General features: G+C 37.7%; 3 protein-coding genes across 7 annotated transcripts in view; all 3 read right to left on the bottom strand.

Moving 5' to 3' along the window:
- Window positions 1–1,355: 1,355 nt before the first annotated feature.
- Window positions 1,356–13,230, bottom strand: LOC146332301 (CD276 antigen homolog). Its single transcript, XM_084743636.1, has 7 exons — window positions 13,042–13,230; window positions 11,720–12,037; window positions 11,344–11,382; window positions 10,611–10,889; window positions 6,032–6,307; window positions 1,598–1,714; window positions 1,356–1,429 (listed from the first exon to the last, which is right to left on the bottom strand). The coding sequence occupies exons 1-7, from the start codon at window positions 13,124–13,126 to the stop codon at window positions 1,356–1,358; spliced, it is 1,188 nt and encodes a 395-aa protein (XP_084599762.1). The 5' UTR covers window positions 13,127–13,230.
- Window positions 13,231–17,940: 4,710 nt separating this feature from the next.
- LOC146332300 (CD276 antigen homolog) lies at window positions 17,941–27,874 on the bottom strand. Its single transcript, XM_084743625.1, has 7 exons — window positions 27,691–27,874; window positions 26,340–26,657; window positions 25,964–26,002; window positions 24,987–25,259; window positions 20,257–20,535; window positions 18,643–18,709; window positions 17,941–18,034 (listed from the first exon to the last, which is right to left on the bottom strand). Exons 1-7 carry the CDS (start codon window positions 27,758–27,760, stop codon window positions 17,941–17,943), a joined length of 1,140 nt encoding a protein of 379 aa, XP_084599751.1. The 5' UTR covers window positions 27,761–27,874.
- Window positions 27,875–47,686: 19,812 nt separating this feature from the next.
- LOC146332299 (butyrophilin subfamily 3 member A3-like) overlaps window positions 47,687–60,948 on the bottom strand; it is a 14,056-nt gene continuing 794 nt past the window's right edge. The window contains exons 2-9 of one of the 5 annotated variants that reach the window (XR_014772203.1): window positions 58,855–58,872; window positions 56,572–56,850; window positions 54,011–54,289; window positions 52,912–52,938; window positions 51,489–51,590; window positions 51,172–51,325; window positions 49,147–49,205; window positions 47,687–49,032 (exon numbers count right to left, since the gene is read on the bottom strand). Coding sequence is in view for 3 of the 5 variants with exons in the window: in XM_084741372.1 (XP_084597498.1) it covers window positions 51,243–51,325; window positions 51,489–51,590; window positions 52,912–52,938; window positions 54,011–54,289; window positions 56,572–56,850; window positions 58,855–58,872 (788 nt within the window). In the remaining 2 variants the exon portion in view is untranslated. Of the gene's footprint in view, window positions 49,206–50,229; window positions 51,326–51,488; window positions 51,591–52,911; window positions 52,939–54,010; window positions 54,290–56,571; window positions 56,851–58,854; window positions 58,873–60,948 lie in introns of those variants that run through there. The other 4 variants (XR_014772201.1, XM_084741386.1, XM_084741372.1 and 1 more) reach the window with 4 other exon arrangements.

Raw genomic sequence — 60,948 nt, 5'->3', positions numbered from 1 at the left:
GAGTGTCAACAGTCAATATTTTTCCTCTTAAAGTTGAACAAGAGTTGAATGAGAATTCAAGACAAACTATTGATTGAATAGTCATTGAACAGAATGATTGATTAATAATCAGTTCTGTCAGCATTAAAGGCCACTTGTTCTCTTCTGTTGTCACCTTGTTAACTCCAATCTGTGTGATAAAATCAAAGTACCTGAACAGAACCGACCTCATCACCACACTGAATATTTACATGGATGTTGGACCATTCTGCTAAATCACTCATTATATTCAATCATGACGTCTTTAACAGAACTTTGTGTCCCAGATCCATCTTGGAGACTTTATAAAAAATTATGTTTTATCAAATACAGTATTGAGTGCTGTGAGATAAAGATATTGATTATATATATATTTATTGTTAGCTAGCTCTGTTGTTTGGAGGGTTTCATGCTGTACAGGGGTGTCAAACTCATTTTAGTTAATTCAGCACTCTGATCTCCAGTGGGCTGGACCAGTAAAACCAGTACAGAAACTAAATAACAACACCTCAATTTTTTTCCCTTCTTTTAGTGTACAGAAGTACAACAACATGTGAAAACAGTTATTAAACCATCCATTAACAAAACAGATGATGAACAGTCTGAGATGTCTGAAGAAAAATAAGTGAAATATCAACAACATGTTGCAGTTTTTCTACATTCAGTCAGTCTGCTGTCATTAAATGTGAAGAAATGTGAACTGGTCCATTTTTCTGTTATAAACTCTGTGTCCACTTTTACCTTTTTCGACAAAAACTTTTTCCAGTGGTGTCTCCTGCATGAACAGCAGCCTACGACTGACAGAGTTGAGTCATGTAGTCTGTATGTAAACATGTGGATCTATAACAGCGTCTCCAGCTGCTGCTCTGATTATCAGCATCAACCCCAGTGGACAAATCAGGAAAAACAGTGCATCTGAAAAACTGGAATCAATGACATCTCTGTAATTTTCACACTGGATTGGCTGGATTGGACCCTCCTGGAGACCAGTTCTGGCCCACAGGCTTCATGTTTGACACCCCTGTGTTAGAGGACAGTATATGAAGACACTTGGTTAAGTTGAGGGACAGATTGTTGTCGTGGTGACGGGACAGTTTCCATATGAAAGCAGGATGAGCTTCATGCATATTAATCACTGAAACAACCTTCATTTTCAGCATCACAACTGTCTGCCTCAACACAACCATAATCCAAACCTCAACCTGAAACTAAGTTTAACTTTAACCTTAAAACCAGGTTTAACACTGAAACTGACTGAAATAAGTGAAGTGAGTTTAAAACTCAGATTGGGTCTTAAACACTTAACTAAAGCAGCTTCACATCACATGTAGAGCTTGTTATGTTTTCTGGATCAGGTTGTCTGAATGACTGGAGTCTCTCTGTTCATCTCTCATTGTCTCTGTCTGTGGACCTGAAGGAAGGAAAACAAAATGATAATTTATAATAAATATAAAATGTACAAAATGCTTAATGCCTGAGAAGATAAAACAGCTGTCAAGACTCTAAACATGAGAAACATGAAAAGGTTTGTCATCTGTTCATCATGAATATGTTGATACAATAAATTATTTAAACATACCTTTTTTAAAATCAAGTTTGACGCAACCCTTGGCTACAAACACAATGAGAACAACAACAATAATAAGAGGACCGAGAACTGCAGCAACAACAGCAACAACCAGTCCAGACGATGACCCTGAAACTGAAGACATAAAGTTAGTGTCAGAGTGAGAATGTAAGTGCAGATGATAAACAGCAGATTGGAGCTCACAGTCCACACAAAGAACAACTAAAGGTGTTGATGTTCCTGCAGATTCAAACCCCACTGGGATGAATCTCAGCAGGAACAGTGATGTCAGCTTGGATCTTATGTCCAGTTTCCTCCTGCTTGTCTTCACAGCTCAGAGGTTGGTTTTGGTTTTGCTCACAGTAGTGAGGAGGGTGATGTTGTAGCATGGTCCTGTTTCTGAGACGTGCTGCTCATCAGTATGAAGACTGTTTGAATCACTGTCCTGCCACCTCCACTTCAGCCTGTTTACATGTGACTGTTGTTAAACTGCTGCTGTGTCTGACATCTGCAAATGTGTGTGACAATCTGTCTACAGCCGAGGTTCTCTACACACTGAGCCCAGGACACCATGGACTCTGGATTACGTCTTAGAAACACGTCTTTACTTTATCACAGCTGTTGTTAGAGCTCCTATTCATTAGATCGCTTTAAATAAAATACTGCCTGTCCAGATAAACATGCAGCTTAGATAGTTTTATGTCTCACTGAGCAGTAAAAGTATAATTTTCAGGTACTTTTTATGCTACTTAATATTTCTAAACATGGCGGTTCAACATGGCGGCCTCCACAGAAGAGGACCTGCTCCCTCTGTAGATATAAAGGGCTCATTCTAAGGAAACAAAAACACAACGATTCTTATTTTCAGGTGATTATCCACTAATGAAAACATACTTATGAATATTATGTGAACAGAAGTCCCTCTGCACAGCCAGTCTCAAGGATCAGGTGCTGGTCGGCCACAGGAACATCTCAAATAAAATCATCAACATAAACCAGCGCACACTGAACTGACTTACTGTGATTTTATTCATTTATCATCTATGTTTTGAAACTGGTAGCCGACATCACTGTGACTGAAAACTCTTTTTTGGTAGATTTTGATGTGGAGAGTTTGTAGACTAATATTCCACATGAAGGTGGATTAGAAGCTGTGAATTTTGATCTTGATCTTGGGAAAGATAAACTTCCAGTGGAACTGCTTATGTCACTTACTAAGTTCATCCTAAAATCTAATGACTTCATGTTTGACAATAAGTATCACCTGCGATCTCCAGGAACAAGTATGGAGTCACCATTTGCTCCTAACTATGCAAATTTGTTGGTGGGTTTATGTGAAGACAGATATATATTTAACAACAAGCCCTTTGCTAAGAGCATCTTGTTTTTCAGAAGATAAATTGATGACGTCCTCATGAGGTTTACAGGCTCTGAGAATCAACTTAAGGCATTTAGTGACCATATAAATAGGATTTATCCCACCTTGCATTTTACTATGGAATACAGTCGAGAAAAAATTCACTTCTTGGACCTTTGGATCACTGTTAATGAAAACAAACAAATACAGACATCTATTTATAGTAAGGAAACTGATAGAAACAGCATCTTGCACTCTACTAGTTTCCATCCTGACCATATTATCAGTAACATCCCATATGGTCAGTTTGTCAGATTGAGAAGAAGATGCAGTGAAGAAGATGATTATCAAACTGAGGCTAAAGAAATGTCCCAGAGCTTTAAACAAAGAGGGTTTAACCAGACACTTGTTGACCAAGAGAATAAAAAAGCTCATGAAAAACAAAAAGAGTGAAGAACGACTTAATCCTTCCTCTAAACACTCTGACAACAGAGTGACCTTTGTATCTGAATATTGTTCAGCATCTATGCAAGTCAACAGGATTATAAACAAACACTGGAAAATCCTAGAATGTGATCCGAGTTTGGACCATTTGACATCTCCCAAACCTCGCTTTTCTTTTAAAAGACGTAGAAATGTCAGAGATTTTGTGGTTGGTTCTCTGTACGAGGAACCCACACAAACTAATCGTCTCAACAGGTTTATGGAAATTATAGATGTGGAAAATGTTCACGTTGTTCTGATACGTTTGACACCAAAACATTCAATCACCAACATTCAGGAAAGAAATACAGCGTCAAAGAATTCATGAATCGTCTTTCTACACGTGTCATTTACATTTTGAAACGTCCTCGTGGTTTAATGTATGTGGGCCGAACAAAACGTCGCCTCAGACTGAGAACCGCTGAGCGTAAGGTGGCCGTTAGAAACAGGAACACGGATGATGTCATCGCTGGACGTTACAAAGAGAAAAAACACGGGTCTGTCACTTCACTCAAATCTGTGGGTGTTGAAAAAGTGCAACCCAGTCCAAGAGGAGGTGATCTGATCAAGCAACTTTTAAGAGGGGAAGAGTTTTGGATCCATGAATTGAAAACACTTGAGCCATATGGACTTAATGAAACACAGGATTTGAATTCCTTTCTGTGATATAAATATGAACTTATATCTCCCTCCACAGGTCATTTGGATCCACAGGGAGAGATGAGACATCAGGTCCCTTGTCTCTTCCCTGTCACTCCCCCTTTCTGTCTAACAGTGTAGAGGGACAGAAGTAGGACCTGCAGTCCATCTCTTTTTTTAAATCTCTAACTTCAGTCATCTGCATAATGGTATGATCTTAACTTACAGATTATTCTTCTAACACTTGGAACTCTTTATGACTCTCGCTTTGTTTTTTGATCTGTGTCATTTTGTGTGAATTTATTATTGTGCTTTTTGGTTAAATTGTAAACGATCTTTTGAAAAATGGTTTTTGAAGAATGTTAAAGGAAAAATGTAGAAAAAGAAAAATGAAATAAGTGTGATTATTAGTCACAGGACCCGTGTATATTTAGCTCACCTGTGAGAGCTCATGTGTTTCTGCTGAGCGAACCTGAAGACGCCACGGGCGAAACACGTCGTTCGCTCTGAATAAAAATCACAGTAACTCAGTTCAGTGTGCGCTGGTTTATGTCGATGATTTGATGAATATTATATCTGTGACATATTCTGACAATAAACCCTCCTAAATGTTACAGACTGGACCTTTAAGTACAGACTGTGAGTTGTTCTTCCACCACTGACTGCTGCTCAGTGACGTCCAGATTAAAATCATGATGAGCTTCTTGGTGGAGGGTCGACTCTACAGTTATTGGAGCACAATGAGAGGAGAGATACACAGTCTGGATTTATGCAGCATGACGCTCTTAAAGATAAATAGACTTTAAACTCATTAATAAAAGGCTGTAAAGAATATTTAGAGATTCTTGTTCACATACAGACTGAGACACAGTTTCACATCTCTCCACATACATGCTGCTTTAATACTCACAATTACTACAACTAGAAAATGATCGTTCATGTTTGAAACTTGGAGCTACAACCTGAATAAGAACTGATAATCAAATCTGATTTTAGCACTAATTCCAAGTTTAAACTGTCCAGTAAAAACTCCAGTTCAAATCCTTTATGTGCCTCCATGGTATCAGATTATTTCCAGGAACTATCTCTGTATATATTTAGAGTTAAAGTCTGCTCCTAGTTTTTACTTTCACTTCAGTTTCTAGTTCAGTTCAATAAAATGATAAAATCCTGACTGACTAAAATCTTCTCTCCATGTCTGAGTGTTGTTTGGGCTCCTCTGATTGGTCGACTCTGCTGTTGCTGTGCTTTCTGTCTCCAGGGCTGCAGACCTGTTGGGAGGTTCATCAGCAGCATGGACACACCTGGACACCTCTGTGTCGTGTCTTTGCTTTCCTTTTCTTTGTTTTTACAGCAAAACATCCAGCGGCACATTTTCACTCATCCACTCCCGACACTACTGACTTTCCACATTGAGAACATGTGTTTGTTTGTGTGTCTCCTGTTTGTGTCTCAGTCTCACAGTCGGCCTGTGACAGTGTCTTTATGTTGTTTCTTATGTGATTCATGTGGAACTTTGCTGCTGCACTTTCTCATTGGGATCAATAAAGTTCTCTATCTAATCTATACAACTACAGATAATCAAACCTTCAGAGAGCCTCGCTGGATTTTGGTGGAACATGTGGAACAATAATTCTTCACTTTCACAACATTTTTTCTTTTCACTTGTGGAACAGAAATGTCTCTGATTCTAATGACTTCAGTCTCTAAATCGTCCTCGTCTTCATGTTTTCATGTTGATCCTCAGGATCAGCTCACAGCAGACATTTATAAATCTCTTACTGGGTTTGTGTGTCGACTTTAAGAAATTCTTGTGTGTGTTTGTGTGACTGATCAGACTGATGTCAACATTTACTACAAACTCCAGTTCTTTCTGTTGTTTCCAATCACAATTTCCCTTTTGTTCAGTCTGAACACATATTAAAAGTTTTTGAAAACAACTAATATATGACAAGCAAAAATCTTACCATTAATTTGTGCATAAATCTCGGCTTTAATCTGATGGTTGATTTCCTCCTGTGTGACGACACAGTAAAAGTTGTCAGTCTTGGTCACAGTAGTTTGGAGGATGATGTCATAGCTGCCTCCTCTCTCTGTGACCTGTGGTTCTTTAGCAGGAAGGATGTTTCCAGAACTGTCCTGCCACTTTACTTTAGGTTTTGGAGAAACACCAAGAACTTCACACTTCAGCAGCATCCCATCGTCTGTTTTAAGTATCGTGACAGACGGTTTTGAAGCTGCACCTGTGAACATAGTAGAAACGACAACAAATTATATAATAAAAGACAATTACAGCATTAGAATAAAGTCACATTTTGATGTTTTTAATCACATCTCTGCTTGTAAATGTTGATCAGAGTTTGTTTCAGATTGAATAAAAGCAGAATAAAGTGAAATAAATAGTAAAGCAGCCTGTTCACCCTGCTGTATCTGCTGCTGTACCACCAGACTGAAGAGCAGCTTCTTCCCTCAGACTGTCAGACTGCTTCATTCATCATCAGCACTTCACCTTAGAAATTACTTTGTTCTCTACTTTCATTTATCTCTTCAATCAATCAATCGATCAATCGATCAATCAATCGATCAATCGATCAGAGAGGGAACTACAACAGAATCTCATTTGACATCCTTGTTGTAAATGATCAATTAATCACCTTGTATCCTTGTTCAACACAGTATAAGACACAATTACACACCTTGTATAAGAGATCATATTTCAGACACGTTCAACTTCTACCAAAGGTTTGCTCTCTATTTACAACCACACTAGAGCTGCAACTAACTATTATTTTCATTATACATTCATCTGATCGTCATTTTATTCATTGATCCATTAGTTGTTTGGTCCATAAAATGTCAGAAAATGGTGGAAAATGTCAATCTGTGTTTCCTAAAGTCCAAGACGACGTCCTCAAATGTCTTATTTTGTCCAAAACCCAAAGATATTCAGTTTACTGTCAGAGAGGAGGAAAGAAACTTGAAAATATTCACATTTGAGAAGCTGAAATCAGAGAATTTGGACACTTTTTAATAAAAAAAAAATGACTCAAAATGATTAATCTGTTATCAAAACAGTTGGTGATTAATTTAATAATCAATTAATAATGGATTAATGGGTGCAGCTCTAAACTATTTCTGACTCATATCATGACAGAAGCTCAGATACAGTGAAGATGTTTGGACAACCCTTTACATTTTCACACTACATTTATTCTTCTAAAACATATATTGAAATGATTTCACATTAAATTTGTCGTCTGATATGTGGACGATATTTTCTTCGACACTAAAGTCGTTTAAAAAATCAAGTCAAATATGAAACAGAAGCTCTTAGAAGCTTGTGCACCTCTTGTGTTCTCAGGGTTTAATTGTGTCAGTGAGTCACTTTATTAGGTTCACCTGTACAATCTAATGTCATCCAATACAAGTGTTGTGACATGAAGTTGACTTTCTGACGTCTATAATGTCGAGTTTGTTTTCACACTGTCACACAGCTCTTCATTCACTTCTATGTTTGATCACTGAGCTCATAGTTAGTGATGCTGTTGAACTGGACTGCATTATATTCACAGGTGTTTCTAATATTGTGAGCAGCTCATGTTTGTAAAGACGGAGGAGAAAATATTAGAAAGAGCTCTCAGTATAATGTCGTCCAGAACAACAGCACCTTTAACTGTGAGCTCAGTAATAAAGTGAGTGTATCTGATCAACAGTCTCAGGAGAACATTATCACACATTTGTTCTTTAAAACTACACCTTTGTTCACCTTTCATCATTTCAATTTATCCACGGCTCCAAAATACACACTCAATTATTTCACACACGCAAAAACTTCAATCCTCATCAAATATTTGACAAATCTGACCAAATCAGCCCCGAATGAAACAAGAGGTGAACTATTCTAAAAGAAACTGTGTAAAACGTGAGCTGAGTCCAAACCTTTTGTACTGCAGTAAACTAATAGAAAAACTCTCATCAAATATCAAACACTGGCTTTTTAAAAGCAAACACGTCTTGTTTCATAAACTGTTTCACACATTAACAAACAAACATTTACAGACACACCAGCTACAAGTACTCAAGTACTGTCATTAAGGATCATTTTCAGGTACTTGTACTCCAGTATTTACATTTTATGATACTTTATACTTTTACTTCACTACATTTCAGAGGGAAATATTGTAGTTTTACTCCACTACATGTAAAAAAAAAAAAGAAGCTGGGTAAACTCATAATTTAAAGGTCTTGAGTAGATTTTTGAGTTTTGCTGACCTATAATCTTTTGTTCAGATAATTTATTTTTCTTCTTTAGATAAACTTGAATCCCTGAGTTTTAGAAACTTATAGAAATGTATATTTCTAATATTGTTTACAGTCAGCAGTGATTTGTCATTATTTTGGAGCTTGAAAATTAAATGGTTGCAATAGAAAATATTAAATTATTTACCATTATTCACTTTAACTTAAATGAGTTTACTTAACAATTTTAAAAATAAAATTTTTGGAGGGTTTCTAAAACTGAAACATTTAAGTTTACCTAAAGAAGAAAAGTAAGTTATCTCAACAAAATATTATTAGTTGGTAAAACTTTTTAAAAACTTAAGAGTTTGAGTTCAAAACTAAAAGTCTATTAAAAAAGTTGCCTCAACAAAGTTTTCTCAACTTGTTCATTTTTCCAGTGTACATTTATCAGACAGATATAGTTACTAGTTTGATCTCACATACAAAACATATGATCAACTTATAGAACTTATATATACATTAGAACAAGAACACAGTATTACTGTATTACTTTAGTGTAACAGAAAACACTGTTAAGATCTTAGAAAACAGATTTCAAATAATATTTGAAGATAATTTTGAAGCAGAACAAATTATTCTAAACTCACAATGTGCATCTGAAAGTATTTGTTGTGTTCTTTTATCTTTCTGTTTCTCTTGATTTGAACTGCACTAGTTTACTTTTTAACTCTTTTATCTTTTGTTTCTCTTGTCTGTACTTTTGCACTTTTTAATGATAAATCTTTGACCTTTTTACTGTATTTTTATTTCTGTGTGAAACACTTTGAATCACTCCAGTGTATGAAATGTGATCTACAAATAAAGCTGCCTTAAAGTTCACGGACGTCCAAACGTTCAAATATACAACATTCATATAAGTTTAGTGTAATAATCTTATTTGTGAGGTTGTTGCTTCATTTCCTGGAGAAGAAAGTTGACTTCAGCCTGTTTACACTCAGTACTTCTGCTGTCAGGAAGCTGCACACACAATCACACATCTGTCTGTAAATCACAGCTGTATAATGACACTCTGCTGACATTTTGTGTCCTCTGTGCTGCAGCCTGACGCTTCCATCAGACGTCACCTGTGATTGGTTGAATCGGCCCACGTGCTTTAGTGAAGCTGCACACGCTCACATTTAATACAAAGCACAAGCCAAATGTTAGTAAGTGTGTCAAGTGTTGAACATTAGTGAACTCCTGGTTTCACACTCACACAGAGGAGGAGGATTCCTGCTCACATTTACAAATCACAATGTGGACACTTTCTCTCTTCTTTTCATCTCCATTTTCACTTCAACTCAAAACCTGATGCTGCATTTCAACTTTCTTCTGCTTGTAATCAACCAACACTCTGCTGCAGTCGATGAAACAAGTGGAAAGAAGAGACATTTATACCAACATGTTTGTCATCTGGGAGCCTCACTGCAATGTAATGATACTAATGACAAGTTTAAACTGTCCAGGAAAAACTACAACAAGGATTAATAAAGCTCTCTCTCTCTGTCTCTCTCTCTCTCTCTGTCTCTCTCTCTCTCTCTATCTCTCTCTCTGTGTCTCTCTCTCTCTCTGTCTCTCTCTGTCTCTCTCTCTCTCTCTCTGTCTCTGTCTCTCTCTGTCTCTGTCTCTCTCTCTCTCTCTCTCCAGTCCCTGCTCTCTTCTCTCCTCAGACTCCACAGACCTCCACAGTCCTCCAGCTGTCCACTACATGTCCTCACACTTTCATGTCTGTCCTCAAACATGTCCTCTGAAACATGTTGACAAACAGTAAATGTAACACTGTGAATGGAACTGAATATCATGTAGAGCTCATGTAGTATTAGTGTAGAATCACTGTTGTATTATTAATGATGTTCATCGTCCTAAAAGGTCAATTCAGACTCAACACAAAGTTCAGTTTGTCTCCATTTAATCCTCTGAGTTTGACTGTTGGAGAGTTTTTGGAGCCAAAACACCAAAATTACTGACAATACAGATGTTAGCTACAGCTAACTAGAAATGTACACACCGATTGTGTGTGTTTGTGTGACTGATCAGACCGATCTCAACATTTCTGTTGTTTCCCTCCAGACCCTCTCATTCTTCCTCTGATCTCTGTAGATTAATGAAGTGGAGTCTCAGAGTCTCAGGATCAGAGTTGATTTTTCAAACATTTTCAAGTTGTGCAGATTTCTTCATCATAAGTTTCTTTATAACTATATATCTATATCTATATAACTTTCTTTAGTTTCATAATGTGCATAAAAAAAAGAAGAAGAATCTCACCACTGATATGCACATAAATCTTAGCATGAGTGCGATGGCCAATTTCCTCCTGTGTGACTACACAGTGATAGTTGTCAGTCTTGGTCACAGTGGTGTTGAGAGTGATGGAGTAACGTCCTCCTCTCTCTGTGACCTGTGGTTCTTCAGTAGGAAGGATGTTTCCAGAACTGTCCTGCCACTCTACTTTAGGTTTTGGAGACGCACCATGAACCTCACACTGCAGCAGAGACCAGTCCTTTGTTTCATGAAGTGCAGTGACAAATGGTTTTGGAGCTGCACCTGTACACATAATAGTAACAATCAATTATAAATATATACGTGAGACAATTTCAATACTAGAAATGTAACATTGTGATGCTTTTTCATCACCCCTTTTCTGCTTTTCAATGAGCATATCTAAGTGGGGAAAACATATTAAGTTTATTTATTTCAATATTTGTTAACTTATCACTATTTCTGACTCATGTCATAAGAGGAGCACATATTCATTAGAACAAGAACACAGTAGAAAATCCTTAAATTTACGCACCCTGCAGACTTAATAAATTCAGGTAAATGTCTCCAGTTTTAAGAAGTGATGTGTAGTTTCTTGCACACACAAGAATGATAAGTCTATGGCACACAGTGATTAATTCAAATTCAGTATTTCTCAATGATTTCAGGCCTGTGAAACCAAACTCACAACACACAGCTGTGACAGGTAGACAATGACGTCATCACAGTCAGGACTCACCTGGGATGTTTTCCTCTGATCTGTCTTTTAAGATACGACCTGAAAGACAAAACAAAACAGATGTTAGGCTGTTTGTGAAATATCAACTTGGCAGACATGTAATACTGTAGAAAAAATGTGAGAGTGCACACTCAGATTTCATCTACTATAGACTGAAGACATTTCATTGGACAGAGAGACATAATGGACAATGTGTGACTAATATCAGGCATGTTTGATCCAGAGGTGATCACTCCAGATGTGGCTGCAGCTCTGTGGGGACCAGGCTCTGCCAGATGTGTATTGTGACTACTTGACAAAAGTCCATGTGGGACTCTTAAAGCAGTGTCGTCAGTAAATGAGCGGCCATCTTGAAGTGTTTAATGAAAGCACTCACCAACAACAAGCTTAATGTGGAACATTTGACTCGGCTGAAGACGTGGAAAAGCACAGGTGTAGTTTCCACTGTCAGACACCTTGGTATTTCTGATGATTATGGAGGCGTTGCCGCGCTTCAGTTGGTCTTGAAAATGTGAGACGCGACCTTTGAAGTGCTCATCTTGACCTGTACGGTCCTTATTGTAATGATGGCCTTCATCATACAGGAACACCTCCTTCTGACCATCTTTCTTCCAGTCAAAGAGCTTTGACTCAATGTTGATGCTGAGGGAACAGGGTAAAATAACATCACTGCCTTCTTCCACCACCACTGGTCCTGGAAGATAAAAACATGGATTCATCACCATGTTTACATCAACAGTCAGGAAGTGAAGACACACACATGGAAGGATGTTGTTTTAACAAATAAACTTATAACAACTAACTTTTCATTTTGTTGTCTGGCACACTGTCCTCAGAAAATCCTTTGAATTTCCCTTCAGACTGCATCTTTTTTCCTTTACTTCTTTATGTTCATTTATATTTTTTATACTTCCATATACCTAATCAACCCAACCAAAAAAGGCAATGAGTAATAGCCAATTAGAGGTAGAGTAGTACGGCTTATGACTTTGCCCTCCTGGAGAAAAAAAATATATCTATAACCCTGTGTGAAATAACCATAGTTCAATGCCAAATAATCATCTGTTTTTCAAGATAAAACTGCAGATTTTAGTGTCCTTTAATTGTCACCAGTCTAAGACACACCTGTGTCATAATCCTGCAGTTTAATCAGATTTAACACCAAATCTGAGAGAAAAAAAACTTTTGTGTTCTTAGAAGAAGTTTTACATCTTAAACTTCAACTCATGTAAACTGGAGCTCAAAGCAAAGTGTTGTCTAACTGTGTTGTGTAGTGATGGATGGATCTGTCCATGGTGCTGAAGGAACAGATGTGATGTGATCGTGTCTTTTTCTCTCAGTCCCTTCAGTCAGTTTAGTCTTGGATCTATAATAAACTGTAGATCAGAAAATATTAGACTCTCCATCTACCACCATTATGACTGATGATAAAATACAGCAGTGTAGACTGAACATGTTCAGCTACAGACAGTTCAGTCTGTAAAAACAGCTGGAACCAACAGTAGAATATATATGTACACTGTCAGTAAGTGTAATATCAGTATATCAGTAGTAAACAGTGTAATCGTAGCGGACAGACTCAGATTAGATCATAAATATCAGCGTCTAAAGTTCAGTGACGCATTTCTGTCTGCAGGATGGAGGCGACGCCCTGAACATCATATATATGATAAACCTGTAATTCATTAGTTTTCTTACCTTTTTCTTCACCAAACGTTATTTCACACCAAGTCACGAGACACACACTCACGACACCGAGAACCTTCATGGTTAATGACGTCATTCGAAGATCAAATCTCACTATGACGTCACTGTAAGATCACTAACGAACATTTAAACGACTTCTGTCTCTCTGAGCTGCACATCACAAACACTTTCGATTCTTCAGCTTCTGCACAGACACTTCCGTTGCGGTCATCCTTCACAATAAAAGCCTCATTTATACCAATATTATGACTTGTGAATTCAGGTGAAAATATTCAGAGATCAAATCAAAATATCACCTGAGCAGAACTTTATCTTCACACTGACATTTCACATTTGACTGTAGCTGTGAGGGGGAATGAGCCTGAAGAGTAAAAATGAACGTCTGATTAAGTTTATCTGGATGAAAAACTGCAGCTTGTTTAATGTAAAGGATATTTTTCTGTAATAACAGGTGTGGATACTTTACATTTTATTTATTTATTATATCTTAATCCAGTGTAAAAAGTCTCCTCATGTTATTCGGACATTAAATGAGAGAATAAAAGCTGAAGCTGCCCTGAGGCTCAGAGGTTAAAGGTCAACCATGAACCACAACACACTGCTTCTGTATGGATCCAAGCTGTAGGAAACCTCTTTCCTTCACTAACTGCTGATTTATCAGCTGATACAACAAACTCTGAACACAGAAACATCAGAAACAGTCACAACACACAGTTAGACATTTTTCATGTTTTATTCAGACGTTTGTAAAGAAATGATGACGCTCTGCCTGAAATGACATCATATCCTGCAAGAGCATCATCAGTTAACAACATAAACACCAATGAAGCTTAAATATCTCAGTCAACAACAGGAAACACTCAGTGTCCAGTTTATTAGGTACACTGAGCTAAAACTAATGCAGTCTAATACAACAGTCCTGCAGTAAATCCTCCTTCATGAAGGTTTTAATGTTCAGCTTTGATCTGCATTAGTTTTAGTTCAGTGTACCTAATAAACTGGACACTGAGTGTAAAGTTCACTGTGTAACTGAACCTGACAGACTCTGACTGAGCAACTTAACAAATAAAAAGAACGAAAAAGGATCAAATGATGTCAACAAAAATATAAAAATCAAGTCATTATATTTCACTTTAGCTGCAAAATATTAAAATTTTTTACTGGACAACAGTCTAGTAGGCAGGTTTATTTTGACCTGATATTGGAATTAAATTAATCTACGCTGATAGACAAGTAAAAATGAAATGCAGAAAATAAACAAAATTTAAAGTAAAAGAATAAAAAACAGAGTGCAAGAAGTCAACAACATTGATGACAGATCGAGTGTCAATAGTCAATAATTTTTCTCTTAAAGTTGAACAAGAGTTGAATCAGAATTCAAGACAAACTATTAATTGAATAGTCATTGAACAGAATGATTGATTAATAATCAGTTCTGTCAGCATTAAAGGCCACTTGTTCTCTTCTGTTGTCACCTTGTTAACTCCAATCTGTGTGATAAAATCAAAGTACCTGAACAGAACCGACCTCATCACCACACTGAATATTTACATGGATGTTGGACCATTCTGCTAAATCACTCATTAAATTCAATCATGACGTCTTTAACAGAACTTTGTGTCCCACATTCATCTTAGACACTTTTTTAAAAACTATGTTTTATCAAATACAGTATTGAGTGCTGTGAGATAAAGGTATTGATTGTATATATATTTATTGTTAGCTAGCTCTGTAGTTTGGAGGGTTCATGCTGTACAGGGGTGTCAAACTCATTTTAGTTCATTTAACCCAATTTGATCTCAAGTGGGCTGGACCAGTAAAACCAGTACAGAATAACCTCTAAATAACAAAACCTCAAAAATGTCTGCTGTCATTACATGTGAAGAAATGTGAACTGGTCCATTTTTCTTTGATAACTCGACACTCTGTGTCCACTTTTTTTTAAAGACTTTTTCCCCTGGTGTCTCCTGCATGAACAGCAGCCTGCGACTGACAGAGTTGAGTCATGTAGTCTGTATGTAAACATGTGGATCTATAACAGCGTCTCCAGCTGCTGCTCTGATTATCAGCATCAACCCCAGTGGACAAATCAGGAAAAACAGTGCAGCTGAAAAACTGGAATTAATGACATCTCTGTAATTTTCATACTGGATCGGCTGGACTGGACCCTGTGGGAGACCAGTTCTGGCCCGCAGGCTGCATGTTTGACACCCCTGTGTTAGAGGACAGTATATGAAGACACCTGGTTAAGTTGAGGGACAGATTGTTGTCGTGGTGACGGGACAGTTTCCATATGAAAGCAGGATGAGCTTCATGCATATTAATCACTGAAACAACCTTCATTTTCAGCATCACAACTGTCTGCCTCAACACAACCAGAATCCAAACCTCAACCTGAAACTAAGTTTAACTTTAACCTTAAAACCAGGTTTAACACTTAAACTTACTGAAATAAGTGAAGAGCAGAAAAAATGTCCAGCATGAAACTCGACAGCTCACACAGACTTCAGCAGCTTCACATCACATGTAGAGCTTGTTATGTTTTTTGGATCAGATTGTCTGAATGACTGGAGTCTCTCTGTCCGTCTCTCACTGTCTCTTTCTGTGGACCTGAAGGAAGGAAAACAAAGTTATATTCAACATCTTAATCTGGGTGTATAAAGAATGTGGTGTGTTGTCTGTTCATCATGAATATGTTGATACAATGAACTATTTAAACTTACCTTTCTTACAATGTTTGTACTGCAGCCCAGCTAGAACGGCAACAACAATAAGAAGAATTGCAATAGCAACTGCACCACCGACAACCACTTCAGTGGAGAACCCTGAAACTGAAGATAAAGTTTGTGTCAGAGTGAGAATGTAAGTGCAGATGATAAACAGCAGATTGGAGCTCACAGTCCACACAAAGAACAACTAAAGGTGTTGATGTTCCTGCAGATTCAAACCCCACTGGGATGAATCTCAGCAGGAACAGTGATGTCAGCTTGGATCTTATGTCCAGTTTCCTCCTGCTTGTCTTCACAGCTCAGAGGTTGGTTTTGGTTTTGCTCACAGTAGTGAGGAGGGTGATGTTGTAGCATGGTCCTGTTTCTGAGACGTGCTGCTCATCAGTATGAAGACTGTTTGAATCACTGTCCTGCCACCTCCACTTCAGCCTGTTTACATGTGACTGTTGTTAAACTGCTGCTGTGTCTGACATCTGCAAATGTGTGTGACAATCTGTCTACAGCCGAGGTTCTCTACACACTGAGCCCAGGACACCATGGACTCTGGATTACGTCTTAGAAACACGTCTTTACTTTATCACAGCTGTTGTTAGAGCTCCTATTCATTATATCGGTTTCAATAAAATACTACCTGTCCTGATAAACATGCAGCTTAGATAGTTTTATGTTTCACTGAGCAGTAAAAGTATAATTTTGAGGTACTTTTTATGCTACTTAATATTTCTAAACATGGTGGTTCAACATGGCGGCCTCCACAGAAGAGGACCTGCTCCCTCTGTAGATATAAAGGACTCATTCTAAGGAAACAAAAACACAACGGTTCTTATTTTCAGGTGATTATACACTAATGAAAACATACTTATGAATATTATGTGAACAGAAGTCCCTCTGCACAGCCAGTCTCAAGGATCAGGTGCTGGTCGACCACAGGAACATCTCAAATAAAATCATCGACATAAACCAGCGCACACTGAACTGACTTACTGTGATTTTATTCATTTATCATCTATGTTTTGAAACTGGTGGCCGACATCACTGTGACTGAAAACTCTTTTCTGGTCACTTTTGATGTGGAAAGTTTGTAGACTAATATTCCACATGAAGGTGGATTAGAAGCTGTGAATTTTGATCTCGATCTTGGGAAAGATAAACTTCCAGTGGAACTGCTTATGTCACTTACTAAGTTCATCCTAAAATCTAATGACTTCATGTTTGACAATAAGTATCACCTGCGATCTCCAGGAACAAGTATGGAGTCACCATTTGCTCCTAACTATGCAAATTTGTTGGTGGGTTTATGTGAAGACAGATATATATTTAACAACAAGCCCTTTGCTAAGAGCATCTTGTTTTTCAGAAGATAAATTGATGACGTCCTCATGAGGTTTACAGGCTCTGAGAATCAACTCAAGGCATTTAGTGACCATATAAATAGGATTTATCCCACCTTGCATTTTACTATGGAATACAGTCGAGAAAAAAATTCACTTCTTGGACCTTTGGATCACTGTTAATGAAAACAAACAAATAGAGACATCTATTTATAGTAAGGACACTGATAGAAACAGCATCTTGCACTCTACTAGTTTCCATCCTGACCATATTATCAGTAACATCCCATATGGTCAGTTTGTCAGATTGAGAAGAAGATGCAGTGAAGAAGATGATTATCAAACTGAGGCTAAAGAAATGTCCCAGAGCTTTAAACAAAGAGGGTATAACCAGACACTTGTTGACCAAGAGAATAAAAAAGCTCATGAAAAACAAAAAGAGTGAAGAACGACTTAATCCTTCCTCTAAACACTCTGACAACAGAGTGACCTTTGTATCTGAATATTGTTCAGCATCTATGCAAGTCAACAGGATTATAAACATCCGATCCGAGTTTGGACCATTTGACATCTCCCAAACCTCGCTTTTCTTTTAAAAGACGGAGAAATGTCAGAGATTTTGTGGTTGGTTCTCTGTACGAGGAACCCACACAAACTAATCGTCTCAACAGGTTTATGGAAATTATAGATGTGGAAAATGTTCACGTTGTTCTGATACGTTTGACACCAAAACATTCAATCACCAACATTCAGGAAAGAAATACAGCGTCAAAGAATTCATGAATCGTCTTTCTACACGCGTCATTTACATTTTGAAACGTCCTCGTGGTTTAATGTATGTGGGCCGAACAAAACGTCGCCTCAGACTGAGAACCGCTGAGCATAAGGTGGCCGTTAGAAACAGGAACACGGATGATGTCATCGCTGGACGTTACAAAGAGAAAAAACACGGGTCTGTCGCTTCACTCAAATCTGTGGGTGTTGAAAAAGTGCAACCCAGTCCAAGAGGAGGTGATCTGATCAAGCAACTTTTAAGAAGGGAAGAGTTTTGGATCCATGAATTGAAAACACTTGAGCCATATGGACTTAATGAAACACAGGATTTGAATTCCTTTCTGTGATATAAATATGAACTTATATCTCCCTCCACAGGTCATTTGGATCCACAGGGAGAGATGAGACATCAGGTCCCTTGTCTCTTCCCTGTCACTCCCCCTTTCTGTCTAACAGTGTAGAGGGACAGAAGTAGGACCTGCAGTCCATCTCTTTTTTTAAATCTCTAACTTCAGTCATCTGCATAATGGTATGATCTTAACTTACAGATTATTCTTCTAACACTTGGAACTCTTTATGACTCTCGCTTTGTTTTTTGATCTGTGTCATTTTGTGTGAATTTATTATTGTGCTTTTTGGATAAATTGTAAATTATCTTTTGAAAAATGTTTTTGAAGAATGTTAAAGGAAAAATGTAGAAAAAGAAAAATGAAGTAAGTGTGATTATTAGTCACAGGACCCGTGTATATTTAGCTCACCTGTGAGAGCTCATGTGTTTCTGCTGAGCGAACCTGAAGACGCCACGGGCGAAACACGTCGTTCGCTCTGAATAAAAATCACAGTAACTCAGTTCAGTGTGCGCTGGTTTATGTTGATGATTTGATGAATATTATATCTGTGACATATTCTGACAATAAACCCTCCTAAATGTTACAGACTGGACCTGTAAGTACAGACTGTGAGTTGTTCTTCCACCACTGACTGCTGCTCAGTGACGTCCAGATTAAAATCATGATGAGCTTCTTGGTGGAGGGTCGACTCTACAGTTATTGGAGCACAATGAGAGGAGAGATACACAGTCTGGATTTATGCAGCATGACGCTCTTAAAGATAAATAGACTTTAAACTCGTTAATAAAAGGCTATAAAGAATATTTAGAGATTCTTGTTCACATACAGACTGAGACACAGTTTCACATCTCTCCACATACATGCTGCTTTAATACTCACAATTACTACAACTAGAAAATCATCATTCATGTTTGAAACTTGGAGCTACAACCTGAATAAGAACTGATAATCAAATCTGATTTTAGCACTAATTCCAAGTTTAAACTGTCCAGTAAAAACTCCAGTTCAAATCCTTTATGTGCCTCCATGGTATCAGATTATTTCCAGGAACTATCTCTGTATATATTTAGAGTTAAAGTCTGCTCCTAGTTTTTACTTTCACTTCAGTTTCTAGTTCAGTTCAATAAAATGATAAAATCCTGACTGACTAAAATCTTCTCTCCATGTCTGAGTGTTGTTTGGGCTCCTCTGATTGGTCGACTCTGCTGTTGCTGTGCTTTCTGTCTCCAGGGCTGCAGACCTGTTGGGAGGTTCATCAGCAGCATGGACACACCTGGACACCTCTGTGTCGTGTCTTTGCTTTCCTTTTCTTTGTTTTTACAGCAAAACATCCAGCGGCACATTTTCACTCATCCACTCCCGACACTACTGACTTTCCACATTGAGAACATGTGTTTGTTTGTGTGTCTCCTGTTTGTGTCTCAGTCTCACAGTCGGCCTGTGACAGTGTCTTTATGTTGTTTCTTATGTGATTCATGTGGAACTTTGCTGCTGCACTTTCTCATTGGGATTAATAAAGTTCTCTATCTAATCTATACAACTACAGATAATCAAACCTTCAGAGAGCCTCGCTGGATTTTGGTGGAACATGTGGAACAATAATTCTTCACTTTCACAACATTTTTTCTTTTCACTTGTGGAACAGAAATGTCTCTGATTCTAATGACTTCAGTCTCTAAATCGTCCTCGTCTTCATGTTTTCATGTTGATCCTCAGGATCAGCTCACAGCAGACATTTATAAATCTCTTACTGGGTTTGTGTGTCGACTTTAATAAATTCTTGTGTGTGTTTGTGTGACTGATCAGACTGATGTCAACATTTACTACAAACTCCAGTTCTTTCTGTTGTTTCCCTCCAGACCCTCTCATTCTTCCTCTGATCTCTGTAGATTCATGAGGTAGAGTCTCAGTACCAGTGTGAATTTTGACTTAATTTAGAAAAATTTTCAATTTGTGCAAATGTCTTCATGACTATTTGCTTTGTGCTCAGTCTGAGGACACATTACGACAGGGAAGACTCACCATTTATATGCACAAAAATCTGAGAACGAGTCTTGTGGCCAATTTCCTCCTGTATGACGACACAACTGAAGTTGTCAGTCTTGGTCACAGTAGTTTGTAGGATGATGTCATAGCTGCCTCCTCTCTCTGTGACCTGTGGTTCTTTAGCAGGAAGGATGTTTCCAGAACTGTCCTGCCACTTTACTTTAGGTTTTGGAGAAGCTCCTCGAACGACACACTGCAGGAGAGCCATGTCTTTCGTTTGATCAAGCATCTTAATAAACGGTTCTGTAGCTGCACCTGTGAACATAATAGAAACAATAGATTATAGACTATAAGACAATTACAGCATTAGAATAAAGTCACATTTTGATGTTTGTAATCACATCTCTGCTTGTAAATGTTGATCAGAGTTTGTTTCAGATTGAATAAAAGCAGAATAAAGTGAAATAAATAGTAAAGCAGCCTGTTCACCCTGCTGTATCTGCTGCTGTACCACCAGACTGAAGAGCAGCTTCTTCCCTCAGACTGTCAGACTGCTTCATTCATCATCAGCACTTCACCTTAGAAATTACTTTGTTCTCTACTTTCATTTATCTCTTCAATCAATTCACATCAATCAATCAATCAATCAATCGATCAAAGAGGGAACTACAACAGAATCTCATTTGACATCCTTGTTGTAAATGATCAATAAATCACCTTGTATCCTTGTTCAACACAGTATAAGACACAATTACACACCTTGTATAAGAGATCATATTTCAGACACGTTCAACTTCTACCAAAGGTTTGCTCTCTATTTACAACCACACTAGAGCTGCAACTAACTATTATTTTCATTATACATTCATCTCATCATTATTTTATTCATTGATCCATTAGTTGTTTGGTCCATAAAATGTCAGAAAATGGTGGAAAATGTCAATCTGTGTTTCCTAAAGTCCAAGACGACGTCCTCAAATGTCTGATTTTGTCCAAAACCCAAAGATATTCAGTTTACTGTCAGAGAGGAGGAAAGAAACTTGAAAATATTCACATTTGAGAAGCTGAAATCAGAGAATTTGGACACTTTTTAATTTAAAAAATGACTCAAAATGATGAATCTGTTATCAAAACAGTAGGTGATTAATTTAATAATCAATTAATAATGGATTAATGGGTGCAGCTCTAAACTATTTCTGACTCATATCATGACAGAAGCTCAGATACAGTGAAGATGTTTGGACAACCCTTTACATTTTCACACTACATTTATTCTTCTAAAACATATATTGAAATGATTTCACGTTAAATTTGTCGTCTGATATGTGGACGATATTTTCTTCGACACTAAAGTCGTTTAAAAAATCAAGTCAAATATCAAACAGAAGCTCTTAGAAGCTTGTGCACCTCTTGTGTTCTCAGGGTTTAATTGTGTCAGTGAGTCACTTTATTAGGTTCACCTGTACAATCTAATGTCATCCAATACAAGTGTTGTGACATGAAGTTGACTTTCTGACGTCTATAATGTCGAGTTTGTTTTCACACTGTCACACAGCTCTTCATTCACTTCTATGTTTGATCACTGAGCTCATAGTTAGTGATGCTGTTGAACTGGACTGCATTATATTCACAGGTGTTTCTAATATTGTGAGCAGCTCATGTTTGTAAAGACGGAGGAGAAAATATTAGAAAGAGCTCTCAGTATAATGTCGTCCAGAACAACAGCACCTTTAACTATGAGCTCAGTAATAAAGTGAGTGTATCTGATCAACAGTCTCAGGAGAACATTATCACACATTTGTTCTTTAAAACTACACCTTTGTTCACCTTTCATCATTTCAATTTATCCACGGCTCCAAAATACACACTCAATTATTTCACACACGCAAAAATTCAATCCTCATCAAATATTTGACAAATCTGACCAAATCAGCCCCGAATGAAACAAGAGGTGAACTATTCTAAAAGAAACTGTGTAAAACGTGAGCTGAGTCCAAACCTTTTGTACTGCAGTAAACTAATATAAAAACTCTCATCAAATATCAAACACTGGCTTTTTAAAAGCAAACACGTCTTGTTTCATAAACTGTTTCACACATTAACAAACAAACATATACAGACACACCAGCTACAAGTACTCAAGTACTGTCATTAAGGATCATTTTCACGTACTTGTACTCCAGTATTTACATTTTATGATACTTTATACTTTTACTTCACTACATTTCAGAAGAAAATATTGTAGTTTTACTCCACTACATGTAAAAAACACATTGAGTAAACTCATTATTTAAAGGTCTTCAGTAGATTTTTGAGTTTTGCTGATCTATAATCTTTTGTTGAGATAATTTTTCTTTTCTTTTTTAGATAAACTTGAATCTTTGAGGTTTAAAAACTTTTAGAAATTTCTATTTCAAATATTGTTTACAGTCAGCAGTGATTTGTCATTATTTGGGTGCTTGAAAATTAAATGGTTACAATAGAAAATATTAAATTAGTAACCATTATTCACTTTAACTTCAATGAGTTTACTCAACAATTTTAAAAATAAAATTTTTGGAGGGTTTCCAAAACTCAAACATTTCACTTTATCTAAATAAAATAGTAAATTATCGCAACAAATCATTTATTAGTTGGTAAAACATTTTCAAAACTTAATAGTTTGTGGTAAAAACTAAAAATATATTGAAATAAGTTGCCTTGAAACTTTTTGTCAACTTGTTAATTTTTCCAGTGTTCATTTATCAGACAGATATAGTTACTAGTTTGATCTCACATACAAAACATATGATCAACTTATAGAACTTATATATACATTAGAACAAGAACACAGTATTACCGTACTACTTTAGTGTAACAGAAAACACTGTTAAGATCTTAGAAAACAGATTTCAAATAATATTTGAAGATAATTTTGAAGCAGAACAAATTATTCTAAACTCACAATGTGCATCTGAAAGTATTTGTTGTGTTCTTTTATCTTTCTGTTTCTCTTGATTTGAACTGCACCAGTTTACTTTTTAACTCTTTTATCTTTTGTATCTCTTGTCTGTACTTTTGCACTTTTTAATGATAAATCTTTGACCTTTTTACTGTATTTTTATTTCTGTGTAAAACACTTTGAATCACTCCAGTGTATGAAATGTGATCTACAAATAAAGCTGCCTTAAAGTTCAGGGACGTCCAAACGTTCAAATATACAACATTCATATAAGTTTAGTGTAATGATCTTATTTGTGAGGTTGTTGCTTCATTTCCTGGAGAAGAAAGTTGACTTCAGCCTGTTTACACTCAGTACTTCTGCTGTCAGGAAGCTGCACACACAATCACACATCTGTCTGTAAATCACAGCTGTATAATGGCACTCTGCTGACATTTTGTGTCCTCTGTGCTGCAGCCTGATGCTTCCATCAGACGCCACCTGTGATTGGTTGAATCGGCCCACGTGCTTTAGTGAAGCTGCACACGCTCACATTTAATACAAAGCACAAGCCAAATGTTAGTAAGTGTGTCAAGTGTTGAACATTAGTGAACTCCTGGTTTCACACTCACACAGAGGAGGAGGATTCCTGCTCACATTTACAAATCACAATGTGGACACTTTCTCTCTTCTTTTCATCTCCATTTTCACTTCAACTCAAAACCTGATGCTGCATTTCAACTTTCTTCTGCTTGTAATCAACCAACACTCTGCTGCAGTCGATGAAACAAGTGGAAAGAAGAGACATTTATACCAACATGTTTGTCATCTGGGAGCCTCACTGCAATGTAATGATACTAATTACAAGTTTAAACTGTCCAGTAAAAACTACAACAAGGATTAATAAAGCTCTCTCTCTCTCTCTCTCTCTCTCTCCCTCTGTCTCTCCCTCTGTCTCTCTCTCTCTCTCTCTCTCTGTCTCTCTCTCTCTGTCTCTCTCTCTGTCTCTCTCTCTCTCTCTCTCTGTCTCTCTCTCTCTCTCTCTGTGTCTCTCTCTCTCTCTCTCTCTCTGTCTCTCTCTCTCTCTCTCTGTGTCTCTCTCTCTCTCTCTGTGTGTCTCTCTCTGTCTCTCTCTCTGTCTCTCTCTCTCTCTGTCTGTCTGTCTCTCTGTCTCCAGTCCCTGCTCTCTTCTCCCAGGACACCTTCTCTCCTCAGACTCCACAGACCTGCAGTCCTCCAGCTGTCCACTACATGTCCTCACACTTTCATGTCTGTCCTCAAACATGTCCTCTGAAACATGTTGACAAACAGTAAATGTAACACTGTGAATGGAACTGAATATCATGTAGATCTCATGTAGTATTAGTGTAGAATCACTGTTGTATTATTAATGATGTTCATCGTCCTAAAAGGTCAATTCAGACTCAACACAAAGTTCATTTCTGTCTTGATTTAATCCTCTGAGTTTGACAGCTGGTGTGTTTTTACAGTTTGTGTTTATTCAGCACAAACACCTGAAATACTGATAATACAGTTATTAGCTACAGCTTGCCAGGCATGTACAAATTGTGTGTGTTTGTGTGACTGATCAGACTGATGTCAACATTTACTACAAACTCCAGTTCTTTCTGTTGTTTCCCTCCAGACCCTCTCATTCTTCCTCTGATCTCTGTAGATTCATGGAGTCTCAGAGTCTCAGTAACAGTGATGCAGTTTGACACATTGTTATGTGATGTCTTCATCTCAGTTTGTTTTGAGTTCAGTCTGAACAGACATTCAAATTTCCTCTGGAAACACAAACAATCAACATTTTTGGATATAAAAATATGACAAGGAAGAATCTCACCATTGATGTGCACATAAATCTTTGCATCAGTCCGATGGTTGATTTCCTCCTGTGTGACGACACATTGATATCGGTCAGTCTTGGTCACAGTCGTGTTGAGGATGATGTCATAGCTGCCTCCTCTCTCTGTGACCTGTGGTTCTTTAGCAGGAAGGATGTTTCCAGAACTGTCCTGCCACTCGACTTTAGGCTTTGGAGAAGCATCAAGAACTTCACACTGCAGCAGAGACCAGTCCTTTGCCATATCAAGAATTGTGACAGATGGTTTTCGAGCTGCTCCTGTGAATGTAATAGAAACAATAGAGTGTAATAGGTCATTACATAATTAGAAAATTTCAATATCAGGATGTTTCTCTGTTGATCCCTTCTCTGTTTGTGTATAAACATTAACGTGCCCTGAAGATTGAAGAAACAAAATAAGAAATTGGAAGACTTACAAAACAACACAAGCCTTAGGCACACCTCCCAATATGTGACATAGGGTTATATTTCAGACACATTTAACTTCTACCAAAATATCAAAAGCATAAAAGATAACACAAGATCCACACACCAAAAGAGCTCCCGTATGAAAATTTATTAACATGACGTTTCAAGCTGTACATTCTTCCTCAGACAGAGAGTCTGAGTTTCATACAAGAGAGAACCATAAAATCTAATTATTGCCAGATTGGATCATTACTAATGACTTTTTCATGAAATTACAACCATTAAATGCTAAAAATAACTTCTCTTAAAGCTGACTTTGAATGTAAAATAAAACTCAAGGGAATTTCCCTACAAACCTAATATTCAGGTAAATGTCTCCGGTTTTAAAAAGTGATGTGTAGGGGTTTTTTGCACAGAATGATCTCGGTCTGCTCCACACAGTGAGTCATACAGATTTAAAGTTTTTTGAATTACTTCAGGCCTGTGGAGACAAACTCACAACACATACTTGTGATCGGTAGAGTGACGTCATCACAATCAGGACTCACCTGGGATGTTTTCCTCTGCTCTGTCTTTTAAGATACGACCTGAAAGACAAAACAAAACAGATGTTAGGCTGTTTGTGAAATATCAACTTGGCAGACATGTAATACTGTAGAAAAAATGTGAGAGTGCACACTCAGATTTCATCTACTATAGACTGAAGACATTTCATTGGACAGAGAGACATAATGGACAATGTGTGACTAATATCAGGCACGTTTGATCCAGAGGTGATCACTCCAGATGTGGCTGCAGCTCTGTGGGGACCAGGCTCTGCCAGATGTGTATTGTGACTACTTGACAAAAGTCCATGTGGGACTCTTAAAGCAGTGTCATCAGTAAATGAGCGGCCATCTTGAAGTGTTTAATGAAAGCACTCACCAACAACAAGCTTAATGTGGAACATTTGACTCGGCTGAAGACGTGGAAAAGCACAGGTGTAGTTTCCACTGTCAGACACCTTGGTATTTCTGATGATTATGGAGGCGTTGCCGCGCTTCAGTTGGTCTTGAAAATGTGAGACGCGACCTTTGAAGTGCTCATCTTGACCTGTACGGTCCTTATTGTAATGATGGCCTTCGTCATACAGGAACACCTCCTTCTGACCATCTTTCTTCCAGTCAAAGAGCTTTGACTCAATGTTGATGCTGAGGGAACAGGGTAAAATAACATCACTGCCTTCTTCCACCACCACTGGTCCTGGAAGATAAAAACATGGATTCATCACCATGTTTACATCAACAGTCAGGAAGTGAAGACACACACATGGAAGGTTGTTGTTTTAACAAATAAACTTATGACAACTAACTTTTCATTTTGTTGTCTGGCACACTGTCCTCAGAAAATCCTTTGAATTTCCCTTCAAACTGCATCTTTTTCCTTTACTTCTTTATGTTCATTTCTATTTTTTATACTTCCATATACCTAATCAACCCAACCAAAAAAGGCAATGAGTAACAGCCAATCAGAGGTAGAGTAGTTCGGCTTATGACTTTGCCCTCCTGGAGAAAAAAATGATATCTATAACCCTGTGTGAAATAACCATAGTTCAATGCCAAATAATCATGTTTTTCAAGATTAAACTGCAGATTTTAGTGTCCTTTAATTGTGACCAGTCTAAGACACACCTGTGTTATAATCCTGCAGTTTAATCAGATTTAACGCCAAATTTGAGAGAAAAAACCTTTTATGTACATTGAAGAAGTCTTACATCTTTTGGTTCAACTCATGTAAACTGGAGCTCAAAGCAAAGTGTTGTCTAACTGTGTTGTGTAGTGATGGATGGATCTGTCCATGGTGCTGAAGGAACAGATGTGATGTGATCGTGTCTTTTTCTCTCAGTCCCTTCAGTCAGTTTAGTCTTGGATCTATAATAAACTGTAGATCAGAAAATATTAGACTCTCCATCTACCACCATTATGACTGATGATAAAATACAGCAGTGTAGACTGAACATGTTCAGCTACAGACAGTTCAGTCTGTAAAAACAGCTGGAACCAACAGTAGAATATATATGTACACTGTCAGTAAGTCTAATGTCAGTATATCAGTAGTAAACAGTGTAATCGTAGCGGACAGACTCAGATTAGATCATAAATATCAGCGTCTAAAGTTCAGTGACGCATTTCTGTCTGCAGGATGGAGGCGACGCCCTGAACATCATATATATGATAAACCTGTAAATACTGAACATCGTATATATGATAAACCTGTAAGTCATTAGTTTTCTTACCTTTTTCTTCACCAAACGTTATTTCACACCAAGTCACGAGACACACACTCACGACACCGAGAAGCTTCATGGTTAATGACGTCACTCGAAGAGCAACGATCACTATGACGTCACTGTAACGCCACTAACGAACATTTAAATGACTTCTGTCTCTCTGAGCTGCACATCACAAACACTTTCGATTCTTCAGCTTCTGCACAGACACTTCCGTTGCGGTCATCCTTCACAATAAAAGTCTCATTTACAGTCATACCACAGATGATTAAAATTGGGACAGAACCCACTTCAGCAGAAGTTTATCTTCACACTGACATTTCACATTTGACTGTAACTGTGAGGGAAATAAAGCCTGAGGAGGAAAACACAATGTCTGTATGAAAAACTGTAAATGTGTGTAAATGTGTGGATATCTCTCCAAATCAACATTTTATTTATTTTTATACATTTAATCCAGTCTGAAGTCTCCTCATGATCAAATAAAAGAACAAAACCTGAGGCTCAGAGGTCAAAGGTCAACCATGAACCACAGTTTGGCTTTAAGTGCAGCTGCAGATATTTGTAACATCTCTCCATTATCATTATCTCATAAAGGCATACAAAATACTCAAAATAATTATAATAAATTATAGTAAAAGCCTTCCACACTGTCAGTGTAAAGGCATTTTTATTTTTGTCATTTTGAGCCTCTTGGTTGCCTGTTTACTTTGTCTTTTGTTTTGACATGTTTCTATTCTAATCCTCCTTTTACAAGAATGTTTCACAAAGTAAAATCCTCCTGTAGATCACAATATACACCCACACTTTACTAAACATCAGCAACTAACAGGAAAAATGCCCAGTTAATAAAAAAATATATCAACAATGATAAGGTGATGTTATGATGACTTTGGTTCTTCAGTTAGAAATGAATCTGTTGATGTGATTAATATTTAGTTGTAATCAACATTCATGAAGCTGTTAATGTGGTAAACTGTCTGTTAGAAGTCTTGTTTTAATATGATTCATCTGCTACGTGTATTTCTTTATTCAGTAATACAATACAGCAAACTAACTTCTTTCATCAAAGTTTTATCACACAGAAACAAAAAAATCACAACATTAGTTTTTATTCAAACATTCATATAGAAATGATTAAGCGCTGCCTGGAATGACATGATACTCAGTACACAGAATTAACTTACATGAACTTCAACATCACAGCCAACAATAAATACTTTGTGTCCAGTTTATAAGGTAAAACTTACCAGGGCACAAAATTAGTACCAGCAGTTTAGTCAAATGCTGGTAAATTATACAATTATCTGGTTGACCTGCTTCATTCACCAGCCAAAAAATACAATGGTAATTTATTGAGTGGATGGTAAAAATCTGAACATTCAGTAACAATTTGGCTGGTGGACAAAAAAGTTAATTTTGCACCCTGAACTGAAAAATAATGCAGTTTAATACAACAATCCTGTAATAAATCCTCCCTTTGCAAACATTATAATCTTTAGCTTGTCTTGACAAAATAATGGAGATTGTCAGCACAAGTTAAGGTGAGTTAAATTGGTTAAATTACATTTTATTGTCAGTGTAAACAAGGCAAGTGAAACTTCATCCCAGAGGTCAGAGGGCAGGGTCGCCTGCAGTGCTTCACCCCTGGAGCAGCTTTGAGGTTCAGTGCTTCACTCAAGGGCACTTAGACAAAGACGGTGGGGTAACACAGATGTGATAATCCCCAGATCACAGCTGGATTACACCTCCTGTTACTGCCTCGTTTATCATGAGGTCATCCTGCCTCATGATGATACAGGGATACAAAACTCTCAAGCACCTTAAGAAATAAACACAAGCATCACAGTCTTGTCCCAAATAATGTCAACAACACAAATATCAAAATAAAATATTAAGTCACATCATATTTCACTTCAGATACAGAATAATTGATAATCTTTTCCAGTGGACCAGCAGGCTTTTGTTCAGTGAAGTCTTGTGTTTTTTTAATGTCCATGTCTACCTCAGTATGATCATATTTGGTAAATGGACTGTATTTATTCATCACTTCTGCTCCTCATTCATCCACTGATGTCAGTCAGCTGCCATTAAAGGTTCTGCTCTGACCATCAGGAACAATTTGGGCTTCAGTGTTTTACTCCAGGACACTTCAACATGTGGACAGGAGGAGGCGGGGATCAAACCAGCGACCCTCAGATTAACTGATGAGCTGCAGGTATGAAATGATCTGATGTCGTTTTGTCTGGACTGTTACAGTTCTCATCATTCAGGCCTCAGACTGAAGTCACTCGTCTGTCTGCAGATCATCAAACCTGCTGCTGCTTGGATTTTAACTGTGTGCACAACAACAAGAAGCATCAATAAAAAGCACCGAGAAGTTAACAGGGAAAATATAAACAAGAGAATAAAACAAGAAGAACACAAATAAGACACAGACTCAACAGTTGAATTTACACTGTTGCATATAAGAATTATTGATATTGCACAGTTTGAACTGATGTTACCTGAGTGGTACGTTGATATTGCAGTGAGTTGCTCAGTTTTGGTGTGTGTGATTTATTGAGAGCAGTGATGGTCTTAAAGTCTGACAGCAGCATTTTATTTTAAATTTTCTAAATAATGGTTTTGTCATTTTAATCTCTTTAAAGCATGACATCATCAGTCAGGGGTTTCCTGGTTGTTTCAGGTCGCCTGATGTTTGATCAGGATTTTTTGGTCCAATCACCTTCACTCTGAACACTTTTATAAAGCTCACTGTTAATGGATGGACTTGTTATCATTTAATCAGGTCCTTTTTTTTAAAAAAAAAATGCTCCATTTCAAGTCAACTGATATTTCTATGATTTAAGTTTCATTATTTGTTGTATTACATTTTTGTGTTTCACAGCTTGATTGTGTTTCTATGTAGTTCTCAACAACAGTCTAGTGGCCTGACCTGATATTACAGTGAATTTATTTTATGTTCATGACAGTGCACGAGTAAAAAGAGATGAATAAGATAATCAGAATGAAGTGATGCTGATATGTTTTTCAATATAGCGAGTCCCCAGAGATCTCAGGGAAACTCAGTGAGTCCTCAATATTTTTTATTTATTTATTTTTATTTTTTTTTTTTTGACAAATTGTGGCGTTATGTTTTATGTTATTTGGTTATAATCCTGTCTACATTTCTGTATTTTCCAACCTTAAAAATCTACAGCAGTGCAAGGCAACACATGAATGCAGCAGTAATATTTAATCTAAAAGCATCATATAACTCTGACAGGGATATCATTCTACTGCACAAAGAATACTTCTACTTTTCATACTTTTACTATAATACTTTTACCTTAGCAAAGTGTAGAATACAGACCCTTTATCTTCACAGAGTTGAATGCAATTTTTTTCCCCCAAGATCTGTCTAATCCTGCTCTACTGTGCTGTGATTGGCTGCTTCTACCACGTGGTGACTGGATAGTTTTAGGCATCCTAATGTTATGAAAGGGTTTATTTTAACCCAACGTGACCTTTTCTTAAGCTTCACTTTTTCTTGCATTAATCTCACCAAACTGCAACTGAAAACTGAAAATAATTCTAAAAACCAAGTCTAAAAAAAATAGACCGTGATATTTAGCTGAACATGCAGCTTTTCCTGCCAGCAGCAGAGAACATCACACCATGGTAACGCCTGGAAGCAGGAATCATGGCAGGATCCACCGTAAGTCTTGGAGAGACCGAGCCATCCTGATATAAGGCAACTCCATCTCAGTGAAAAGGCTTGTAGTCGAGGAGATGCACCGACGAGAGCAGACAGCGAGGTGCACAGAGACCATTTCTCAAGACAAGTAAGGACAGTGGTTGGATGTCCACCTCCAGAAAACCTAAAGCACTTTCTTGTCTGCTGCAAAACAAACCTTACACAAGGTTGTTACACCTGGTGACCCAAACAGGTACTGAAGTGTTTAGCTGCTATTCTAGAAAGCAGATGGACAAACATCAACACCCTGCCTGTCCAGTCATCAAATCCTGCATCTGCCACAGAGTTCATCCAGGACGATGCAAAGAAACCCAAGACCAGCGCTTCAAAACCAGAAGCCGGGCAGCTGGGAGAAGCACAGGACTGGAAGTTACTGACAGACCTGAACAGAGGCTCTGCTTCCCATCTAAGATCACCACAACTAACTTTAGACCAGACCCTGAGCTTTGGTCCAACTCACTTTGCACCACCTACACCGCTGGCAGCCGACGCTGAACAACATGGCTGGAAAGCAAAGGTTTGTCCAGTGGAGGCTGCAGAGGCTTTGCAGGTCTGTCAACTACACAGGTGCTTCAGGACACAGGAATCTGAGGATGGGGTCACTGTCAAGCTATCAAAGCCCTCTTCAATGCTTCTGAAAGGTCAAGCCAGTGTCTGAACAAGATGATGTCAAGGAGGGTGAGTCAAAGATGCCAGTCCTCACTGGTGGACCTTCTGGAGGTGTAGTGGACTCATCAGTGAAACACTTAAGAAGGATGGTGCCCATCTGAAAATCTTGCACCACCTAGTCCTAAATAGGACACACGGGACGCAAAACTGGGCAGAACAATCTTGGGAGAAAAAAATGAAGCTGGTATTAGTACTTCTGCTTACATAATAGACCTGAATATTTCTTTCACCTCTGGTTACCACACTGACAGCCTAACAGCACCTGTGTGTTACCTGCTGAGTCTTAAAGGAATGTTGCATTGTGGGTAATCTGTGTGTGACAGAGTCTAGTTTGTTTGCTGTGACAGTGAGTCTTTCCTGAGGAGTGAAAGGTACTTATGGTACTTTACTCAGCCATGAAGTAATTATTACACTGCAACCTGAGTTTAACTACAGACTTTACAGCCGACTAAAATATCGAAGCCAAAATGATCATCTGCTGCGTCTCATGTTGTTATTTAAACAGATTTAAACAGAGATTTGTTGTTCACAGTGTAGCATTAACAGGGAAAAAACAGGGTGAATCCCATGACCGCACTGATGGTGAAGTTAGTGTCCTTTTGGATTTTAATGCATCAGAGATGCAGAACACGTATCTATAGACATACAGAGAATATAAATATAAAAGAGTGAACTGAAGTTGTTTTTGTCCTCAACAACATTAATAAGGGAGTAATAATGTGTTTAGACAATAACTTTTTTCTCCTAAAGCTGCATGAGTGGAACTCAATCAAACCACATATCAGACTTCAACTATTTTTCTAATTCTCATTGAATGGAACGATTGTTTAACAGGTTTATATACGACATTCAGCTTCATTAGACTATTTGCTGTGAACGTGCATGTTAGTGCGTATGAGTGTGCACATTAGTGTGTTTGCATGTTAGTGGGTTGATTTTTAGGGCCTCTTCTTTTTAATCTGTACATGCGTTCCCTCTGTGATGTCATCAGGACACACAGCATCTCCTTCCACAGTTAAACCAATGACACACATCTGTATGCAGCTGTGTCTCCTGATGACCCCGGACTAATTGATTTTTAAATGCATTTTAAAGAAACATTTTACAGCTCAGACAGGATAAAAAGGAAATTTTAGTCACAGGTTCTAAAGCTCAGAGAGACAAACTGGTTGTAAATTTAAGTTTATATAAACCCAAATTAACAAACAAGGAACTTCAGTCTAGTTTCTGACTCAGACCTGAACTTTAAAACTCATGTAGAGTTTGTCACAAATCTACATTTTATAATCTCGATAATATCACTGAAGTGTGATCATTTCTCTCTGAGTGACACAGAGAAACTGATGAATGTTTTTATATTGATCAGGCTGGATTACTGTCATCCTCTCCTCTCTGGTCGACCCGGAAACATCAGAAATCAGCTGATCAGAACTCTGTGACCCGCATGATAACCAGAACCAGAAGGAGAAAACACATCACGCCAGTTTTAAAGCCCTCACACTGGCTGCCTGTCAGTTTCTGTACTGATTTTATTTTTTTTTACTTGTTTATAAAGCACTTCATGGTTTTGCTGACAGTGTGAACCAAGTTTCAGTCTTTTATTTGTTCTGAAGGGCAGGAATTTTTAATCCCAAACGTAAAACCCATCTCTTCAGCCTCACTTTTGATTTAGAATGGTTTATAGATATTAATTCAAGACATTTGTTTTCATTTTATTTATTTTAATTTACTTTTACTTTATTTTATTCAATATTATCTCTTATTTTATTATTATAAGTATTATTTTGTTTTTATCATTTTAATATTGTTTTATTTGTCTTTAATCTAATTTCTCTAGATCTTCGTCTACGTTATATTTAACTCTTTGATTTTTATTAAAATTGCTTTACAGTCTATTTTATTGTAGGTCAATGTCAACAGTCCTTGTTTTTACTCTTATTTCATCCACAGTTTTTAGGGTTTTTGCTTGTTTTGTCTTATTGTTGGTTTATCAGTCATCTGTAAAAGTCAGCACTTTGATTTGCACTAACCTGTATAAAAGATGCAATACAAATAAAGTTTGATTTGATTTGTTGTCACTTTGTTCCCTGTGATCAGACTTTATATCAGTGATCACTGTGTCATCTCTATCAAAATACTTTCATGTGGTCCAAACATTAAAGTGTGAGACCAACAGTAAAGCATCACACAGTTCATCCTCCATGTTGAACAAACTAATAACAACTCATGTGACAATATTCACATATATAAAGGATGATTCTGCAAAATCTAAGATTATATTTAATGATGACGTTCTGAAGGATAAATAATGTTGGAATAATTAACAAAAATGTTACCATCATGGTTAATGTACTGTATATGTGTGGGAAAGATCAAATAACTTAAGGTAACTGTACTGTTAGTGTTCAGTAACTGCAGAAAAACCTTTTTGGTCTGTTCTGGTCCATTTTAAAGGCGAGGAACGCTTGAAACAAAGCAGTTCGTGTGACGTGTTGTTCGACCACGTCTGAAGGCAAACGTGTTGTTCTGTTGTTCAGAACGGTTCCACTCACGAACGGAGTGACATCCTGCTGTCGTAAATCAAGTTTACATTCGAGTGTAGTGCATTTTTTCTACAGAATTTCCAGGAAATCAACAAAAAGAAAATGTGAAGTAATTTGCAGTGAATATTAGGGGTTCAGGATTGTTGTGTTTTCTTCAGCTGCCGTTATCTCTGCTTCTGAATCCTGACTTGAACGTGAACCTGAAGGAAAACAAAGTTATAGTCAAGAAAATCCCATTTGACTTAATCCTAATCTGATTTAACAGCTGTCAAGACTCTAAACATGAGATACATGGTCTCCTCATCACGAACATGTTGATTAAAACAGATGATTTAAACTTACGATAATTACGGATGGCTTTGAAGCATCCCCAGGCAATAGCGAAAACTAGAACAGCATTAATAAGTATGTCGAAAACTAGATTAATGATCCATTCAGAGGTGAAGTCTGAAACAGATGACAGGAAGTGAAACACAGATGATAAACAGCAGATCAGACCTCACAGTCCACACAAAGAACAACTAAAGACGTTCATGTTCCTGCAGATCAAAACACTGATGTTAGCTTGAATCTTCTGGTCAGTTTTCTCTACACAGCTGCTTATGTCTTGGTCAAACTACATGAGTTGTTACATCACTGTACTTTTCACACTTAACTTCCTGTTTTAAGTTGCTGTGGTCACATGTTCCAACCAGGTCTGTCCTGTCTGTTTATAAATACAGCTTTTAGTTTTACTGCTTAAATATTAACTATATTTGCAGCAGTGACAAAAACAGCCTCTCTGATCATTAAACCACTGTTTAAATGATGTTGGGCAGCGTCGGCGCCTGTAGATCTGTGAGTTTTAGTCAGAAAATCAGAGCTAAAATCCTGTAGTGTGAACTCGGCCTCAGAGGTTGGTTTTGGTTTTGCTCACAGTAGTGAGGAGGGCGATGTTGAGCATCGTCCTGTTTCTGAGACGTGCTGCTCATCAGTATGAAGACTGTTTAAACTGGGGATCAATCTCATATTATTCCATTGTGCAATAAGTTTGATCTATATAATATTATTTGTGTATAAAAATATGACTGAGAAGAATCTCACCTTTCATGTGCACATCAATCTGAGACTCCGTCTGATGTCCGATCTCCTCCTGTGTGACGACGCAGCGATACCGGTCAGCCTTGAACACGTAGGCTCTGAGGACGATCTTGTTGCCGTCTTCGCTTTCCGTGACCTGCGGCCCTTTACTGTACATGACGTCTCCGGCGCTGTTCCTCCACTCTACTCTAGGTTTTGGAAAAGCGCCCACGACTTCACACTGCAGCAGCACCGAACGCTCCGTTTCATTAAACGCAGTGACGTACGGCTCTGGAGCTGCACCTGAGAACACAGAGTGAATCCACAGGAAGTGACACGTCACAGGTGAAAAAGGAAGCAACACTCCGCCATCTTGGAGAGGTACTGTATACTTTCATGTCTGCTACTCGTGGTTTTGCTAATTAGGACCAATTAAGAGCCTTTGTGTGTCCGCAGTATCTTTCTGTGACGCCACCAAAATGTATGGTCACATTTTTTTTGTTTATTTAATTGTTAGTTTCTTTGATTTTGGGAATGTTTGAGATTTAAAATATACTGTCTTATTTGACAGGACAGGTAGAAAGTATTATCTAACAGAAGGATCCCTCATACTGACCTCTTAAGACCTGTGCTCTAACCAGTAACACGGTAGGTTTCGGTTGAGACTGTGGACGATGAATCTGTACCAGCTACGTCTTCTCAGTACAACTCCTGAATTTATATTTAAACTTCAAATTAAGGCATTTGTATACACCTCGTTAAGCCATTTTATCCGTCAATGAAGATTTTTAACTGGATCTTCTGGACTATCTGTGGTTTGAACGGTCACTGATTTTCCAGAAACCGCTGTCAGACATTTCTTTCTTTTATCACCAATAAAGGATAATTCCTGCTCGTATATGAGGATCACAGTGTTATGAAGAAAAGAAACACAAGGAACAGAGAAACAGAGAAGAAAAATACAGTATATGGACAGAATAATACAGTTAAAGCCTTAATTAAGCCTCTCTTTGTCTGAACATGATACGCGTGAACAGTATTTCTCACATGTATCCTGACAGAAGCACATTTTTTACGCTTTGTCATTAATTTGCTGTCAACGATGCAGACAATATTTTCTAAAACCTGATATGAAATATAAAAACAAAGTCTTCAAAATCATGTGCACCCCTTCTGTTAACGGGGTTTTACTGTGTCAGAGAGAAATATCTGATCACGCTGCTCAAATGGAAAAATTATTAGTTTGCTGTAATTCTGTTTTGTAGCTAACAGCAGCTGATGAGAGATTTAACTTGAGTTTATTTTATTTTCTCACAAAGAGAGCATCACTATTTTTGTTTAAAACTACATCTCTTTTTCATATTTTATCATCTTAATTATTCTCACACACTTAAAATTGTTTAAGCAACACAAATCAAATATTTTTATGGAATGAATCAAACCCTAATGAGAAAAAAGGCAAACCTAAAAACCTAAAATGTAAGATGTTTTGTGTATTTTCAGCCTTTTGACGCCTCGAACACAGAAGAATATTCTCAGTTTATTCCACAAAGTGAATCATCATCATCATCAGACTCACCCGGGATGTTTTCCTCTGATCGGTCTTTTAAGATAAAACCTAAAAGACAGAACAAAACAAACGTCAGGGTGTTTATGAAATATCAGCTTGGTCATTTTAATCAATCAATATAGAAAAAAAGTTTATGCCTCTGTCAGGCGAGAATCCAGAGAGAAAAAAAATCTAAATGTTGAAACAAATGAGCCGAGTGCAAAACACACAGAGGATGAAGATGAACTGAGGAGGAAACAAGGAGCCAATCAGAGGCAAAGATCCAAAACAAAGACAGGAAGTGAAGACGGCGTCCCCAAATGTCTCGTTTTGTCCACAACTCAAAGATATTCAGTTTACAGTCAGAGAGGAATAAAAAAAAAAAAACAATATTCACATGAGAAGCTGAGAAATTAGAGAAATTTGATTTAATCGATTATCAAAATAATTGTTGATTAATTTAACACTTGATTAATATTCAACTGCTGCTTTATAAAACTAACTTTTCTTGTTTTTTCGTGCCACATTGAACCTCTCACCGTCGTCCACCAGAGGCTGATGTGGGATTAACAAACATCAACAGAAGCACATGTGGGATTTAAAGACGGTTTCATCTTCAGACATAAATAACTGAACACAAACTTCAGAACGTTTCTGTCATTATTATCATCATTATATGTGATTATTTACAATGAGGGAAAATTATTTGGACAAATTTATCTACTTGATCGGTGATCAGGTCTACATGTACAGTTATTTAATCGGTTTGATTTTATTTGATTTTCTGTGTATTTTCAGTGTGTACTGTGTTGATTTACTGTGATGTATTCTGGCTTTAATGTGTATCGATGACAGACAGTTGTTGTCTTCACATAATCTGTTTACATGATACAGCTGATACTATTTTAGTATTTCCTGCTGTCAGTTTTATATTATTTATAAGAGCCCAGACAGTATTTTTGTACAGTATAATTCAGTACAGAATAATTAGTATAACTCAGTTTAATCCAGCTAACAGGTCAATTTTCAGCTGTGTGCTGACGTCTTCATGTACAGATGATGTTCATACTCGGTGTACTCGGGTCACATCATTTTCATTTTTCAGTGTTCATTATTTAGTACTTTAAATTGTTGGTTTCAGTTTGCAGGAATCCGTTTTTCAGCAGCAGAATTCAGAATCATTTACTATAATTAAGGTTGCCTATCATATGCAACAGAAACTAGATTACTGAAACAAAATATTGTGTATTGATGTACAGCATGAAGTCCAGTAGAAGTAAGTGAAGCAGAAATGTGGAGATCAGAGTGTGAAGAGACCAGATCAGAGACAAATCAATCAATCATCATCACCGCCTGCATCCTTCAGACCTAATCAAACATATAAACACTGAAGACCAGGTTCTGCACTGTTACTCAGTCTAATTAAAATCTTCTGATATATTGATATATCATTGATCTCCTCCTTATCAAACATGTGATAAAGATATGCAGGATAATTCACAGTTAAACAACAATCTCTACAGTCCAAACTGACATCAGGTCACTCAAACAGAGGACTGAACTTCTCTTGTGTGTTTTTATTATAAAGGTGCAGTAGATGTTGTACTTTAAGTCACATAATAAAACATTTTTATTTTATTTTTTCACGCCTGACCCTCAGACAGCCTGAGTCTGTAACTGATCTTAGTACTATCAGTAGTAAAACAATTATTCTAGTTTAGCTAATCCTATTTTAACAAGACACGCCCACATCCAGCTCTCTGTCCCGAGTCTCACTTATTCTCACCTTGTCACCTGTTAACCTGCAGACACCTGTCACACTTTAACGTCAGTTCACGCTTGTTATCATGTTTACACTCTAACTAAGTCGCTGATCAATGTTTGGTTTTTTTTAACGATCGGTTCTCAACTTGAACCAACCAGAAGCTGCACGTGAGCGGCGCCTCGTGATGCACACTGCAGAGAAATACGTCTGTCTGCAGGATGGAGGCGACGCCCCGCATCATCATATATAACTGATAAACATTATACAGCTCAAACATTTAAAAATATCTTACCGTTTTCTTCACCAAACGTTACTTCACTCCTAGTCACGAGACACACAATCACGACGCCGAGAAGCTTCATGGTTGTTTGAAGTTCAAACATCATTTTAACATCACTATGACCACCTGCACGTCACAATCACGTCGCGTCTGCATGGGAACCCCAGACCCACGAAAGATCTCGCGAGAGTTGATAAGTTTCACTCAAATCACGGTCTGTCCCCAGAGCTAACCAGGTGTTTTTGTCCTTAAACTTTAAAACAGATCTTAAACCACAGCGTCTTCTCTTTATAAAACATAAATGACGTGTATTAAGTGCACAGTGAATAAATAAATAGTACAAATCTCGCGAGAGTTTCGCGAATCTAGGATTCCCTGTAGACGTGACCCTTCTGCAGCAACACTTCCGGTGGAAATCCTTCACAATAAAAGTCCACTAATATTATGCCATGTGAAATCGGGACAAAAACTACGAATAATTAATTAAAATACCACTAATCTGCTACTAAACATTAATTTATCTTCACACTGACGTTTCACATTTGATTGTAGCTGTGAAGGGGGAAAGGCCGACAGAAGAAAAAATAATGTCTGATTAAGTTAATCTAGCTGAAACTTTTGTAACCCGTTTAATGTGTGGATAATTTTACGGTAATAACAGGCAACAGTGGGTATCCTGTATGTTTTATGCCTTTGTTAGATAGCGGAGAGTTTACATCAAATCATACATTAACTTATTTGATGGCTTGTCCTCTTCCCGGTCTTTCAAGATATATTTATTATACTATAGTGTATTGTTATAGTAATAATGATAATAAAATCATGTTAAAGCTTTGTACACTGTCAGTAAAACTGGCCTTTTAAAAATCATTTTAGATTGAGCCACTCGGTTCCTTGTTTCCTTTCAACGTGTTTCAAAAAGTATGATATTTTTATTATTCGCATATACCAGTGTGAACAGACGCCTAAAAAAGAGGAGTGATGGTTCAAATCTAATTATCTAATTACACACTCATGATTAAAATATCAAACACTGTCGTAGCATCTGCAGTCTTAAGTTAGTTGTAAGTTAGATGATAGCTAGGCTGCTCATACTACACAAAAGGATGATATTTATATCATTAAAAAAAAACTGTCTGAAAGACGTGAAAATGAAACTCAAAATACATCGACATATCACGTCCGCCATTGTTTGACATGTAACATATGACTAGTAATGAATTCACTGCCCTCTTGTGGACAAACTGAGTAACTACAAGTGCATGCTAGGATAATCAAGCTAAACATAATGGCATAATAAGACATCCGGCTAAGCACCTTCAAAATAAAAGTTGTACTACCTGTATTTCCGAGCTTTGGCCACTAGATGGCAGCGTACATTCGATATTACAATACAAAACGCTGTCATAGCATCAAAAGCACGACAAGAAGAAGATCTTCTGCTGTGGAGGTCATGTGTTTCTTGTCAACCGTGGCTGGAGGTCTTGGGGACTGCAGCCAGGTACTCTTGGGAGAGAAGAGCTTTTTTTTTTATTTTATTTTATTTCATTTATTTATTTGTTTATTTTGTATTTTTCTGTCATTTCTTTTGAGTTTACAAAATCGCCCGAGTGAGAGAAAAAAACTGAACTACAATATTTGAAGATGCAATTTAATTTAAAATAACGGTTTAACTGCATGTAGTTACGGAATGTGACCACAGGAGGGCAGTGTATATTCATGATTACAATACTAAATGTCATGGCGTCTGGAGATGTAAATTAAGACACCTGATACTGGCATTTTTACCAGCTGGGCTGTTCTTTGTGCACCATAAAAGGATTATGGGAGGATTTCTGCATCATAGAACTCTGTTAGATTTAAAATTTAACTGAAAAAAAAAAAAAACATAAATCAACTTTTAAGTCTGCCATTCTTTGTCCTCCACTGGTAATGAGTGCGCTGCCCTCTTGTGGACAAACTCAGTAACTACAACTGGATTTTAGTTTTATTAAGTTACGCGCAATAGCAGAGTAACATTTCCGGTTAGATCATTTAAAAATAAAAGTTGTACTATATGTTATGGTGCGCTTTGACAACTCGAGGACGGTGTGTTTTAAACATCATAATATAAAATTATATCATGGCATCTGTAGTTCTAAGTTAGGCCACGAAAAATAAGAGAAGTCAGCTGTATCACCAGAAACAAATCAGATTTCTCAGCTTCTGCAGCAACACTTCCGGCGAAACTCCTTCACAATAAATGCGTCATTTATTTACCGCCAAGTCCAATGAAATGTACAATTCGGGTAAAAACTCAAATCACGGTCTGTCCCCAGAGCTAACCAGGTGTTTTTGTCCTTAAACTTTAAAACAGATCTTAAACCACAGCGTCGTCTCTTTATAAAACATAAATGACGTGTATTAAGTGCACAGTGAATAAATAAATAGTACAAATCTCGCGAGAGTTTCGCGAATCTAGGATTCCCTGTAGATGTGACCTTTCTGCAGCAACACTTCCGGTGGAAATCCTTCACAATAAAAGTCCACTAATATTATGCCATGTGAAATCGGGACAAAAACTACGAATAATTAATTAAAATACCACTAATCTGCTACTAAACATTAATTTATCTTCACACTGACTTTTCACATTTGATTGTAGCTGTGAAGGGGGAAAGGCCGACAGAAGAAAAAATAATGTCTGATTAAGTTAATCTAGCTGAAACTTTTGTAACCCGTTTAATGTGTGGATAATTTTACGGTAATAACAGGCAACAGTGGGTATCCTGTATGTTTTATGCCTTTGTTAGATAGCGGAGAGTTTACATCAAATCATACATTAACTTATTTGATGGCTTGTCCTCTTCCCGGTCTTTCAAGATATATTTATTATACTATAGTGTATTGTTATAGTAATAATGATAATAAAATCATGTTAAAGCTTTGTACACTGTCAGTAAAACTGGCCTTTTAAAAATCATTTTAGATTGAGCCACTCGGTTCCTTGTTTCCTTTCAACGTGTTTCAAAAAGTATGATATTTTTATTATTCGCATATACCAGTGTGAACAGACGCCTAAAAAAGAGGAGTGATGGTTCAAATCTAATTATCTAATTACACACTCATGATTAAAATATCAAACACTGTCGAAGCATCTGCAGTCTTAAGTTACTTGTAAGTTAGATGATAGCTAGGCTGCTCATACTACACAAAAGGGATGATATTTATATCATTAAAAAAAAACTGTCTGAAAGACGTGAAAATGAAACTCAAAATACATCGACATATCACGTCCGCCATTGTTTGACATGTAACATATGACTAGTAATGAATTCACTGCCCTCTTGTGGACAAACTGAGTAACTACAAGTGCATGCTAGGATAATCAAGCTAAACATAATAGCATAATAAAACATCCGGTTAAGCACCTTCAAAATAAAAGTTGAACTACCTGTATTTCCGAGCTTTGACCACTAGATGGCAGCGTACATTCGATATTACAAAACGCTGTCATAGCATCAAAAGCACGACAAGAAGAAGATCTTCTGCTGTGGAGGTCAATGTGTTCCTCGTCAACCGTGGAGGTTGGAGGTCTTGGGGACTGCAGCCAGGTACTCTTGGGAGAGAAGAGCTTTTTTTTTATTATTTTATTTTATTTCATTTATTTATTTGTTTATTTTGTATTTTTCTGTCCTTTCTTTTGAGTTTACAAAATCGCCCGAGTGAGAGAAAAAAATTGAACTACAATATTTGAAGATGCAATTTAATTTAAAATAACGTTTTAACTGCATGTAGTTACGGAATGTGACCACAGGAGGGCAGTGTATATTCATGATTACATTATTAAATGTCATGGCGTCTGGAGATGTAAATTAAGACACTTGATACTGGCATTTTTACCAGCTGGGCTGTTCTTTGTGCACCATAAAATGATTATGGGAGGATTTCTGCATCATAGAACTTTCTGTTTAACTGGAAAAAAAAAAAACAAATCAACTTTTAAGTCTGCCATTCTTTGTCCTCCACTGGTAATGAGTGCGCTGCCCTCTTGTGGACAAACTCAGTAACTACAACTGGATTTTAGTTTTATAAAGTTACACGCAATAGCAGAGTAAGATTTCCGGTTAGATCATTTAAAAATAAAAGTTGTACTATATGTTATGGTGCGCTTTGACAACTCGAGGACGGTGTGTTTTAAACATAATATAAAATTATATCATGGCATCTGTAGTTCTAAGTTAGGCCACGAAAAATAAGAGAAGTCGGCTGTATCACCAGAAACAAATCAGATTTCTCAGCTTCTGCAGCAACACTTCCGGCGAAACTCCTTCACAATAAATGCGCCATTTATTTACCTCCACGTCCAATGAAATGTACAATTCGGGTAAAAACTCTAATGTGTATTATATCAAACCGGACTAATACTGGAGTTTTTAGGGCTGATACCAACATTAGTGCGCAAAAAAATACAATATTCATAAATTGGCTGTTGTTCTTTAAACAGAATTTAATAATCAGAATTTAAAATACTATAATAATAATTTTCTGCAATGATTCTTCATAAGTGGTTAACACAGGCAGGATATTTTACAGATTAACAATAAACTTTATTGTCCAAAATAATGTCAGAGCACCGAAACAATATTGATTGATTACTGATATTTATTTATTTATTTATTTATTTATTTATTTATTTATAAACACACAAATAGAGGGCTAACAAAACAATAAAGTAAAATTACTTCTGTTTACTTTTATCAAAGTTTGAACACAGAAACATCAGAAACAGTTACAACACACAGTTTGACATTTATCATGTTTTATTCACACGTTTGTGAAGAAATGATGAAGCTCTGCCTGAAATTATGCTCTTCAAGTGACCTTTTAATATCAGTAGACAGGAAACACTCAGTGTTATTAGGTACATGAAGCATTATAACGTTAATGAAGGTTGTATTTATGGCAAGACTGTTGTATCAGACTGCATTAGTTTAAGCTCAGTGTACCTAATAAACTGGACACTGAGTTTAAGTTCACTGTCTAACTGAACCTGACAGACTCTGACTGAACAACTTAAGAAATAAAAAGAAGAAAAAAGGCAAAATAATCAATAACACAAAGATAAACATTAACTCACATATTTTCAGCTACAGAATATTCTCATTGTTTTTCCAGTGGACCAGCAGACTTTGGTTCAGTGAAGTCTTGTGGTTTTTTAATGTCCATGTCTACCTCAGTATGATCATATTTGGTAAATGGACTGTATTTATGTAACCGGTGGAGTCTAGTGTTGTCTGCGTTGTGTTGAGATGAAGAAGCCCGAACTGCAGATATCTTTGGAGGCGGTCTCCGTTTATTTTCGACAGACAGTTAACTTGTGGCCCTTGAGCCAGTGACTAAACTTATCACAAACCGCCCACTTGAGGGCCAGGAACTCAAGTCTGTGAGCAGGATAGTTGGCTTGGCTGCGAGTTAGCGATTTGTTCGCAAAAGCGATGGGTCTTGCTCTATCCTCAACATCAGGCACCTGGGACAAGACAGCACCCAGTCCGTCAAGGGAAGCATCGGTGGAGAGGATGAAAGGTCTATCAAAGTCTGGGTGTGCCAGCACCACACTGTTGAGGAGTGCATTTTTTAGATCTTTGAACACTTTGTCACAGACAGGGGTCCAATCTTGAGGAGTCAGTTCTCGGAAGGTGCCAGTTCGCCGCCGACCAGAGCAACCTTTAGCCCTCCTCTTCTGCCCAGCAGTCAAAGTGTAGAGCGGCTTTGCAATGGAAGAGCAGCCAGGGATGAAGTGCTGGTAAAACAGCACCATTCCAAGGAAAGACTTAACTTTCCGCTGAGATGGAGTGCAGCCATCATCATTCATGAGGTCCTCCTTCCTGAAACCGGAGATGACCCTGGGGAAGTCTGTTGTACTCATACAGGCCTAAGGGTGTCGTAAAGGCTGTGTACCGCCTGTCAGGCTCATGGAGGGGGATGTTGTAAAACCCTGATGTGAGATCCATGGTACTGAAAAAGGCGTTTCCGCCAAGGGCAGCAAGGCAGTCAGCCTGGTGGGGCAGTGGGTGGGCATCCTTGACAGTCTTGGCATTGAGCCAGCGGAAGTCAGTGCAGATCCTCAGGTCCCCTGACTTCTTCCAGACTAGGACCAGTGGGGAGGCATATTCACTGACTGACTTACTGATGATGCCCTTCAACTCCATGTCAGACAGCACTTCTCTCAGTTTATGATAATGTGCTGGAGGGACTCAGCGATAGGGCAGCCGGAAGGGGCGGTCATCAGTAAGGCGAATCCGGTGGACAAACCCCTTTGCTTCTCCACAGTCCAACTTATCCTTGGAAAAGATGTCCTGGTAGGTGAGCACGAGTTCAGCCAGCCGATGTTTCCATTCATCCGACACTTCACAGCCTTCAAGGTCGATGTCCCCCAATCCACATTCCTTCAGCTGCTGTGAGGGTGCAGAAGAGGTGCCTGACTTGGAGGCAGGGTCAGCAGCCAGATCAGCTCGTGGCTTAGACACACCCTGAGAAATGGGAAGGTCCTCTACAGCAATACATGGAAAAACATCTGCCACCTTTGCATTGCGGTGCAGTGTCATAGGACTTTTTGTTGGGTTAAGGATTTTCATTGGGACCCAGCGATCACCCCACATGGGAGCCCCAACCCGTCCGACAATTATATCTCTGGGAGCTGAACGAGAACTGGAGGGCTCGACAATGATAGTGCTCCCGGGTGACACAGGGGCACTGCTGGGCAACTTTCCCCAGACCAAATACTCTTGCTGTGGAGCAAGGGTGACAGCCTGCCGTAGTCTCACAGTGCCAACCTTGTCAGGCAGTTCAGGACCAGACCAACAAGATATGCAGCTGAGCAACTGAAGAAACTGCTCACAGTCTGGGTCAGAGGTGTTGGAATGGATGAGCTCCCAGTACTTGTCATCAGATTTCATCCTCTGTATCATCGGCCTGATAACATTGCTTCCAATGATGAGTTCGTCCCTCTGCCCTGGAACAAGGAGAGTCGGAACAATAAACTTGGATCCATAGATCTCGATATCAAGGTCATAGATACATTTGGGTTGTGTTGTAAGGCCACCGCAGCCAACTAGGACCACCTTCTCGGGCACAGGTTGTGGACTGGGGAGAACACCAGCGGCCCTTAGCTTGGACTCTGCTTCCACACTGAGCGTGCACGACATGCTCCCTGAATCAAGCATCCCTCTCAAAGTAGACTGGCCCCCAATGGACACTGGAGCATAAAACAAGTCACTAGCTCCTTCCACTCTATGAGAGCCAACAGTGATTACTGTATTGTCATCAGGAAGATTACTACAACAGTTCACATAGGTTGACTGTAAGTCTTGTTCTTCAGTGAGGGTGTCTCCTGCGCTGCCCATGCTACCCCTCTCACAACATGGGCGGGCTAGTTTAAGTCAGCATTGGAGGGAGAAGGGGGTGGTGTGGCTGAGGAACCGGTGGTCTGTGGGCACTCAAGTCTAATATGACCAGGACTGAAGCAATTCAGGCACAGACTGTAAAGCCTACAATGTGCATGGGTTGAGTGGTCTGTGGAACCACAAACTCTGCATGTGATGGGCTCAGAGCGCTGCTGGTTATGGGAACGACCAGGGTGGCGATGGGCTGGTTGACGGTTGGCTGGCTGACGGTTGCTTGTTCTTTGGCTGTTAGCAATGCAGAGAATGGACAGCAGTAGGAGGCAGAGACAACACAGCAGGCTTATGTGAACTCACTACCATCTCTTCCAACATAGACTGGTTGCAGGCCAAAGCAGAAGGAGGTAAAGAGGTAGTAGGGGGCTCTGACTGACACGCCACTGATGCAGCCTTAGACATGGCAGAACTGAAAGGGTGGAATGAGGCAGTCACTCGGCTCTGACTGTAAGCTGACAAACCTGCTGTGTGTCGGGACTGGGCTGCTACTTTCCGCACATTTCTCATGTGGCTATCCAGACGCTCCTGAACCTCTGCTGCAGTCCACCGCTCAGGCGCTTTCAGCTGGAATGACATAGCGAGACTGGGGTCGGGACAGTGATTAATGAACATCATGACCAGTTCAGCACTGGGGTCCTCCACAGACCTGCCTCTCCTCCGGAGGCATTCATCAGCAGCATCAATGGACTTGTTGAGGCGAATCCAGTAATCCATAGCATTCTCTTTGGCATGTGGAATGGTGCTGTAGAAATCTTTCATGGGTAAGTTGGAGTATGACAGCTCACTGAAGTTACCTTTCAATATGTCAAACCCAGCTGTGGGAAGGTCAGTTGCACTCAGTTCAGGGCGACTGCGGAGAGACACTTTTACTACATCTCTAGCTTTGCCTGTTAGCCTTGACATTATCAGATCATACATTTCAGAATGAGTGTCACATTTCAGAATGAGTGTCACAAGTAACATTTCATCATGTCTTCCCATTCATGAACTGAGAATGTATCAGCATGGTCACCCCTGAAGTAAGGTGGAGGTTTGCTGTCAGACTGCACAACGACCTTCAGCTGTGACAAACTAGCATTACTGGATGACTGACTGGTAGGAGATTGAGGTTGGACCGTACTGGTCTGGCGCATAGTGCTGAGGTTGGCTGATATGTTTTCCCCAATCTGTTTGGCCAGATCAGTAATGATGTCTCCAAGAGCTTCAACAGAGATGACTTGTGTAGGCTTAGGGATTGATTGGGCAAATGGCGTAGAACTAGCAGAGGGGGCCAATGGTGGGTCAACAACTGACTGATCAACTGTGTAGTTGAGGACACTGGGGGACATAGACCTACCCCTACCATGACACAGTGAAGTGAGCTGCTGGCCCCTCCCCACCCCAAAACTGATATCACGTCCACGACCAGCCATAGTATGGACTGCAAATGTGTCTCCCCCTGACATTGCAAATACTGAGCAATATTAGCAGAGAGAAAACAAATTCCTTGAACCTGACCACACTGTGAACACTTATGTACAATTCAATAGTGTGAACTTAGCATGACATAGTATTTACAAAGTGCATAAAAACCCCAAATGGCAACTAAAATTAAATGTGCAACGAAGATGAAAGGGAAAATGTTGCAATACTGGCTTGAAATAAAGGAATACTCGATCAATAAAGATAAAAAGTCCATCAACACATATTCAGTTGGAATATCACGCCCTCTCAGACATACAGTGTCCTTTAATTTTTCATTTTTTTTCAAAATGTCCCCTTGAAATGACCAGCGTCACCTTTAATCAGATATTGACCAATAAAATAAAACAAAATGAGTCCTCTTTTTTAAAAATAAATAAATAAATGAATCAACCATTCCTCATTTCAATCATTTCATCTCATTTCATCGTTTCTTTCTTGTTTTCTCTCTTTTTTCTTTTTAATGACCCAAGCGTCCCTTTAATGCACTGGCTGGCCACATAAACTCAGGAAAGCATGAGAGAAGGAAAAAAAAAACGAAGAACACGCCCTCCAAAACAGTGCACGAGCCTCCCTTTAATCCTTTGATTGACACACCACAAGCGCCCGCGGGAGCGAGCACAGGTCCCCGAGGCCACACAGCGCAGGAAGGCGAGAAGAAGAAGAGGTGTGCCGGGCGTCAGCAGCTGCATCCCGGGCGACCAGACGGGCGTTGGTCGGAGATGCAACGGGTCAAACGGCACCAAGTGTAACCTGTGGAGTCTGGTGTTGTGTGCGTTGTGTTGAGATGAAGAAGCCCAAACTGCAGATATCTTTGGAGGCGGTCTCCGTTTATTTTCAACAGCTGACAGTAAGAAGTGAAAACAAAATCCTCCGTCAATTACAATCATATAACCTGAGCCCTTCTCCCATGGAGCACGACAGCAAAAGGGAGTACGGTTAAACACAGAAAACATACCTGACAGTAAGAAGTGAAAACAAAATCCTCCGTCAATTCCAATCATATAACCCGAGCCCCTACACAAATAAAGTGATACGAGTACATATTAGCATATAACATAACAAGTTTCGGCTGAAAAATGAACTCATTAACATAGGTCAACAGTGCTAAAATACTGAATTTCCCACAAAGAGCAATGTCGCTTACTTCTCCCATGGAGCACAACAGAAAAAGGGGAGAGGCAAGGCGGGAAACACCCCTCTATAGGAGGGGTACCCCCAAAGCTGAACGTAGTGGTACAGTGGCCGAGTATGAAACGAACACAGAACAACTATGGAGAACTAATTAGTCAGGTAACAACAACTGAACAAATTTTGTGTAACTATAATACTTAATATTGCACAAATACAGCTGACCTTTATACACACATTACTCTTGTATTATTGACCCTGTTACATTTATTCATCACTTCTGCTCCTCATTCATCCACTGATGTCAGTCAGCTGCCATTAAAGGTTCTGCTCTGACCATCAGGAACAATTTGGGCTTCAGTGTTTTACTCCAGGACACTTCAACATGTGGACAGGAGGAGGCGGGGATCAAACCAGCGACCCTCAGATTAACTGATGAGCTGCAGGTATGAAATGATTTGATGTCATTTTGTCTGGACTGTTACAGTTCTCATCATTCAGGCCTCAGACTGAAGTCACTCGTCTGTCTGCAGATCATCAAACCTGCTGCTGCTTGGATTTTAACTCATTACAGGAGAACACAAACAGAACCTTCAGTTCTTCACCAGCTGCCCGTCACTGTCAGAATTTAATTACTAATGTCACTTAATAGTGAAGCTGCCAAATACATTACAGATGATTGAATCTGTTTTGAGCTGCAGTTCAGCCTGAAATCATCAGTCAGGATCTCCTGGTTGTTTAAAGTCACCTGATGTGAGATCAGGATTTTTTGGTCAAAGCTTCTGAACTTTGAACACTTTTATAAAACTCACTTTATTGGACGGTCTTGTCCAATCAGGTCCCTTTTTAACTTGGTCCTTTTTAATTCTACTGTGTTGTTTTCTCATTATTTATCACATTTGTTTCACAATTTCATTGAGTTTCTCTGTAGCTTCATCTTATTGATCCAGATATAACAGTTTAATGTTCTCATCAATATTCTACTGATCAGTTTTATTTTGAACTGATATTGGAATGAAACTAATCTACGTTGACAGACAAGTAAAAATTAAATCAAAATATTAAAATAAAATAAAATCAGCATAGAACAGAGTGCAAGAAGTCGTCATTGTCCTCAGCAACATTAACTATAACAGTCATAATAATATAAAATTATTTTTCTCTTAAAGCTGAACAAGAGTTGAATCAGAATTCAAGACAAACTATTAATTGAACAGTCAGTGAACAGAATGATTGATTAATAATCAGTTCTGTCAGCATTAAAGGCCACTTGTTCTCTTCTGTTGTCACCTTGTTAACTCCAATCTGTGTGATAAAATCAAAGTACCTGAACAGAACCGACCTCATCACCACACTGAATATTTACATGGATGTTGGACCATTCTGCTAAATCACTCATTATATTCAATCATGACGTCCTCATGTCTTTTTTTCTTTGATTTATTGTGTCCTGAATTTTTCCTTGGACACTATTTGCACATGTTTTGATTTATTAAACACTGAGTGCTGTGAGATAATGGTAATGACTCTATATTTTTATATATTTATTGTTAGTTAGCTCAGTATTTCAGGGGGCAGCTGTGCTGTTGTCTTACTGTCCATGATGTTGACAGGTGATCTCATTCTGAGGACAGTATATGAAGACACTTGGTTAAGTTGAGGGACAGATTGTTGTCGTGGTGACGGGACAGTTTCCATATGAAAGCAGGATGAGCTTCATGCATATTAATCACTGAAACAACCTTCATTTTCAGCATCACAACTGTCTGCCTCAACACAACCAGAATACAAACCTCAACCTGAAACTAAGTTTAACTTTAACCTTAAAACCAGGTTTAACACTTAAACTGACTGAAATAAGTGAAGAGCAGAAAAAGTCCAGCAGAGTTTAAAACTCAGACTGACTTTTAAAAGATTTAACTTCTACACCCCATTTGTATCAGGGTTCCTGTTCAGCTCGACTGATTCAGGAGAGTTTTCATCTCCATTTCTCTCCGTCTGTGAATCTGCAGGAAAGAAAACAGTTTTATCCAAGAAAATTCCAAAATGACTTGATCCTAATGAGAAAATAAAACATCTGTCAAGACTCTAAACATGAGAAACATAAAGAATGTTTTGTGTTGTCTGTTCATCATAAATATGTTGATAAAATAAATTATTTAAACTTACCTTTCTTCCGTTTGATCAAACCCTTTTTGTAAAGCACAGCTAGAAGAATACCAACAAAAAGAACACCGAGAATGGGACCAACAATCCATCCAATAGGTGGCCCTGAAACAGAGAAGATAAAGTTGGTGTCAGAGTGAGAATGTAAGTGCAGATGATAAACAGCAGATTGGAGCTCACAGTCCACACAAAGAACAACTAAAGGTGTTGATGTTCCTGCAGATTCAAACCCCACTGGGATGAATCTCAGCAGGAACAGTGATGTCAGCTTGGATCTTATGTCCAGTTTCCTCCTGCTTGTCTTCACAGCTCAGAGGTTGGTTTTGGTTTTGCTCACAGTAGTGAGGAGGGTGATGTTGTAGCATGGTCCTGTTTCTGAGACGTGCTGCTCATCAGTATGAAGACTGTTTGAATCACTGTCCTGCCACCTCCACTTCAGCCTGTTTACATGTGACTGTTGTTAAACTGCTGCTGTGTCTGACATCTGCAAATGTGTGTGACAATCTGTCTACAGCCGAGGTTCTCTACACACTGAGCCCAGGACATCATGGACTCTGGATTACGTCTTAGAAACACGTCTTTACTTTATCACAGTTTCAGGAATTTCTCAATCTGTCATCAATACAGTCCATCTGTCTGTCCATCCTTTCATCTTAACATGCAGCTCAGATAACTTTGATTCACTGAGCTGGAAAACTACAAATCTGATGTACTTTACATGAGTATTTACATTTTATGTTACTTTATACTTCTTCTGGTATTTTTGTTTTTACTTTTTACTCTCCTACATTTATCAGACGTATATAGTAACTAATTACTTTGATATTACAACAAAACATGAGTAACTGATACTTCTGTACTTTTACTCAAGTGGACTTTTACTTGTAACAGAGTATTTTTACTTTGTGGTTTTACTACTTTTCCTTCAGTACAGACTGTGAGTTGTTCTTCCACCACTGACTGCTGCTCAGTGACGTCCAGATTAAAATCATGATGAATTATTCTGTTTTAGCCAACAAATAGAATCAGTATTTTATTTTTGGAAACTGTTTAAGAGTTTGATCATTTTGATTCATTATTTCTGAATTTGAATTCATCCTTCAGCATAAAATTCAAGTGTTTGATGGAGGGACACACAGGAAGACAGATTAGTGATTTGGTCTCATAATGATGTTTAACATTAAATCCTGCACTTTGTGAACCTCTGCTCTCATTCTTCCTCTGATCTCTGTAGATTCATGAAGTGGAGTCTCAGAGTCTCAGGATCAGAGTCAAGTTTTCACTCAGTTTCAAACATTTTCAACTTCTGCAGATTTCTTCATCATAATTTACTTTGTGTTCAGTCTAAAGACATTAAGATTTTTGGAAAGAATACATATATATTAAAATGGCTTGAATACAAGTATAAAATAAGTAATAATCTCACCTTTGCTTGGCTCTGGATCTGTGATCACTGAGTAAACAGACAACAAGTGACACATCAGTTATAAAGAACAATTACAGGATTATATATTTAACGTTGTGACGTTTTTGTTAATTTTCTTCTCTGCCTGTAAATGAGGATTAAAGTGTGTTTAAGTGGAACAGAAACATGAGGAACAGAAAGAAACAGAAAATAACATGTAGGATAATAATTAGACAATAATTTCTGTTAAACTAAAATAATACAAAAACTTGTTACCAAATATGAAATATAAGATTTTAAAAGTGTGTGCAGTCATTGTGTTATCAGGTTTTAACTGAGTCTCAGTGATAAACTCATATTAGACACATATGATCAGTCTCATGCTGCCAGAACAGAAAACTGATCATATCATTTGTTGTTGTTGTTTGTCATTTAGTTTTTAGTTTAAGTTCAGTGTAATAAATAAAATAATTGAACAACTTAAAGTTTTTCATCAGAGCAGCAACAATTAATCAATTAGTTGTCAACTATTAAATGAATCAATAAAGTACTTCGATAACAAATTAAGTGATTTGAGTCATTTTTTAAGGGAAAAAAGTCTCTTCTCTGATTTCAACTTTAGTCCTCTATGACAATAAACTGAATATCTTTGAGTTGTGGACAAATCAAGACATTTGAGGACGTCATCTTGGACTTTAGGAAACAGAGATCAATATGTTTTCACCATTTTCTGACATGTTATGAACCAAATAACTAATCGACCGATTGAGAAAATAATCAACAGATGAACTGATAATTCAAAGAAAATATTGTTAGCGGCAGCATGAACCTTTTTTTTTTTAAAAGGAGAGAAACAGAAATTAACAGGAAGGAAGGAAGATGAGAAGACAATAATCTCTATTGAATTAAAATAATATAAAAATGTGTTATGAAATCTGAAACATCAGGTTTTTAAAGGCGTACAGTCATTGTGTCATCAGGTTTTAACTGTCAGTGATAAACACATTAAACACATATGATCAACTTGTACAGATGTTTTCATCAGAATTCACAATCTGAACACAAACTGACTCAGAAAATGAATGACAATTAAAATTTTGATGACGAGAAAGAATCTCACCAGGGATGAGCACGTAGGTCTCAGCATAAGTCTGATGGTTGATTTCCTCCTGTGTGACGACACAGCGATAGTTTCCTGTCTTAGTCACAGTCGTGTTGAGGATGATGTCGTAGACGTCTCCTCTCTCTGTGATCTGTGGTTCTTCAGCAGGAAGGATGTTTCCAGAACTGTCCTGCCACTTTACTTTAGGTTTTGGAGAAGCTCCTCGAACTTCACACCGCAGCAGCTGAGCCCCGTCATCTGTTTTAAATGTGTTGACAATCAGCTCTAAATCTTCACCTGTGAACATAATAGAAACTGTAACTTATAAAGAACATTTACATGATTAGACACATAATACTTGGATTTTTTGTTCATCCTTCATCTGCTTGTGAATGAGGATTAAAAAAACAGGAATAAAAGTGATGATTCTTGCATCGATATAATTTTGTTCTTGTTGTTTTGGAACCTTTTTGTTCATTTGTATTTATTTTTTGGTTCAGTGTGTTTGTGACAGTTTTGTTTTGCTGACATTAAACATTGCTACTATTTATTGTTTCATGTGTGTCACTTCACTGTTTTTTAATCTTAATATTTGGTTTATATTTCATTTATTAGTTTTATTGATACAGTGTGATTTTAAACTGATGTCTTTTTTAATTGTTCTTGTTTTTGTGTGACTCCAGGAAGACTAACAGGGATCTTAATGAAGAATAGAAGAACAGAAAGAAACAGCAAAACAATCTCAGTCTTAATTAGACACAACAGCATTATTTGACAGGAGATCATATTTCAGACACATTTAACTTCTACCAAAAGTTTGGTGACGACGTACAACTCTGAAAATATTTGGACAAGTCTTGAATTTAACACAACAATTTTTCTTGTCTTGAAATAATTTCACATAAAATGTGTTGTCTCACATGTCAATAATAATTTCTACTGCATGAAAGTAATGGAAAAAGGTATTACAAAATCTGAATCATAAGCTCATAAAAGCACCTGCACCTCTTGTGTTACTGTATTACTTTTGTGTGACAGAAAACTGTTAAGATCTTAGAAAATTTAACTTTTGTGTGTGTTTTTTGATCTTCATATAATCCTTTTCAGGTTTCTGTCCATCGTCACACACACTTTCATCTTTCCTACATGAGTTTTCTTTTTGTATTTGTATTCTTTACAAACAACTAAATAAATATTCATATCAATATTTGTATATCTGTAATACAGTGGTATTAATTCCAAGTTTAAAGTGTCCAGTAAAAACTCCAGTTCAAATCCTTTATGTGCCTCCATGGTATCAGATTATTTCCAGGAACTATCTCTGTATATATTTAGAGTTAAAGTCTGCTCCTAGTTTTTACTTTCACTTCAGTTTCTAGTTCAGTTCAATAAAATCCTAAAATCCTGACTGACTAAAATCTTCTCTCCATGTCTGAGTGTTGTTTGGGCTCCTCTGATTGGTCGACTCTGCTGTTGCTGTGCTTTCTGTCTCCAGGGCTGCAGACCTGTTGGGAGGTTCATCAGCAGCATGGACACACCTGGACACCTCTGTGTCGTGTCTTTGCTTTCCTTTTCTTTGTTTTTACAGCAAAACATCCAGCGGCACATTTTCACTCATCCACTCCCGACACTACTGACTTTCCACATTGAGAACATGTGTTTGTTTGTGTGTCTCCTGTTTGTGTCTCAGTCTCACAGTCGGCCTGTGACAGTGTCTTTATGTTGTTTCTTATGTGATTCATGTGGAACTTTGCTGCTGCACTTTCTCATTGGGATCAATAAAGTTCTCTATCTAATCTATACAACTACAGATAATCAAACCTTCAGAGAGCCTCGCTGGATTTTGGTGGAACATGTGGAACAATAATTCTTCACTTTCACAACATTTTTTCTTTTCACTTGTGGAACAGAAATGTCTGTGATTCTAATGACTTCAGTCTCTAAATCGTCCTCGTCTTCATGTTTTCAATAAAGCTGTGATGATTAATTGATTAGTTGTCAACTATTAAATTAATCTTTAACTACACTGATAACTAATTAATTGGTTTGAGCCATTTTTTTGAGAAAAAAGTGTCCAAATTCTCTGATTTCAGCTTCTTAAATATCAATATTTTCTGATTTCTTTCCTTCTCTCTGACAGTAAACTGAATATTTTTAGGTTCTGGACAAAAGACATTTGAGGACGTCGTCTTGGGCTTTAGGAAACACTGATCAACCATTTCTGACATTTTATAGAGCAAACATTCATTTTCTTCTCTGCCTGTAAATGATGATTAAAGTGTGTTTAAAATGAAGAGAAACATGAGAAACAGAAAGAAAAAGAAAATAACATGTAGGATGATAATAATTTCAATTAAGCTAAAATGTGAAAATGTGACACAAAATATGAAATATAAGATTTTAAAAGTGTGTGCAGTCATTGTGTTTTCAGGTTTTAACTGAGTCTCAGTGATAAACTCATATTAGACACATATGATCAGTCTCATGCTGCCAGAACAGAAAACTGATCATATCATTTGTTGTTGTTTGTCATTTAGTTTTTAGTTTGAGTTCAGTTTAATAAATAAAATACATCTCACCACTGATGTGCACGAAGATCTCAGCATAAACCTGATGGCCGATTTCCTCCTGTTTGATGACACAGCGATAGTTTCCTGTCTTGGTCACAGTCGTGTTGAGGATGATGTCGTAGATGCCTCGTCTCTCTGTGATCTGTGGTTCTTCAGCAGGAAGGATGTTTCCAGAACTGTCCTGCCACTCAACTTTAGGTTTTGGAAAAGCATCAAGAACTTCACACTCCAGCAGCTGAGCCCCGTCATCTGTTTTAAATGTGTTGACAGACAGCTTTAAAGCTCCACCTGTGAACATAATAGAAACTGTAACTTATAAAGAACATTTACATGATTAGACACATAACACTTGGATTTTTTGTTCATCCTTCATCTGCTTGTAAATGAGGATAAAAAAACAGGAATAAAAGTGATGATTCTTGCATCGATATAATTTTGTTCTTGTTGTTTTGGAACCTTTTTGTTCATTTTTATTTATTCTTTGGTTCAGTGTGTTTGTGACAGTTTTGTTTTGCTGCTATTAAACATTGCTACTATTTATTGTTTCATGTGTGTCACTTCACTGTTTTTAATCTTAATATTTGGTTTATATTGCATTTATTAGTTTTATTGATACAGTATGATTTTAAACTGATGTCTTTTTTATTGTTCTTGTTTTTGTGTGACTCCAGGAAGACTAACAGGGATCTTAATGAAGAACAGAAAGAAACAGCAAAACAATCTCAGTCTTAATTAGACACAACAGCATTATTTGACAGGAGATCATATTTCAGACACATTTAACTTCTACCAAAAGTTTGGTGACGACGTACAACTCTGAAAATATTTGGACAAGTCTTGAATTTAAAACAACAATTTTTCTTGTCTTCAAATGATTTCACATAAAATGTGTTGTCTGACATGTCAATAATAATTTCTACTGCATGAAAGTAATCTAAAAATGTATTATAAAATCTGAACCATAGACTCATAAAAGCACCTGCACCTCTTGTGTTACTGTATTACTTCTGTGTGACAGAAAACTGTTCAGCTCTTAGAAAACTTAACTTTTGTGTGTTTTTTGATCTTCATATAATCCTTTTCAGGTTTCTGTCCATCCTCACACACACTTTTATATTTCCTACATGTCTTTTCTTTTTCTATTTGTATTCTTTGTGTGAAACAAACAATCTGCTAAATAAACATTCATGTCAATATTTGTATATCTGTAATACAGTGGTATTAATTCCCAGTTTAAATTGTCCAGTAAAAACTCCAGTTCAAATCCTTTATGTGCCTCCATGGTATCAGATTATTTCCAGGAACTATCTCTGTATATATTTAGAGTTAAAGTCTGCTCCTAGTTTTTACTTTCACTTCAGTTTCTAGTTCAGTTCAATAAAATGATAAAATCCTGACTGACTAAAATCTTCTCTCCATGTCTGAGTGTTGTTTGGGCTCCTCTGATTGGTCGACTCTGCTGTTGCTGTGCTTTCTGTCTCCAGGGCTGCAGACCTGTTGGGAGGTTCATCAGCAGCATGGACACACCTGGACACCTCTGTGTCGTGTCTTTGCTTTCCTTTTCTTTGTTTTTACAGCAAAACATCCAGCGGCACATTTTCACTCATCCACTCCCGACACTACTGACTTTCCACATTGAGAACATGTGTTTGTTTGTGTGTCTCCTGTTTGTGTCTCAGTCTCACAGTCGGCCTGTGACAGTGTCTTTATGTTGTTTCTTATGTGATTCATGTGGAACTTTGCTGCTGCACTTTCTCATTGGGATCAATAAAGTTCTCTATCTAATCTATACAACTACAGATAATCAAACCTTCAGAGAGCCTCGCTGGATTTTGGTGGAACATGTGGAACAATAATTCTTCACTTTCACAACATTTTTTCTTTTCACTTGTGGAACAGAAATGTCTCTGATTCTAATGACTTCAGTCTCTAAATTGTCCTCGTCTTCATGTTTTCATTAAAGCTGTGATGATTAATTGATTAAACTATAAAATTAATCTTTAACTACACTGATGACTAATTCATTGTTTTGAGACATTTTTTTTTGAAAAAAAAGGTCAAAGTTTTCTGATTTCAGCTTCTTAAATATAAATATTTTCTAGTTTCTCTCCTCTCTGACAGTAAACAGAATATTTTTGGGTTCAGGACAAAACAAGATATTAGAGGATGTTGTCTTGGACTTTAGGAAACACTGATCAACATTTTCACCATTTTTCGACATTTTATAGACTGAACAATGAATTGATCAATCAAGAAAATAATCAACAAAAATAAGATGAGGAATAATCTTACCTTGGCTTAGCTCTGCACCTGTGAACACAGAGTAAACAGACAAAAAGTGACACATCAGTTACAAAGAACAATTACAGGATTATAAATTTAATATTTGAATATTTTTGTTCATTTTCTTCTCTGCCTGTAAATGAGGATTAAAGTGTGTTTTAGAGGAAATCAGAAAATAACATGTAGGATAATAATTAGACAATAATTTCTGTTAAACTAAAATAATAAAAAAACTTGTTACTAAATATGAAATTAAGATTTTAAAAGTGTGTGCAGTCATTGTGTTATCAGGTTTTAACTCAGTCTCAGTGATAAACTCATATTAGACACATATGATCAGTCTCATGCTGCCAGAACAGAAAACTGATCATATCATTTGTTGTTGTTGTTTGTCATTTAGTTTTTAGTTTGAGTTCAGTTTAATAAATAAAATAATTGAAGAAGATAAAGTTTTTCCAAGTGTTGAACATTTCATGTATGTTCAGTCAGAGTGAGTTAAAATCTGTGATGATGTTTGATGATTCATGTTGTCATTATCACTCATCATAGTTTGACAAGTGAAGCTTTCACACTTGAACTCATTTGACACCAGTGTCATGTCTCATCATTTTCTCTGACCTCTTCTACTCACTCAGCAGCTCATATGTTGTGTTTTCTGTATCAAACTAGTTTTGTCAGTTGGTTCAATCAGCGGCTCCACAGTTACACCTGGTAGTTAGTATGTGCTCATATTTCTAACAACAAGATCAACTGTGTGGAAGAATCAGTTTGTGCTGGAACTCATTTTCATTTGGTGATGCAGAAATCTTCACTTATTAACCACATATATACCAACATATAACAAGGTCAAATTGTTTTGTTTTTCCTTTTAGTTTGTCATACCTATACATATACATGTATATGTATATGTATATACATATATATATATACTATGTTGAGTCTAAACCCAGGATTTTCAGTGTCACGAAGGTGGCTCTCTTTTAACCTGGTAACCATGGTAACTACTAACCTCACCTGGTCAGAGTTTCAAATTAAATCGTCTGTAAAACGCGCTGTTCTTTAACTAATTATTGTCCTTAGCTTTTAAACTGAGTGAGGACGTTAACATTGAAAAATTACTGAGCTGTATGTTGGTAATATCACCGAACGAATCCATATTAATGTAAAACTGTAACAGCAGCACAAACTGTCTGCATCGCGCTGTCATGATGGTAACCTCAGTTTGGTGATGCAGAGTCATTTTCCCCGTTTGCTCCAGATCATATTAACACTTTAAATTTTTACATCGTATATAATCCACACAGTAAAATAATGATGAAGCAACTACAGACACGTTGAATACTTTTTACTGTTTTCTGTTTTGTCTCGGTGATTTTGCAGCTCAGATCACTGATTAGAAAATTCATCATCATTTATCACAGACAATCTTAAATCAGTTACACTCATTTTACGTTGGTTTGGTCAAAAACTTCAGTGACGTCCACGTCTCTGTCATCATAGGACAGAGTCAGACAGACTTCATCATGTTTAAATCTGCTGTATGGAGTTTTATTGTTTAATGTGCAGTTTTCATGTTAGAATAAACGGCAGCATTAAGACCACATTTAGTCCATCAGTCATTTTCTGACATCATTCTTCTTCTACTGCTTTATTTGCAGCAACAATGTTGCTTTTTGCCGTAATGTATTTTGTATGTTTTCCACAACTCACAATTATAACAACTTGATGATTTTGACTTTAGTGGCTCGATCGCTTCATTTCATGCGGAAGAAGAGTCAAATGACGCAACAGACGCCCCTTTCATGTGAGCGCGCGCAGAGTCTGAAGACGAAAGCCTGGATTAACACAGTGAGTTGATAACCACCATCGTGATACCTGTTATCTCTGACTGAAGTTTTAGGCTTTGTTGATCCAGATCATGCAGAGAAAGTCTGGCTGTGTTGAGCTTCCTTCGTAGTACAGAACCTGCTGTCTACAGTGATTTTGTGTTAGTACGTTGAACAATGGCTCCCAGAAAATGATTGTTCGGGTGTGAGGGAAAGTTAACTTTGTTTAGCTTTCCTAAAGAGGCGAGCACCAGGCGGAAGTGGATAGAGTTGCTTT

Source organism: Lutjanus erythropterus, chromosome 2, assembly GCF_056507025.1.
Source record: "Lutjanus erythropterus isolate fLutEry1 chromosome 2, fLutEry1.hap2, whole genome shotgun sequence".
Taxonomy (NCBI): Eukaryota; Metazoa; Chordata; class Actinopteri; order Lutjaniformes; family Lutjanidae; genus Lutjanus; species Lutjanus erythropterus.
The sequence above is the reverse complement of the archived record's forward strand: the minus strand, read 5'-3'. Positions and strand labels throughout refer to the sequence as shown.

Bases quoted from the DNA above. Each gene is read 5' to 3' on its own strand.
- LOC146332301 (XM_084743636.1), bottom strand. From the start codon at position 13,126: ATGACGTCATTAACCATGAAGGTTCTCGGTGTCGTGAGTGTGTGTCTC. The intron at 10,890-11,343 runs GTGAGTCCTGAC...TTATGTGTACAG, and splicing joins ATCAGAGGAAAACATCCCAG to GTGCAGCTCCAAAACCATTT. The intron at 1,715-6,031 runs GTAAGATTTTTG...CTTCAGTTTCAG, and splicing joins GATTTATGCACAAATTAATG to GGTCATCGTCTGGACTGGTT.
- LOC146332300 (XM_084743625.1), bottom strand. From the start codon at position 27,760: ATGAAGCTTCTCGGTGTCGTGAGTGTGTGTCTCGTGACTTGGTGTGAA. The intron at 20,536-24,986 runs GTGAGATTCTTC...TTATGTTCACAG, and splicing joins GATTTATGTGCACATCAATG to GTGCAGCTACAGAACCGTTT. The intron at 18,710-20,256 runs GTGAGTCTTCCC...ATTTTTATTCAG, and splicing joins GATTTTTGTGCATATAAATG to AGCGAACGACGTGTTTCGCC.